At 41.4% G+C, this 64,502-nt stretch overlaps 2 protein-coding genes across 2 annotated transcripts; both read right to left on the bottom strand.

Moving 5' to 3' along the window:
• Positions 1-5,206: 5,206 nt before the first annotated feature.
• ppp2cb (serine/threonine-protein phosphatase 2A catalytic subunit beta isoform) lies at positions 5,207-24,638 on the bottom strand (the record flags this gene model as incomplete). The annotated part of the gene is given in 8 exon segments (NM_001292254.1): positions 5,207-5,892; positions 7,110-7,228; positions 9,884-10,045; positions 12,773-12,862; positions 13,951-14,124; positions 16,679-16,879; positions 16,882-16,887; positions 24,331-24,638. Coding segments are annotated over 8 exon segments (927 nt in total). The 3' UTR covers positions 5,207-5,819.
• Positions 24,639-33,692: 9,054 nt separating this feature from the next.
• On the bottom strand, positions 33,693-43,096 carry LOC103186733 (testis expressed 15, meiosis and synapsis associated). The gene is made up of 5 exons (XM_007905940.2): positions 41,430-43,096; positions 39,931-39,986; positions 36,820-37,879; positions 34,803-34,905; positions 33,693-33,852 (listed from the first exon to the last, which is right to left on the bottom strand). Exons 1-5 carry the CDS (start codon positions 41,568-41,570, stop codon positions 33,839-33,841), a joined length of 1,374 nt encoding a protein of 457 aa, XP_007904131.2. The 5' UTR covers positions 41,571-43,096; the 3' UTR covers positions 33,693-33,838.
• Between the last annotated feature and the right edge of the window lie 21,406 nt (positions 43,097-64,502).

The following is a 64,502-nucleotide window of genomic DNA, read 5'->3' as shown; positions in this document are numbered from 1 at the left end:
TTATGTTTGTGTAGCACCTTTCACGTCGGGAGGACGTCCCAAGATGCTGGGCAGTCAGGAATTTGGACCCAAGTGGAGGGTTGAGATCAGGAGGGGTGGAGAGTAGGGAAGGTAGGGGTAGGAGGGTGGGCAAAGGCAAGGTCAAAGAGGAGGTTCTTGAGATGGGCCTTGAAGGAGACAAGGGAGGGAGCAAGGTGAAGGGATTATTGGATGGAGTTTCAAAGGATGGGGGCAAAGAGACTGAAGGTCTCGGATTATCTACAAGAGTCGATATTTGTAAATCCTTTTCAAATCCTGTTGCAGAATGCTGAATTTTTGTTTAGCCCTTTGTGTACATTCTGCCATTATTGTTGAGGATAATAACATGGAGTCCTGTAGCTTAGGGGTTAGAGCTTGAAAGCAAGAAGACCCAGTTCAATTCCTGTGCAGGGCGAAACCTTAGACAAGTTTCCTTATTCCACATGCCTGTTTACCTAGCAGTAAGTAGGAACCCAATTGTTAGTCGATTGGCGGATTGCTTTCTGGGGTTAATAATCCCTCCCCCCAAAAAAATTGGTCAGTCAATCCATGACTGTTTGGGGAACGCTGCTGTGCGTAATTGGCTGCTGCATTTCACCCACAAAATACATAGTCCAATCCACTTTACAGTATATTCTGTAAAGCATTTTGAGACATCTCAACAATGTGATAAGGCGCTCAATCTAATGCAAGGATTATTCTAAAGATTGAAATGACAGTACTGATGTGTACATTTTGCCTTTGTATCCCCTGTTCCTCAATATTGTCATGCTAACTATGTGCACTGGAAGAATTCAAATGGTTCCAAATCTCAGCTTCACACCGAGCATGCATCGTGCCAGCCAGTTACAGCCAGTTTCCAGTAATTCCCAACACATTTGTTACAAAGGGGCCAGTCAGAGGCAACAAAGCTAGAATTAATGTGGGGATTTTCCATTCGGTTTCAAAAAGAGTGGAGGAGAGAATAAATGAAATGAATGACTCTGACTGAATGCTCTAGTGTCTCAGTGTGCTGGTGTGATTTCAAGATTGTCTGTATGCATTCCAGGCGCTCATGTAAAAAGCAAGCTGCATGAAAAGACCTCTGCCAACTCGTTTGCATTAATAATCTTACATTTAATATGCTGCACACCTTATCATGATAAATGTGCTTCACAGAATTTAACAACAACAAAATTACATTTGTATAGCGCCTTTCACATCGGGAGGACGTCCCAAGGTGCTGGACAGTCCGTGTTTCGGACCCAAGCTGGGGGTTGGGATTCGGGAGGGAGGGTGGGGGGGAAGTAGGGTGATCGAAAGCACGCTTGAAGAGGAGGGTCTTGAGATGGGTCTTGAAGAAGGCAAGGGAGGGGGCGAGGCAGAGGGACAGCGGAATGGAGTTCCAGAGGGTAGGGTCATGGCACGGATGTGGGGTAGAAAGAATTGTTGAGAGTCAAACAAGATGCCAAGGTTCTGGACTGGCTTAGTAAGGTGGAATAATAATAATAATCCTTGCATTTGATATAGCGCTTTTCATGTCGGGAGGACGTCCCAAAGCGCTTCACAGAACACACTGTAAAGTGAATTGACTGTGTATTTGTGGGCGAACGCGGCAGCCAATTGCGCACAGCAATGTCCCACAAACAGTCTTAGATTGAAAATGACCAATTTTATTATTGTTTTGGGTTTTGGAGGGATTATTATCAAGCATGTGGAGTAAGGAAACTTGCCCAAGGTTTCGCCCTGCCTGGAATTGAACTCAGGACTCTCGCTTGCAAAGTGAATTATGTTGACGTTCAGGGGAAGGAAATTCACTCCCTAATTTATCAATAGTTATAGATAATCATCACCAGTGATAATTATAGTATCTAATGGTGCATTTCTCACCTCCACTGTATTATTTATCCTCTAGCACAACATTTGAACTCTGGGTTAGATGCACAATATTTGCTGTTTATTAATAGTAGCTTGGAACATTCCACTAATTACAGCTAAAATTAGCTCAGCATCAAACACTTCCATGCAGTTGCTTGGAAACTATCTGCCCCAGATCCTTTCCCAATATGACATACAGTAAACAGCGCTGTAGCAGAACTAATTGGTGTATTGAAATTGTTAAATGATTCAGTTCTATCTGTAGAGCTGGATCACACAAAGGTGAGTGGTAAGAGGAATAGTAAGAGGCTCTTTTGTAAGTCTGTCGATATATGGATTGTTTATCCACAAAATACAGTCATTAGACTTTAAAGTATATCTTTTGAAACACTTTTGAGACGTCCCTGCTGACATTTAAGCTGTTGCATCAAATGTAAGTATTATTAGTTTGCAGTGCACCTATGTGAAGGGTGTTATATAAATGCAAGTTGTTCCGTTTTAGGAATATTAAAGGATGTCAGAGTCAAGTGGAGACTCAGATTAGACAAAGTGGCTCATGTGGAGAAAAAAAGAGATAGATTGTTGGAATGGAACATGCACTCTTTCCCTGGAGGGACCCATCCTGCTTATCTAATTCCCAAAGCATTTGGCGCAGGTTGGCAGGAGCCAAGGCTTGGGGACCCCTGAGTGTGCAATGGAATAACTGCTGGAGTTTATCCAGCCAAAACCAAATAGCTTACCATTGAGAGCACTGCCTGGTAAGCTTTCCTGCTGCTTGTCCAGCTGGGACACCACCCCTATGAGGAAGATAGCCTCTATGGTAATATTCTGATTCTAGATCGAATTGTCCCCAGCTGATTTGCCTGCATATGTATGTAAGAACATTAGCATCCCAATGTGTTGGCATCTACGTACAAACAGATAGCCAGTCTCCCAGAAGGCCTCACTAACCCTCATTTGAACCAAGCACAGTATTCAACAAAGATTTCTGATCTGCATATGCACAGTGGGGGTTTAAGAGGCAAGTATCTCCTAGAGCTTGTGTGTTTTGGTTACATAACATTAGTTATATGCTTGTGTTTCCTTGCCCATAACTCATTTTGGCTATACTTGAACAAGTTGTGATACTTTTGCTTGTGAACAAGACCGAGCATATCCCCCAGTATCTGGTAGATATATAAACACAATAGGTGATAGGTCTTTTATGCCGCCGCAACACTACAAAAGCGTGGGTACCAGAAATGCGCATGATGGATTTGTGAATTCTACATATGCCACCTAACAATACCTGGTAACAGGAAATCACTTTATGTTAATTTTTTTTGGTCGGCCGGGTGTCTGACACATGCAGAAACCCATCACCTGTGAGTATCCAAACCAAGCTGAGATTTCCATGCATCCACCTACACATGGAAATCCCAGAGATAGATCGTTGGAATGGAATTCCTGGAGGGACACATCCTGCTTACCAAATTCCAGAATTAGGCACAGGTTGGCAAGAGATAAGGCTTGGAGACACTAGAGTGTGCATTGGGGTAACTGCTGGACACTAACCAGCTAAAAATGCATAGCTTACCATTGATATCGCTGTTTGTTTTCCCATTGCTTGTCCAGCTGGGACCACCATACCCATTAGGGCTTTGGCTTGCAGGGTTAACGGAAGCTGAGTGGGATGACTCCCTGCCCCCAGTGACAAGTCTACCCTTTCCAAGTTAACTGAAATCAATCCAGCTTTGATAATGCTTGCCATATACAATTCATTGTCCAATGATAGGTCATCAGTATTGCTCTGTGAATTGCTGAAGCACGTGGACACCCTGAGCAGCAAGTGTTGGTAGATTTGATTTTAGACATTGCCTTCGCTAAACCAGAGGAAGAGAGCAAATGTAAATGTTCTTGAATAATCTGTAGCCAACTTCCCAGAACAACTTTTACAATTGTTCAGAAAGATTTGGAACTTCATTTAGAACTTTATATCCTAAATGCTATGCTTAGCCTGTAACATCCTGTACAGTCCTGTAGCTCAGTGGTTAGAGTGCTCACCTCGCAAGTGAGAGACCTGGGTTCGATTCCCGGCAGGGCGAAACCTTGGGCAAGTTTCCTAATAATAATCCAAGAAAAACATAATAAAATTGGTCACTTCAATCCACGACTGTTTTTGGGACACTGTTGTGTGCAATTGGCTGTTGCATTTCGCCAAAAAATAGTCAATTCACCTTACAGTATATTCTGTGAAGCACGTTGAGACGTCTACAAGACGTGAAAAGCACTATATCAAATACAAAGATTATTATTCCTTGTTATCCACATTTATTTTCTCTTTGAATCAGTGTATAATTATCTGCAATTATAATGCATAATAAAAATAATTTTGCATTTGATATAGCACCATATCAAGTCTTCAAGACATCTCAAAGCACTTCACAGAATATAGTGTAAAGTGAATCAATTATACTTTGTGGGTGACATGCGGCAGCCAATTGTGCACAGCAGTGTCCCAGTCAAGGATTGAAGGTGAAGAACAATTAATAGCAAAAACTCCATTAACGTGGAAAACACCAAAAATGTATTCAAGAAAGCATTTTCCCACAAAATGCAGTTACTACACATTACAGTGAAAGGCACGATGTTACATGCGAGAATAATTCAAAATTCAAAAACTATTTTAATAATATTCCTTGTATTTGGTACAGCATGTTTCACTTTAGGACACACTAAAGAGCTTCGCAGGATTTACTGTAAATTGCAATGACTGATGCCTTTTGTGGATGAACACGGCAGCCAATTTGTGCACTGTCTCACAGAAAGCCATGAAGTGAATGATCAATTCTATTTGGGAGATTGTTGGTCAGGACACTCGGAGAAACTCCTTTTTAATAATGCCCTTGGATCTTTTAACGTTTACCCAGATAGGACCTGTTTAGGAATTGACGCACCCAACAGTGCTCTCGTCAAGTGGCTGAACTTCCACTCTTTCCAGACTGCTTCTGCTGGTAATTGGCTTTGACATCAGTTGGAATTCGGTCAGAAGGTTGTAGGTCAAATGCCACGTCAGGACTTGAACTCACATAATCTAAGGTGACACCCCAATCCGCTGTGGGGGGTGGTGCTATTCTTCAGATGAGACATTAATCCGAGGTCCCGTCTTCCTGCTTAGGTAGATCTTAAAGATCCCATGGTACTATTCAAAAAGGATAAATTCACAAGGAAATTGAAAGGTGTGGGGAAAAGAGCAGGGCAAAATGGCTTGAGCTTAAAAATTCTGCCGCTCAATTCAATTTTTTTAAAAAAAACTCAGATAATCACAGAATCATAACAATTTACGACTGATGATTTGAAGTTGTTTTATTTTTTGAAATACACCAAATAAGCTGCAAGCACTTTCATGACAAATATACAGAAATAAGGTACAGTAACACAGAACAGTGATTCAAACATTGAAAAAGGGGGGTATTTTCTCCAACACTCCAGCAGACATTCCAAGAGCCATTTCACCCTCTTTTAAACCTTCACACTATACATTCAAAATGGAGCAGGTTGTGTCTCTTTCAAAACCAAAAAATGTACTGAAACCAAATACATGCCTGATAAAACTACAACTAAAAATGTCATGACTATTGCATTTGTAGCTGTTTTAATCATACCATTTGTACATCGATATTTCACAGTCTGGATAAAACAAAATGACAAGTAACTACAAACGGTACAGCAGGCAAAAAATTTTGACTGTTGGGACTGCACAATACCGTTTCTGAAACAAATAACCACTGTCAAATTGTGCTCAAAGCTCCTAGGCATACAGATGCCTTCAGTATATGGCACATTTTGGTCCATGTTAATGCTTTGAAGTTGGACAAACCCAAATAAGTTTAGAAAAACATTTAAATATTGTTGCTTTTCTAGAGCAGGTGAACTGCTGACGTGGATGTAGTGTACAAATAAATTTACAGGAAGTAGTCTGGAGTACGGCGAGTGACGTGAGGTTCTCCACGGCGAGGTGCTGGGTCAAACTGAAGGCTGTAGAAAAAGAAAGCTTTTGTCAGCAACCCTGGAATTTTATATTTACTGTCAGTCAACAAGGGAGCCACAAACCAGTTAAAAAGTTGTGACCACATCAGCCCATACGCATGCCAAGTAGCATAGATATTTCATGAAAGCTACAAACACATCTGCTTGCTCTGAGAGAACTAGCTGAATAGTATTCTATGCTGTAAATTTCTATGATTCCACTTGCAATTTGGATTTTCAGCTTTAAGTAGGCAGCAATTTATATCTTGTTTACAAGTTGCTAATTTTTCTGCAATTAAATCTGTTTGCACCTCAACAAATCTTTGGAATTGTTGAAAATCTCAAGGAAAGCAATCTTGAAATTAATTGTAGCAAAGATTAACCAGGCAATAAGAGATGATACATTTTTTAATATTTTAAAAAGGAAAAGAAGGGAATACTTGAAAACCCTAGAACTTTCGAGTGGAAAAACTGTACAATTCAAAAATAGTCTTTTTCAGTGACATCTTATATAACCATGTTGTAGGGAGTGATTGCCTGATCTGAGCTAATTGTTAGAATGACCATGTGGGCAAGGACCTAGAGATGTACCAGAGCCTGTGAACCACCCCACAGCATGAATCACACTGTCGTTGGGAGATGCGATAGCATTTTTGAAAACTATGCTTCTGAAAGTTCTTTTAGATGACACTGACACATATTCAATTACTTTATGAAATAAATTTTCACTCAAAACCAATACATTTCACCTGAAAAGACATCTGCAATAGCATTGCCATTATTATTGTTGTTGTACTTTGTAGTTAGTCACTTTGGAGGCAGAAAATATATCAGGGCAATCTTTATTCTCATGGGATAGCCCCAAATGTGTAGTGGAAGAGCTACAGTGTATGAACACAAAGGGATTCATATGCCAGCGGGAAGAAAATTTGAAAAACAACACAAAATTGAATTTTTTTTAAAAAATGATCTTTCCTTTCCTCGTGTGACTTCAGCTGAACCAAAATATGCCTTGTCTGAATTTCTAAGAACACACGGCACAACCAAACAGTCATCATCACCTTGCTTTTCCATATTTGTACTGGGTAGGTCACAGAAAAATTGCACAAAGCAGTTTTATCCAAATTAATTATAAAAGTGGTCTAAATAACAAAGAAATTATGCAATAAGAAATCTTTATATCTAGCTTTTTTAAAAAATGTATTTATACTTATTATTATACTTACAAAGAATACTTCAGCGTGTCATCCAGCTCCATAATAGCAGCCTGGTTACCACAGCGGTAACAATAGTTTGGTGCACTGAATATTGTTACCACATTTCTATCATGGCACCAGTTATATCCCTAGGGCAAAACACAAACAGCTTAGCATTGTGCAACCTAGTTTAATTATTCAGAGTACAAAGGTGCTAGTATTAATTTCACACAATTCTCAGCATTATCTCCAGAATGCTTGTTATAAATGACTCACACGGTCACCACTCCCTTAAACTTCACCCCATGATAAGTTTGCACGAAGGTTTTCTAAATTTATATCTCAACAACGTGACAAGGCACCATATCAAATGCAAGGATTAATATTTTATCTCATACTTAAAAAGAAAATATCAACTTTCTTTCAATTCTCACCAACCCTAAAAAGACTGATTCAAGATGTGACAACCTCACACAAGTGAAAAAGCATTTTAATTTCACCTACAAAATACAGTTAATTCACCTTACAATATATTTTGCGAAGTGCTTTGAGACGTCTCAACGACATAAGGCGCTATATCAAATGTAAGGATTATTATTATCATTGGCAGCTATTTTAGAAACACCCATAATTTGACTTCAGAAATTCGAAGTGCTGCCCCAGGATGAGAATTATTTTTCACGTGGGAACCTCAAATCACAACAAAAATGTTCCTTACTTTTTAGGACTTATCAATAGCAGTGTCTGCTACTGCAGTAGCAGACTTCATCCAGTTAGTACCTGTGCCATACAAACAAACAGACCCTAGGCCTGATTCCCTGGTCTGTGTTGAGTTGGCTAATCTTAGATGACGTGACTGCAAGGATGCTACACTTGTCTGCCACATCTTAGATAGTTAGAGGGAAAGGTACAATGAAGTTTATGATCAACTGCTATTTAGCTAGCAGTTCGACCATCACTTGAAAAGGACCAAGCATGGCTTTGATGTCCCCATTGTCAAATAGCCAGGACATAAGCAATTAAGATATATCAGAGGACATCCAGACATGGAATTCTAGTATTAATAATAAATATTATAATAACCTTTTTATTTAATACAGTGCCTTTCATATTGGGAAGGCACCTCAAAGCACTTCACAGGATACACTGTAAAGTAGAGTGACTGTGTATTTTTTGTGGGCAAACCTGGTAACTAATTTGCACACAACAATGTCCCACAAACAGCTGTAAAATGGATGAACAATTTTATCTGGAGGATTGTTGGCCAGGACACTGGGAGAAACTCCCTTCTCTTTCCAAATAGTGCAATGGGATTGTTAACGTCCATCTGGACTAGCAGAGAGGACTGGTTTAACATCATTACAGTGTTTGTTAGCATTGGTGTGTCATCTTACACCAGTTGAGTTCCAAGTCCCAAGGTGACTTAAACCCAGGATCTTCTGACAGAGATGAAAGTGATACCAACGGAGTCAGGCCTGCACACCATGCCAGAATGTATTAACTGGACTGAGAACTGAATAAAGAAAACAGATAAGACATTTCTATTATAAAAACAGAAGTCGCTGGGAACACACAGCCGGTCAGGCAGCATCTATGGAGAGAAGAAAATGAGTTAACGGTCCAGGTTGATGACCTCCCAGCGACTTCTGTTTTTATTTCAGATTATCAGCATCTGCAGTATTTTGCCTTTTAAGAAGTTTCTATTGGTTCCTTGACAGTGTAAAAAAACTTAGCAGCCACACATATATAAATGGATGTATGACTGGACGAACTTTTTTTAAAAGTACTGCCCCTTATTTTCTGTGGCCCATCAAACTAAATGCATGTGTTCTTTTTAAGAAAAACTTGGAAGTTTTATACATTTCATAAAAAGCATCTTTCAACAGACACAAGAATAATTTGCTGCTTGTGAACAATTTGATTACATGTCTACCTGCTTCACTAGTTATGATGTTGTGCCACAATTTAGCAAAACACCTATAAATAGAATACTTTTGGGGGATCAGTCAATAGTTTTACATGCGGAAATTGCAACACACGCACAAGAGTACTCAAACAAAACTAGCAAGAGCTTCACATTTGCATAAAACTTCTGTTTCGCTGAAATGAAGTATACACTCTTCCCACAGATAGAACATGTTCACCTAATCCCAGAAAGCATTAGGTGCAGATTAGCAAGAGCCAAGGCATGGGACCCAAGAATGTTAACTGGGGTTCCACCAGCTGAAACTGCACAGCTTGTTTTGCAAACACTGACTGGCAAGTTTCCACTTCTCCAGCTAGAGACAACTTACCCGTTAGACACTCTAGAGACTGGTCTTCTTTTGCACATCTTGCTAATGAATCGTACTGGTTGTTCTGTAATCAACAGTGTCTTGGAGTACTGCAGACATGCGTGGTTCAGGAACTGGACTACTGATTTCATCAGAAGATCAACTTGATATGCCATTGCCAAGCATCGTGGAACAAACTCAGCCCAAAGAAATCCCCATTTCCCTCCCTCCCCCGCAAAAGTATAGTCATGAGTGGGTTAAGACAACTGATAAGCACAGGTTTGATTGGAGTCTTTGCTAGCTGGATAGCAGGGAGCAGGAACCTCTCACAAGCCACTCGGTGAGCAGCAGAATAGCATGAAGTGAGTAGCTGAGCATCATTATGCTCATAACCTGAACACACACATCCACCTACTGAGTAGCATACTTAAGTCTTCAAGGCAGAACTTGAATTTATTTTAATACTATTTCAGTTTTTAAGTGTAACACAGTTGTATTCACAGGACGATGGGATGGTTGTATCTGCCATACCTCCATTACAAGCTGATGAGCCCGAGAAACCAGAGTGAGGCCATTCGCATGGTTAAAGGTTTCGGAAATGTCTTGACCAAAAGTGTATCCTGCACCTCGAGGAGAAATCCCCCAACCACCACGATCATCCGGGTCTGACCAGAGCAGATCACACATTGGACCCTGATTTATAAACAGAATAAAACAGATGCATGTAAATTTACAGAGCTAAAATCTTCATTACAGTATCAACATTTCCTCAGAAAGAATTGCACCCTCCGTCCCACCATCGGAGGTCGAGCTTTCAGCTACCACACCCTGAAACTCTGGAATACTCTCCCTTAATCCCTCCGCCTTGCCCCCTCTCTCCCCTTTTTCAAATTCACCTGAAAACTTTCCTCTCCAACTGTGCTTACAGCCACCTCCCCCACCCCATCCAAAACCCTGGCTCAGATTCAGGCTCCGCCACTGTTAAGCCTCTGAGATATTACCCTGCATGGAGGTTGCTATATAAGTGTAAATTATTGTTGTGGGTATCTAAAATCCATAATATGAAAAACTCATTTTCAAACCAGTTGAATACACAATATTCAGAGCTAATGAAACATTAGAATCCTAGTATTTGGAACTGGAATTCGTAGTAGTGCTTAGTCAATATCAGAAACACAAAAACTTAGTTTCATTGCAAGCAAACGTTTTCTTAGGTCCCAATAATTAATTCATTTTCTATACAAGCAATTAAAATTATTGACCAAAATCATATTTAGAACAAAAGGGCTCTTCTCTAAAAGAAGTGAATCTTTATTGCAATGTAATCTTCTGAATGAAAGTAAACAATACAGCTACGGTTTCCAGGAAACCAGTTTAAAGCATCTCTAGTCACGTGATCATTTTAACCTTGTTAACCCTGGGTTAAAATGATCATGAAATTACAGATGCTTTAAAACAGGTTTCCTGGAAATAGTCGCCTCATCTCCACATCAATAAAACTATTGGAGTCCTGTAGCTTAATGGTTAGAACACTCGCCTCTCACAAGCAAGTTTCCTTACTCCAAACTCCTGTTTACCTACTAAGTAGGAACCCGGTTGCTAGTCGATTGTCTGATCGTTTTTCTGGGGGTAATAATCCATACAAAATAAAAATAAATTTTAAAATAATATTAATATTAAATTGATCACTTCAATTCACGACTGTTTGTGTGACACTGCTGTGCTCAATTGGTTGCCATGTTTCACCCACAAAATATACAGTGAATTCATTTGACAGTATATTCTGTAAAGCGTTTTGAGACGTCTCGAAGACGTAATAAGCCGCTATATCAAAACAAGGGTTATTGCTGCTATAACCCTCATTACTATAGTACTTTTTAAGCAGTTACTGTATTGATAATTTGCCTGTGTTTATAGTTTGCCTGTTTGGGTTGATGTTAAAGATACCATAGCTCTATTCAAAAAGAGAAAGTAATTTCTCCTCGTGTTCTGGCCAATAATTTTCCAGATAAAATTCATTTACTTTTTGGTTGTTTGTGGGAGTGGAATTGTTGTGTACAAATTGGCTGCCGCATTTACTTACAAAATAGTCACTACACTTCATAAGAATGTCTGTTCTTGAAACTTCTTCCTAGCATGAAAAGTGCTATATAAAACGCAAGAATGATTAGAAATGAAATTTCTGGTGTACTGACTATTGCATATTACTTTGAAAACTGTATACTTCAGATATAACCCTATAATCCAATAAACTCAGCTTCCCTGATCATCTTGTAGGTAAAGGTATTCCTTGGTGCAGTACTTGGCCATGCAGCTAGAAGGATGTAACATTAAACTCCGGTCTGTGCTGAGTCAGTGGATACTAGCCAAGGCTACAGTGTTTCTGGGTTAGGGAGGGGAAGATCAATCCGGTTCCCTATTGGATAAAGGCGCTGCTAGATGGTGTGTGTATGTTCAGATATTAGATGAGGCAGGAGGCTCAATTGTGATGTCCCCACAGACTAATGGTGTAAATGTATCCACTGTCAAGGTTCAAACAAGATTGATGGGCGCTTGGGTTGGTTGACGTATTAAATATCTACCTGCACTAGTGGAACCATGTTTCAATAGGAATCAAACTCTTTCAAGAAACAAAATCTAATAAATTACTTAAAGACATCAAAGCATGACTTATTACTTTTGTTTTGGAAGTTACAAGTACTGCAAACTAAATTGTTCTGTAATCATTTAACTTTCCTGAAATAAATCTGAAATCACGCGGGATGCGCCTGAGCACTTAACAGTAATGCAGCACAATACTGAATCGGGGGTAGAGAGGTGACTGTGTAAGCACGGTCGAAGAGGAAGTTTTCAGCCGTGAAGTGAAAGAGGGGAAGGCGGGGGCAAGACGGAGGGATTGAAGGAGAGAGTTTCAAAGCTTCGGGGATGTAGTGGCTGAAGACAAGGCCACTGATAGTGGAGCGGAAGGCATAAGTGGAGGCAGCAGGCAATGGAGTGGGGAAAAAGCAAGTCAGAGAGGTGCAGTGCGTAAAGGGGCAGTTGGAGGCAGGCAATGTGACAAAGGTGGATGGAGGAAAGTAGTCTTGGTTAGGGACCAGATGTGGGGGAAGAAGGTCAGCTGGAGGTCAAACCCGACACCCGGGTTACGTACAGGTTTGGTTCAGTAAGTCTTAGGGAAAAGCTTTCAAACATCTCAAACACGTGATAAGACGCTATATCAAATGCAAGGATTATTATTATAAATTTGCGGTCATCCAAGCCTTGATGTCTGACAGACAAGCTGACAGCAATGGACCTGGAGTCACAGCTGATTGAAAAATGGATAGCAGATTATAATAGTATACATTGTATTGAAATCATCCTCTCTTCTACCCTTCCCCAAAGAAAACAATCAGTGCTACAAGGTGCAACAATTCTGACCTCGTGTGGAACTTCTTGTAGGCGATCCAAGGCTCGAATATGATCCAATGTGTCTATGGATGGAGACAGACCACCGTGAAGACAGAAAATCTGTGGACAGCAAGTCACCAGTAAGTAAAAAGCATACACACACCCATGCTGAAATAATACTCACTCACATACACCACCTTATCCCATTGAACACGATATACACTATCCCCCCAACCCCCCAAAAAGCAAAACACATCACACAAACTGAACACTGCATATTTTGAATACAAACCTGAACAAGGACATATACGCATCACTCACATGCCAAAAAAGGATATTTACAAATCGAATGTACTAATACCAAAAATGATCCCACAGCTCTAAATATACAACTGCACCTGTGAAATGTTGAACTATTAGAAAATATACATTATACAAAAGGACCCCCACCCCATTAAAAAAAGAAGCCTGAGATCTCAGCAAAATACAACCCATATCTTATATCAAACTTCTGTTAAAAGACAGAATGAATAGCAATACAGAAAAGCTCCAAATTAATTGGGAAACTTCCAATTTTCTGGCTGCAAGGAAAAGACTGATCGGGGTCACTGATGTGAAAAACACATTACTATATTGCTCAGTCATTAAGCTGCTTTCTGTATCTATACAGTTAGAACTGGACTTGCTTAAATACAACAGCTCCAAGTCAAGCAAGTTATATAGTGGTCCAGTAGCACAGCACATCAGTACTAATGTTGTCCCATGGAGTGCCAGAACACAGCTTCAAGCTTACACAGATTAGTGTGTATAATGAGTTGCCCTGCTGGATAACCTGCTGCAAAACCCCAAATTTGGGCCCAGCAAGACAGAGGACAGACCCAATAAGAATTACAAGATCTCAAAGGACTGTTGCCAAAGAGAGGAAAATCGGGAGACTTCAGCAAAACAGCAGAAGTCTGTGTACCCTGCAGGCTTGCTAGGACTGGAGTCCCTGCAGAGGGACTAACAGGCCCAGAAGGCATGGTTTTGAACCTACTGTGAGCTTGAGTTAGGAATTGCTTGAGTACGGACATCTAGCAATCGTTTCAAACCATACTTCAGTTTAGATCATTTAAAGTTCTTGTTTTCAAGTTAAACAATGGCTGATTTCACCCGTACACTTCTACCATACCAACTATTGTTACAACATACTTAAGACCTCTACTCACTTGTCCATCCACTAAGGCTGTCAATGGAAGATAATCAAAGAGATCTGTGAAGTATTTCCAGACACTGGCATTTCCATATTTCCTTAGGCATTCATCGTAAAAACCATAAACTTGTGTGATCTGTCTGCTTTCATGGTTTCCTCGCAGTATTGTGATACGCTCTCGATATCGGACCTGCATTTAATAAATAAATAAGCATTAATTTTCATAAAACATTCACAACAGTCGTATATTAAAGTAAGTTCTAGCAACTGGACATGGACAAGCATAGTAGCCATCAGAAACCTAATTTATGGCACGAGTTAATTGAGACCTTAGTTTAAAAATAGTTTGGATTTCTAAAAACATTCTAAGTTGTTTAAAGTATGTAAATCAAAACACTATTATCCACATACTATACAAGAAAAGTAGATTCCATATGCTGCATGAAAACCACATCATCACAGTTTGACGTTTTCCCTTTTAGCCTTCACCTATCTATTTACAAATAATATCAGTTAGCTTATAACGGCCTGCTCCCTTAGGACACGAGTTCTTCTCAGATAGACCAGTTGAAACATTTACGTTTGATATGGCTGCTACAGTTATGTGAATAAATGTGACAAAGCTCTCATGCATTTCATGCTGAGCTGCTTACCAGGAACCTCACGTAGAGTTTCTGGTACCTGCCATCCACTTAGCGAGGGCTCAAACCTTCGCTCGTTAGATGCCAAATAATCAACTGGTGACTATCCTGGAAGGAGGGGAGAAAGAGGCAAGCGCAGTCTTCTTGAACTGGCTCCAAGGTGACATTCTTGGCAACAGAATGTTGGGAATCGATTCAATCCTCTGAAGCAATCTCTATAGTCTGGTTTCTGAGCCAGGTAAATCCACAGTATTCAAAGCCACTGCTGATGACAGCCAAACCAGCCTGGTTCCCCAGCAGGATTTGGATGGACATACAAGTGACAGGGACTCTTCCCAGTTAGCTCCCGTTAACTCTGCAAACCAAAGCCCTAACAGGTAGCTGGACAAGCCCTAGCTGGAAAAGCAGCAGAAAAGCTTGCCAGACAGTGCTTTCAATGGCAAGTTACGCGGTTTTAGCTGGCTAAATTCCAGCAGTACCGCAACACATACTCTGGGGTCCACAAGCCTTGGATCTTGTCAACCTGTGCTAACTGTGACTCCGGTGGAGTCCTGTAGCTCAGTGGTTAGAGCACTCGCTTTGCAAGCGAGAGACCCGAGTTCAATTCCAGGCAGAGCGAGACCTTGGGCAAGTTTCCTTACTCCACACGCCTAATAATAATCCCTCCAAAACAAAAAACAATAATAAATTGGTCATTTTCAATCTACGATTGTTTGTGGGACATTGCTGTGCGCAATTGGCTGCCGCGTTCGCCCACAAATATACAGTCAATTCACTTTACATTGTGTTCTGTGAAGCTCTTTGGGACGTCCTCCCGACGTGAAAGGCGCTATATCAAATGCAAGGATTATTATTATTATTATTATTATTATAATAAATACTCTATAGAATTAAGTAACCAGAACACATCTTTTTGGGGAGATGGTGCACATTCATTTCCAAACATGGGAATTTTCATGTAAAGATGGCATGGAAATTTCAGTCTGGTTTGAATACTCTTAAGCACCATGATGGGTTTCTCTATGCGTCAGTCATTTGACTGACAAGATATTTTTTTAATTAAAGTAATGTTGAGTTCCCGGACCAATTGAAACAGCAAATGACAGTAAACATTCCAGTGCCGGGCAGAGTCCAGGCAGTGAAGCCAGAGATTTGATAACTAAACTAGTTGATATAGAAGAGACAAGGTAAGGACAAAATTGGGTGGGGAGTGGGGTTTGGAGGGGAGGTAGAAAGGAAGAAGAGGATCCAGGAATGAACAAATTCCAGAGGCATTTGAAGATAAGGGCGACGATCTTAAAGCTGATCTTTTGGTGGTTAGGAAGCCAGTGGAGCTGAACAAGTATTCATGCGAGTCTACTGCAAGGAATATGGCAGGCAGAGTTCAAAATGATCTGTAGATTAGGGAGGATATCACTGGGGATGGTGGTGAACAGGAAAACACGAAATTAGCTGAGTGGGTAGCAGCGAGGACTGAGGGTCGCAGAAGATAGCAGAGAAGGGTTGGACAAGGCGCAAAGACATTTAAAGGCAAGTACAAGAATCCAAAAAGTTGATCCAGAGGGGAATGCGGAGCTAGTGGAACTGGACAAGGATGGGAGTGATGGGCTAGTGGAGCCTAGTGCGAGAAAGAATGCAGGCTGCAAAGAAAGGGATGATCTGGAGCTTGTGAATGGCAGAGGTTGGCTTGCTGACAAGTAAAAGTGACTAAGCTGTAAATGAGGGTTTCAGCAATGTTGGGGGCTGATGTGGTGCAGAGGCAGGCAATGTTGTGGAGATGGAGCAAAGCGGACTTGGTCAGAGTCGATTTATTTATCTGCATTTCCAAGTCTCCAATTCTGTTTTCGGTTACATTCTCGATAATTTTATTTTCAGCTCTAGTTCTGATCCAAAGCTTTCAAAAATGGTGAGAAGTGAGAATTATCCAAGTTTTGGTACAATAAAAATCAGGACATTTCCCATTGTTGTAACCGGACAGAAACAATATTAATTGAACAGCATTTTGATTGGCAGTTATCCACTGGCTTTTTTAACAAAAGAAGTTAATGTGTTCCAGGATAAGACTCAATCAAAAATCAAAAAGTTGCAAGTAATATATCCTACCTTTAGTGCTACAAGTAGCGTGACAGTCTCAACAGAGTAGTAACCTCGATCAACATAATCTCCCATGAATAGATAATTGGTGTCTGGAGATCTGCCTCCAATTCTGAACAGCTCCATGAGATCATGAAACTGTCCATGGACATCCCCACATACTGTGACTGGGCATCGAACTTCTTGAACATTAGATTCTTTTGTAAGAATTCCTTCGCCTGTAGGGAAAAAAAGGGGAAAAAATTACTAAAATAAGTAAAGGTTATATCCACTGCATGTTTGGGTTGTATTAATAATCCCTCCATTTGATATAGCCCCTACAACTTTCAGACATTTGAAAGAGCTTCACAGGTGATTGCGGTCAAGTAAGGCGACTATTTTTAGGCAAAACACAACAGCAATCAGCAGACAGAAAGATTCCGCAAACAGCCATGAGGTGAATGACCTAGTTATCTGGAGGACTATTGGCCAGAATATTGGGAGAAACTCCCTTTTCTATTTGAATACTCTGTGGTATCTTTAACATCAAATTGAAGAGACAGATGGGATCTCAGTTTAACATTTCATTTGAAGGACAACACCTTTGACAATGCAGTGCTTCAATAGTACTGAAGTACTGGCATGAACCGTGATGACCCTGACCCAGAAGTGACTGAGCAAATCTATTCTGTAGTCCTTACCATTTAATTCTTAATTAAAAATAGTTCCAATATTGTAATACTTCTTATTGTATACTGACAAATAACTTCTGAAGGTCTATAGAAGCAAGTAACCACATATAGTAGTTCTCTTGAAGAACTGTTAATAACATGAGTCATTAGGAGCAGTACAGCAACAATTACCAACAGATTACATTATTTTGAGTCACATGCAATACAACAAACACAATCATGCTGTAGGAAACCTGCACTTTAAGCCGATACACTTTAACTCTGAGCCAAAATGATTCCTCTACATGCTTTTAATTCACAGTTAGGTCACTCTCATCAGTACTACCATCAGCACCCAAGTGTTGAACTCAAAATGTTCTTTCCAGACTAGTTCGGAAAAACAAGACCAATAAAATTGAATATATTGCAGGCTACAATGCAGGTGTGCAAAGATTTCACATACTACACATTCAACTTAGCTGGAATTTGAGCAACATTTCAGTCAGGTTCAATTGTGAAAGATGCTAACTGTTCATTACAAACCATGACATAGCAATTTGATAATCCCATCATTATAATCGGTCCAGGACAATTTTGAATATAATAAATCTACTGCAATACTAATTACAGATTATACATCTGGAGCCGAACAATGTAAAAACTCAGCAATTACTTTAAATCACTCCTGCAAGGTTTAGCATACCAATCAATACATGAATGAAAATCCATTTATTTTAAAATATGAAATGAAAAGACCTTTTATAGACTCTCTGTTTAGCAAAGATGGATTTGCAACACCCTTCATTGCTGCTGTTAATACTGTTCCATTATGAGCAAACATGAGCCACTTAAGCAGATGGAATCAACATTCAAAAACATACAATGAATGCACAGAAGCCAATTTAAAATTTTTTTGCTCTCCAATTCTTATTCTGACTCTCTCTTCTGTATGCATTTGTCTCTCTCTCTTTATGTGTGTGTCTCTCTGTCTGTCTGTGTATGTCTCCCTCTGTGTGTGTGACGGTAGTGGCCCCAAGATGCAGGAGGTGGTGATTTCCATTATGAAAGGCTTATTTTTTTCTTTTACATTCCCAACAGCTGGGCATCTTCACATAGAAACCAATCATCATGCTTAAAATTATCCAAACCAAACAGAATTCCACCATCCCACCTACATATTGAAATTCTTTGTTTGGAATGGAATGCCAAAGGGATTCTCCAGAGGCATCTCCCCAGAGGGATGCATGCTGTTTATCCAGTTGCAGAGTATAAGGTGAAGGCTGGCAAGAATCATAGTTGGGGACCCCAGAGCGTGTGTTGGCATATACTGCTGGAGTTTAACCAATATTGTTTGCTATTAAACAACAACAACATGCATTTATATGGCAGCCCTCACACAGGATAGCGTCCCAGAGAGCTGCAGGCAAGCTTCTCCAGCTAGGACCACCTTGCCCATTACGGCTTTGGCTTGCATGGTTAATGTGAGCTGGTGGGAAGAATCCCTGCCTCCAGTGACCTATCTGGCCCTACATACCCTACCAATGAGCCAGGCTGGCTGGTCTATTAGCAGTGCCCTGGAATACTGCCGACCCGCCTGACTCAAGAACTGGATTACTGAGTCCATCACAGAGGGTTGACTTAATTTTGACATTCTATTTGCAAACATGTCACCTCGTTTCCAGTTTAGCTCCAAAAAGATCCTGATTAACTTTAACAAGGAAGATGACCAGAAAGTTAGAAACTTAACATGTGGGGAATCAAAGGAGTGAGTTCACACTCACTCCACTATCTTTACACACTCCACTATCGTAGCTCAGAGCATTGGTGTGTTTCTATTTACTTTCCCAGCAGGCACCAGTTACGGCTTTGCAATTTTAATCGTTGTATCCTCTTCACAATGAGCACATATCAGATAGCTGGAGAAGTAGAATAAGATAATGTACCCGGACTGTACAATACAATTTGCATTTATATAGTGTTTTTCACATCGGAAGGACGTCTTAAAAGTGCTTGATACTCCTGGCTGGTCACCTCAGGCTATTTTTGGAGGACAACATCTGGCAACCATCCAGTGGAGTATCCTCCAGAGAGGTTGTTTCTAAAAAGCACATAAGTTATTTAGGATCTGAACTGTATGGCTCGCCAGTTATCAAACCGTCCAAGAACACAACCTAACCTGTTGGTACCATGGAGATGTTCACTCATTCACTCAGAAAACCCGAGGTCAACTGAATTTCTTGCACTTTGGCTCACTTAACTGACATAGCTTCCTATGCAGGCTACCCTGAAGACTTCCTGGGGTCCATAATTCTGGTTTTGAGACAGCTAGAGGGGGGCACAACTGAGAGAACCAGAGTTGTGTTGTGCCCTGAATGGATAAGACAGAAACATAATCACTGAGAATATTAATGCATCTTGCAGCAAGTCCTCTAATTACAAAAGATAAAATTGCTACTTAGCTGTTTACACTGCTTTAAATAGCAATATATAAACTATTAGTTACTGATCAAATTACAGGGTTTGTAGAAACTCAGGGGCAATGAAGTGTTTCAACTTTTTGCTTCCAATGCAATGGAACAGTTCCAAAACTAAATGAACCATGGAGCCAAGTGCTCAATTACTAACATTGTGTAGGCACACACAATGGCACATTCTTCAAGTTGGCCAACCTTACCAGATGCATTTACCACAAGTTGACTACTCTGCTTTTTTTTAAAAATCAGAAAATGAACATCTTGGAGCAGGGAAACAAAAATATGTTCCAGACCCCCAAAGACTATGACCTTCCACAAACGTAGGTAGTGTGATTGATTAGTGGGGGGAGGGGTAGTATCTTAACCTGTTCACCTGATACAATAATGATAGTATCCTTACATTTCATTCACTTCAGGAGAATGTCTCAAAAAGCTTCACAGACCAACTATAGTGACTGTGTATTTTGTAGCCAAATGTGATAGCCAATTTCCACGCAGCGATGCCCCACAAACAGCCACAAAGTGAATGATTAGTTTTATTTGGGGGATTGTTGGTCAGGACACTGGGAGAAACTCCTTTCTCTTACAAAACAGTGCCATGGCTCTTTAACGTCCACATGAATGTGCAGATGGGACCTCAGTTGAACTTCTCATCCGAAGGACGGTACCTCCAACAATACAGCAATCTCCAGCGCTGCACTGGAGTGTCAGGCGAGACGATAGAGGATTAGATTCACCAAATATGCAATGTGCCAAACTGGTTTGTAATCTGAATTCTACCAATGCAGTCAGCAATAGCCATGACAAGTTTAACTTTCTGCTCAACGTACAGGCCCACACAATGAATTTTATTGCACATGTCCTTCCTCTTAATAAGCAACACTGAAAATGCTACACTATAATAAATACTGTGATACGTTGAGACTTCCAACATGGAATTAAAGATGATCATTATGTTGCCAATGAACATAGTAGCACTATTCTCATTAGGTGATTTGAGATGGCATAAATGCACTGCCTTTATAAAGACAATGCACAGGATTAAATGGGGAGATACAAAATCAGAGCCTTCAAGGGTTCACTTTATATTTTAATTAACTGTTTTCAAAGTATTCGTCATAAATCCCTCTTTCTTTGAAAACCACGGAACATAATACCAATCACTGCAAACCAAACCACTAACAGGTAGGATGGTTGTAGCTGGGACATTTGATAAATATTGCAATGGTAAGCTACAAGATCTAGTCAAAACTCCAATGCACATTCTGGGTTTCCCAAGCCATGGCTCTTGCCAATTTACACCTAGTACTTTGCAGCATACAACAAATTACCTTTCACACCAGGAAGATATTTTCAAAGTACTTCACAGAACCGACTGGGAGACCATGCTGCAGGTGACAGGAAGGAGACCTAAGAAGGTAAAGGTAGCCAAAAACAAAATCGAAGAAATGGATATAAAGATAGATTTTGAAGGCAGGAGGAGGCAAAACAGAGGGACTTTTGAATAGATTTTAGAATGTGGGTAGAATGGCCAAAGGCTCACCAAATGCTGGCAAGGCCGAATATTGGGAGTGGCTAAGGCAGTAGGATACACAAGACTATGAAGCCAAATTATGTGAGGACAAGAAGATTGAATTCAAACTTCTGAAAGATTGGGAGCTGAGCTAGGACGAAGGTGATAGGCTTGGGGAGCCTAGTGCAGAAGAGGTCGTGGGTTGCACAGTTCTAGATGGCCTGCAGCTTTGTAAGAAGTACTCGGGAGTCTAGCGAGTAGGGCATTTAAATAATACAGCCCGGAGGTGATGATGAGGAAAGGCAGAGCTAGTGAGAGCTTGGATGCAATGTTCGAAGGAATAATTGGGCTAAGGAATATCAGGGGTGCACTCCATTCCCAACAAAGGAAAGTTCCAATATATAGATGGAAATGTCTGGATTGGATATCCTAAACATGGTGAAATGGTGATCCTTGCTCCCCCCTATCTCTGCAACCTCCTAAACCACCCCTACCATTTTGCCCGCTCTGGCCTGCTTCACACAGCCCCTAACCTCGCTCCCCCACCAGTGACTTGGCAGTGACTCTGCCACTCTGCCCCCACCCTCTGGAACTCCATCCCGCAGTCCCTCCGCCTCGCCCCCTCCCTTGCCACCTTCAAGACCCATCTCAAGACCCTGCTCTTCGACCATGCTTTCAATCACCCTGCTTCAACCGCTGCTCTCCACCCTCCCCTATCCCAACCCCCAGCTCGGGTTTGAAACTCTGACTGTCCAGCACCTTGTGACGTCCTCCCAACGTAAAAAGTGACATACAAATGTAATTTTGTTGTTGTTGATAGGTTTGGCACTCATCAGAACAACCAAGCTGACCAAATAAATAAATACCATTCACACATATACTTTGCTTCCTTACGGAGACCATTGTAATGGGACATCATATATGGTCCGCACTTTACATACATCTGCTTCTTGAACCAGTCATCTCACAAATTTCTTCTACTTCCTCATTGATCTCAATGCTTTCCAGTTACCAGGTTACCATGAAACTATCGTACACTTGAAAAGGTTATTTCTCCCATGCGGTTTATTCTCTAAAAATATTATTCTGTTGTTCACAACCCTTCGCAAGAGCCATCACCCCCCTAGAGCACAAAACCCCTTAACCTCTAACTTAATAGTTCCCTGGAACAATACAAAAAGCTGTTTCCAACTATTCTAGCAATGCAACAAAGACTCACTATTCCGTTATGCTAATAATAGTATAATTCAAAGGAAAAAGAACTATTATCTGACACTGAGTTTGTATCAAAAATCAATTGTCATCCTCTGAATTGATTAATGCATTTTTAACTGGGAATGGAGGAATAGGGGTCAACACTTGGCTCTCAGACAGAAGGTCGTTGGACTTTCAACTCAGTCTCTAGGCTGACACTCCAATGCAGTACTGGTGGAGGTGAAGACTTTCAGCTGAGATGCTAATATCCCATCTATCTTTTGTGTGAAAGTTAAAGACCATTCTATCAAAAAGAACAGGAAGTTTCTCTCAGTGGGTCCTGACCAACAATCCCCCAAATAAAATGACCCTGGGACACAAAGTATCTGGTAGAAAAGCATGCCGGACAAATTGCACACAGCAATGTCCCACAAATAGCCATGAAATGAATGATCAATTTAATTTGGGCGAGTGTTGGCCAGGTCATCACAAGAAACTCCCTTCACTGGGCAGCTAAAAACAAATACAAACTTAAATGCCAGCAATAAGTGTAATGGAAAAGAGGGTCAAGTCAATGACAAGTTAATGCGTAAAAATAATGACTGCACCTAAAATAAACACAAATTATAGAGTGCAAGGCTTCTAGATCATCTAGTCTATTTTAAAGTCCCAATGTGTTTAATGGGAAATTAATTTGAAAATGTTTTTAACACTTAAATAAAACACATATACCCCTTTTTTACATCTCATCAATACATAGATGTAGCAAATATGTATAGACAATATAGCTAAGATACTCTTGTCACAGACCATTTCTGGAAAAGTATATAATTTTCTAATAATAACCTTAATTTGACAGCGCTGCATTTTTGAATCCGAGTCTAAATAGGAAGGACTTCTGAAAAGCACAATGGTTCCACAATTATAGGATATGTGGATATTAATCTTTCTACCTGTATGATTCGGCATGAACTCGCAATCTTTTTTTCCACAAATGGACTTCCAGGAGGCGAAAATGGCTTGGTGATATGTCAACATACAGTCAGGAGCCTGTATACTGGCTGCATATATAATAAAACACGTTATGCAAGCACTTCTCTTCCTCCTCACCCCCACCCCAACACAGAATGACGTAACTCCTAAAACTGCTTCAGTACAACCATCGACCGGTTGGTTACGTGTGACGGGGCACAATCTATGCCCCAAAATCAGTCGCCAATCAAGAAACCGATAGATATATAGATATGTAGTGAGAGAGAGCTCGATGGAGAGAGAGCGATGACAGACACAGATAGATGGGCAGTCAGAAGCCGCGGGAGGGGGAGGAGAGACGTGAGCAACGTGGTCTCACTATGTGGCAGCGCCGAGGCGGTGCGGCGCTCGCAGTGGCAGTGGCGCACTATTTAGCAGCCGCCGCTCAGGCTCCGGGCCTAAAAGATGGCGGCACCACCACCACCATCATCACCACCGCGCAACACACACCGCCCCCTCCTCCTCTCTCTTACATACACACACACCGAGAGAGAGGGAGAGACTCGCTGACTGATAAAAGACCGTTTCCAGTCAAACTAAAACACAAGGCACGCCCGGGGCCGGGTGGCTGGCTGGGGCCCGCCCGGGGCTGACCGGGTGGCTGGGGCCCGCCCCGGGCCGGGTGGCTGGCTGGGGCCCGCCCGGGGCTGACCGGGTGGCTGGCTGGGGCCCGCCCGGGGCTGACCGGGTGGCTGGCTGGGGCCCGCCCGGGGCCGGGTGGCTGGGGCCCGCCCGGGGCCGGGTGGCTGGCTGGGGCCCGCCCGGGGCCGGGTGGCTGGGGCCCACTCACTCACTCACCTTCTCACACAGGGTCCTCACTTGGTTCTCGTTCAGCTGCTTACACTCGTTCAACTGCTCGATCCACTGGTCCAACTCTTTGGTGAACGTTTTGTCCTCCATCTCGTGCGTCGCCCGGAGCAGAAGCGGGAGAGAGGGAGGCTGACTGGTTAGCTGACTGGTTGGTTGGTTGGTTAGTTAGTTAGTTGGCGGGGTGGCCGGGCAGCTGCTGCTCGGTGCTCACTGAGGGCCGTTTGTCGGGGAGCCGCTCCGACCCGCCGCCGCCGCCGACTCGCCCTCTGGACGCTGAGGGACTGCGCTTGCGCAGTGATAGCGGTGGCGAAGGAGGAGAGACGCCGCGCGCGCAGCCGCCGGACGGTTGGCCCAGAACCAACCTCCCGGGTTTGGGCGGCTCTCACGCCCACTTGGGCGGCATTTTCGTGCTATTCGCTGCGCTCGCGTGGAAACCAAAGAGAGCACAGCTTTGGGCGGGTCCCTCATTTTTTAAACATTTTTTAAAAAAACTTTCACACAGCCCTGCAGGAAAAACAACGGCTTTTGGGGTTTCCCTTTTGAAAACGTTTCCTTACAGTTTCGAAAGCCTTACACCTTAAATTGGGGCCCACTCCTGTTACCCTTTTTTATATAGCAAATCGCAGTCCAGTGTTGGGCTATTTTCCAGCCCCACTTTGGGCTACAAACGCACGATGTGGCCTTCGGTTGGAAGGCGCGCGGCGGTTTGAATGGCGGCGGGAGCGCGGGCCCGACGGAGGGCGCGAGAGAGACGCCGAGTCAGGAAGGTGTTCCTCGCAGTTTCGTGGCCGTTCATCCCTCAAATAAAATGTCTCCTCAACCTGTGCGGCGGCGCCCGCAACACACACACAGTCAGTTCATTTCACAGTATATTCTGTGAAGCGTTTGGAGACGTCTCGACAATGTGATCCAAATGGTCCGTCAAACGCGAGGATTGTTTATAAAAATGATTAGTGTTTGAGGTGCGGCCCATACAACGACTTGTGTTTATATAGTGCCCATCACACAGGACAGTCAGTGTCTCAGCACAGCACCGGGCGGTGTGGGGGGGAGAGGAGGGTCTTCAGCTGTGGTGTAAAGATGGATGGAGGGAGTGAACGGGTGTCCTCACTCACTCACTCACTCACTCACTCACCGGGAGTTCCGGTGATTGGCGGTGTAACTGCTGATGTCAAAATGGGTCAACGAGTTTCTCGGGTAGTTTTTGGGCGGTTGCTGTAAAGTGTAGTGACTGTCCGGGTCGGCAAATACCACAACCATTTTGCACTTTAGCAAAGTTCCCCCAAACAGCCGTGAAGGGAAAGTCCAATTCATCCGGAAGATTTTTGTCGAGGAGAAACTCCCTCCTTTTTTTTGAAATAGTTATAAGACCTTCAAGGTTGTCTGAACAGGCAGACGAGATCCAATATCAAAGTGATTTTTTAAAAAAAATCATTTTGTATAACTTCAGTTATCCACGACTTTGCAGTCTTTTAGTGTCCTGTCCACATTTTAGAAATAAGCAGTTGGTTATCAGCAAATAATAATGCTTAGTATATGCTGCAATTTTGCGATCTAATTTGCAGCGATTTCTAATAGGATTTCTGAAAAAAGGAATCCAAAGTACATCACATCAATTCCCAGGAACTCTCCTCTCACGGAATGTACGTGTCGATCAGGTTTTCTACTGTAATACAATTACATCTACTGGAAGTGAGTTCTCTTTCAGATTCCTTGTAAGGAATCCTGTTAAAAATCATGCTTTTATAACACGTTTATCTGGGCCCAATATCTCAGAGGCTATGTTATAACAAAGTTAATGAAAAGAGTTTTGTGCTGTCAGGTCGCTGCTGACGTTTCCTGGGTCCTGCCAAGTGAGGTAAGTGGTGCTTCCTGCACATATGCAGCACACAGGAAATAACATTCAATGGAAACCCGACCACCTGGTATTTGACCAACTCCTAGCACAGGGAACCAGCTTGACAGCCCCAGAAGTCACATTTACCTCACATGCAGCATTGTCCACAGTATACTCGCATTCTTAAGCGAACCAACATTCAACCCGGGGTATGCTGTAGCAAGGCTGTCCTGTATTATACTATATTAAAATGCTAGTGGAACAAGAGCTGCAAGTCACCTTATAGTCAATTCACTTTACAGTATATTCTGTGAAGCACTTTGAGACATCTCAAAGGTAAACAAATGGTTAAGAATAATATAGTTTTAGTGTCTTCAGTCAAATTTCAAATATTTTTTGAAACACATGTTCACATATTACTAGTAACAATACTGGAGATTAAACTAAGTGTAATTGTTTCATAGTTCCTGTACGATTGATAGCCGACAAAGGACTCAGAATAATTCCCTAACATTTACTGTGCTCCGTTGAATTCTGAAGCAGTGTTAAAAATACATGGTAGTTTTCTTTGTTCCCACATGCTAAACACCTAATTTTCTAGTTTATTGGTATATTTTCATGGATGCAATTTACACCTTATGGAGCTAAAATGGATCCTCAGCATCCTGTTCGACCCTCAACTGTCCTTCATACACCACATCCGTGCCATGACCCGCTCCTCCTTCCCCACCTCTGCAACATAGCCTGGTTTTGCCACTCTCTCACCGCAGGCCAGCAAGACTCTCATCCATGCGTTCATCGTATCCAGGTTCATACACAAACTCCTTGCGTGCCGGCCTCCCCAACTCCTGCATATCATCCAGAGCTCTGCAGCCTGTGATCTCTCCCGCACTCCAACCTACTTTATGTCTCTCGCCTTGTCCGGCCCACCATTGGCGTTAGACTCTGTGCCCCCACCCTCTGAAACTCCTCCTAAGGTCCTCCGCCTCACCCCCTTGCCTTGCCTCCTTCAAGATCCATTTCTAGACCCTCCACTTTGACCGTGCCTTCGGTCACCCTAATACCCCTCCCTGCCCCCACCCCTCCTGATACCAACCATCAGCTCGGGTACGGATCCCTGAATATCCAGCACCCTGGGATATCCTGACATGAAAGGTGCTGTAGAACTGTAATTTGTTGTTATTTTCTGGTTTATTTAGCCTTGATGTTGCATTTCAAAATGGGGTGGCAGAATCTGATGTTTTTGAGATTCAGCTATAAAATATCTGTTAATAGTTTTTCAAATAAAAAGTTACACAAAATTAACATCGCTCGTCTCTCACAAACATTGCTCGTTCTCACTTGTGCATCCATGAGCCAGGGGGGAAGTGTTGCATCACCCTGCCCATTGGAAGATAATGATGATCACAATTGAAGTAGATGAACAGCACTGTCTGCACCAGTTGTAAACCAAACTGCGTTTTCTTACATACCTGTGCTTAATATTTTTGACATTGAAGAGTGTATCATGCAGAAGAAGTTGAACATGGCTCCAGAATGAGAAATCTTCATCTTGCATAGATATTTTTTTCCCAAAATAATACTATTTAATGAAACTATGCTGAGCTCAGGGTACATTGTGAATTACTGGACATGCAGCATATTGATCGAAACAAGGTTATTGGTAATGTATATTAGCTAGGAAAGAACCGCTCATTGCAGTCAGATTACATTGCAAAATCGTATTTATAGAATGCAATACACCTACTCATTAAAGGGAAAATAGACCGAATGTTTTATTAATACTTAATCCTTTGTTCATTACATTTTGAGTTTTCTTGTAAATGTTTTCCTGTTAGTGCTATTGGTGAGAAGATAATAAGTATATCAACATCTGTCTCCATGGCCTGCGGATTTGCAAAAACAGTATTAATTGCAGCAGTGATGTGTGGTTTCTTAATATGCATGAGAGCAGGCAACAGGAGAAATCAGTTTGTAGGCTCTGAAAAAGGACTCAAGTCTTTTCAGTGTGCACAAAATGACTGCTGTGGTTGCCTATAAAAAACAGTTACTGTGTCTGAAAAGAATTACTGTGTTTTGATATAATAATAATAATCCTTGCATTTGATATAGCGCCTCATCACGTCTTCGAGATGTCTCAAAGCGTTTCTCAGAATATACTGTAAAGTGAATCGACTGTATATTTTATGGGTGAAATCATAGGCATTAGAAAATGGAAATTGTTCTCTTTCAACTTTTGCTGTAGTTTTAAGAATAATATGGACTACATAGATATAATTATGATATGTAATGCATCATGCCAGCAAGATGTGCAGTTTATCTTTCTTGAATCTACATAACTCATTGGTATTACTCACATATTTGAATTGCCTCATCTCATAAAGTCATTTATTAAGACATTTCTCCCACTTCATTAAGATGGTGCTCCCCAATAGAAAGACAGAAATTGTCCCCCTTATACCCCCAAAGAGGAAATATTTGTCTTTTTGTAGGCAAGCAAGTCAACCATTTTGTGCGCAGCAAGGCCTCATGAGATAATAGACCAATTAATCTGGAGAGTATCCATAGAACCATAAAAATGTAGAGCAAAGGAAGCCATTTAGTCCATCTAGTTTGCAGTGGCTCTGAGAAAGGTGTTCATTCAGTCCTACTGCCCTGCCTTATCCCTATAGTCCTTCAAGGTGCTATATAGCTTACCTTTTGAAGGTCACAATGGGCTGTGCATCTACCACCTTACTTGGCAGGGCATTCTACATTCTAGACTGGCATCCAACAACTCTCTGAGTGAAAACATTTCTGACCAGGTAAAACTCAATTTTCTTTTCAAGTAATAATTTAATATCCACATGAATAGGCAGATGAGACCTGTGTTTTAGTGTCCCCTCCAAAGGACTGTAGCAATCCCCCAATATTGCATTGCTGTGTCAGACTGACCTGTGAGTTTAAATCCCAACCTTAAATCTCAATCCCAACCCCAGTTTGAAGCGTCTGTCTCAGAGGAGTGTTACCAATTGAGCTTGGATTATTATTTTCTGTTTGTTTCACATTTATAAGTAATTAAATATGTTTTCAATAAACTGCATTCTTCAATTATAAATGTTATTGTACAAATGATGGAGTGATTATGTTGCTGGGAAATGTTTTTTCCTGTGCTTATAATTACTATGTAATCTTCATGAAGTAATACATACAAACCTCAAGGAGATACTCAGTTTTCTTTTAGAGATGGGGAAAGAATGCAACTTGTGATGTTAAATTATCCAGGAACAGTAATCTGCAACTGTGCTCACCAGAACAATACCTGTAACTGAACAGCCTGATAACAGCAAACGTTTTGAGCTTTCAGCTTCTTTGCTTCACCAGTTTAATATTGTTAAATCTAACCATAGGTTAATTTGATATCTGTAAACTCAACGTCACTTATCTTCACGGAGAAATTGTGACATTGAGTTGTCTAAATCTGTAAAAGCCAAATAGGGGAGTTGGCTGGGAAGCAGATAATAATATGTGGAACAGTTCAATCAAAATTTCTTCAGGCACACAGTCTCTCCCCTTCAGTGAAATAGTAAAGTAATGGAGTCTCTCCAGGCCCTGTTTTATGATATGAACCGTGAAAGATTAGTTTGGTGTGAGGCTCTCTTTTGCAGGAAGATTTTTGTTTGTATTGCAGTATTTTAATTTTGACAAATGCTTTCTAATATTTCAGTTGCATGCTAAAGCCACAGCCCTCAAAATGAAGGTCACTGGGCCTCTCTAAACTGTGTTTTATTTATATCGCCCCCNAGTGAAGTGTTCCTGTTCCTAGGATTCATTACTGCTCATGGGAGACTTTGAACTGCAGCAGCCAGAGTTGGTTCACTGCACTTATCTGGATCAAAAGTGGTTCAGACAGGTGCATATGAAATGCAAGTACGCAGACCACATTGTAAGGAAGAGTACATGTTCTGGTATTGTGGATGAAAACAATAAGAGCAACCTCTTATGTTTCATTGCTATCAGCTGAAACCAGCGCATTGGGGCGTAATCCCGTCAAGAAAGGCTCTGTGTAAATGCAATTTGTTCTTGGTACTGAAAGCTAAAATTGCACCTCTGCTGAGCTTATTGTTCCATCATTACCACCCAGCTTCAATTATTTCCTTCATGTTTTCAGACTTAATAGGAAAAGCCTACGCATCAATATTCATCTGGTGTACCCAGAATACATTAAATATGCCTGTAAAGTGGGAAAGAGACTAAAAGGATGGCTCCTTCACAGGCTGATCAGCTACGTGGCAGCCTCCTGTTCTACAAAGATAAAATACATTTGGTGTAGTGTTTTACAAATCAGGAGAACGTCTCAAAGTGCTTCACAGGATTGATTGTAAAATGCAGTGATTGTTATTTTGTAGGTGATCTATGTAGGAGTCCTGTAGCTCAGTGGTTAGAGCACTCGAGAGAGCAAGCGAGAGACCTGGGTTCGATTCCCAGGAAGGCGAAACCTTGGGCAAGTTTCCTTACTCCACACAGCCTAATAATAATCCCTCCAAAACCCAAAACAATAATAAATTGGTCATTTTCAATCTACGACTGTTTGTGGGACATTGCTGTGCGCAATTGGCTGCCGCGTTCGGCCACAAATATAGTCAATTCACTTTACAGTGTGTTCTGTGAAGCGCTTTGGGACGTCCTCCCGACGTGAAAAACGTTATATTAAATGCAAGGATTATTATTATTATAATCCCTCAAGAAGAAAACCCAATAAATTTGGTCACTCAATCCACGACTGTTTGTGGGACACTGCTGTGCGCAATTGGATGCTGTGTTTCGCCCACAAAATATAGTCAATCACTTTACACTGAAGTGCTTTGAGATGTTCAGAAGAAATGAAAAGGACTATATCAAATACAAGGATTATTCTTATTATTCGCCGCCTATTATTTTAACCTGATTGCCAACAAAAACAGTACCTGCATATTATGTGTAAAACATTTCAAACAAATAAGGCAATATAAAAATACAAGTTCTTTCAAACTCAGCAACCCTCATGAACCTATATTGAGAGGGACACCGTTCTTTTATCAACAGCTGTACATTAGATGCTGGCCAAAAGTGGAAGTTGCTCAAGAATGACAAAATAGACTCACTTGCTTCCATGCTGGACTAGGAACAAAGAACTGGGGAATTTATATACAAGAATTCTTACATTTGATATAGCGCTTATTACGTCTGAGATTTTAAAGCTCTTCACAGAATATACTGTAAAGTGAATTGACTGTACTGTTGTAGACGAAGTGGCAGCCAATTGCGCACATCAGTGTCCCACAAACAGTTGTGGATTGAGTGACCAAATTATTATTAGTATTTTTTTTGAAGAGATTATTACCCCTGGAAAGCAATCTGCCAATTGACGAACAACCAGATTCCTACTTACTGCTAGGTGAACAGAGATGTGTGGAGTAAAGAAACTTGTCCAACCATTCAAATTACACCAAGGTCAAGGCTAGAGGCGATGTCTTTGAGACATCTCAAAGCACTTCACAGAATATGCTATAAAGTGAATTGACAATATGTTGTGGGTGAAACAATAGTGAATGTTTGAACGTTTTTGCTTATTTTTAATAAAACACAAAAAGGCAGACATTAACAATATCTAATGTGTATTTTTCCACCAAATGCAAAATTCTTGCAAAGTACACACAAACATAATACTTACTGCTTCAAGGATGTACATAAATGTAAGTAATGTAAGTATGTATGATCGATCAAAAAAGTGACAAGAGAAACTGGGCATCGCTTTCATATCTTCACATTTATACCGCAAACAAAACCTGAAAAAATTGTGAACTCTTGAAATTACAAATTGTTACAAACAGTGTATTCACATTAAACTCTACCATTACAGCCGTAAATTACATTTCAAAGTTTTCTTTTGACAAAATGCTTAGATACAATACTAGGTATTAACAAATTGAATATATAAATATTAAATGTACATGAATCCAAAATTCAACTGAAAACAAAGTTTTTAAGAATTTCAGAACTGAGGTGCACTTTTGCACCATGTCTAAATATAACACAAGATTCAAATTTTCTTCTTCAGTTCAAATTTTGAACAGAGCCATGATCTGAGATCCTAATAGCATCCGCAGTATTCAGAACCATGGACAGAATTCTCCCCCAATGACTTAGATTAGGGTATGGGGTGGTGGGAGAAAGAAAGATACAGTAATGTGTGTGCGTTTGTGTGTGTGTGGGGGGGGGAGAGCAGGGAAGAAGAAATCTGTCCCATTTTAATTGTTTTTCAGTCCCTAAACTAATTAAATGTTAACCAATTTTGTATAATTTTTAGCACTTAAAATTCAATTAAGATGTTAATTTTTTTAAACATATAAAATGTAAATTCTATGAAGCAAAATATACAGACTTTAGTGCTCCAAAAGATTGCTTCCGGCTGTTTTCCAAAGTTTGGCATGCTTACTGTATTATAACTATTTGAAGTACCATGCTGTTGTTGAAAAAAAAGGACAGAATAATCACCTTCTCATTGAAACCTTCTCACCTAAGAAAAACAATGGAGCAATTTGTTTATTTTTCCCTGTACATTGTATCACAGTTAAAACTTACTGTTAATATTTTAAGTTATTATATTTTTCAGCAGGCATTTATTTTGCCCTGATAATGTCAGATCATTAATCCAAATTTTACCTACTGCAATCTGTACATTTTATATTTGCAAATGTAGAGTCACTATAAGTCTAATATACAGTAATTTATAAGATTCCTTAATTTGGAAACCAATGACCTGCCAATTCGCAGAACAGTAACTCAGAACCAATCTACTTAGAGTGCAGACTTCTAGTGAGTTAGTTTGATGTAATTCCAGTTATTGGGAGGAGATTCACTCATTTTCCTTATTAAGGATTCCTATTACAAATTAAACTAAATTGAACACTAAATATAAGGCATTACAAAAAAGGGGAACACTATATTTTCTTATTGTACAATAACCAAATAGAATATCTGTCACATAAATCATATAGGTCTCCAGCCTACAGCTCCTTTACAATCATTGGGAAAATCCCTTTCAGCTTTTATACTATGAGCTTATACGTCATAAAGGATAAATGAAATAAGAAAATGACAAAACAAACTGAAGAAACCTTGGATATAAATACAATAGTATCAGAAAAAAACAAATGATAAACTATTTTGTAATATGGAAAACAAGTTACAGAAAGAAAATGAAGGAAAAAAATACTGCAATAGTTTTGCTATTTGGAGCAGATTGGGAATAAATCCTTTTTAATGTCTATCCTAGGGACAGGGTACAATATTTATTAACATTTTGTACTGACTACCTTTGTCCCATGGAAATGCCAATCATTTTAAATATTCTACTGTTCCTTTAAATGTACTGTCTTTGTACTAACAATTTAAGTGATCATTACTGGGACTCAACAGTTATGAAAGTTGCTACATAAATGTGGAGACGGTGCACATAAATGTAAAATGAACGCGTGTCAAATTACAGGCACATTTACTGCAAGCGGTCAAAAAATTCCTATAAATAAGGTTTCCATACAAAACTTAACACTTTTTTGCTGAAAAATAAAATGTGTACAAAATAGTGTTCACACCGTGTTGGTAAAAATCTAATTTTCTTCAGGAAAATGCTTCAGTTTATTGGCAGCAATCTGCAAAATAATAAACAAAGTTAACAGTGCTTTTTTTTCTGATCAGATCCAGTACATATTGTGCACTACAGATCATGACACCACAATGAAATTTCCCTCCCTTCCCTTTCAATTTGAAGTCTCACACCAGCTTGGCTCAAGTTGGTAATAATATTAATACTATCAATATTAATCCTTACATTTGATATAGACCTTTCAAGTCAAGAGCTCGTCTCAAAAGCCTTCACAGTCTTCACTGCAAAATATAGTGACTATGTATTTTGTAGGTGAACACAGCAGTCAATTTGTGTACAGCTGTGTCCTACAAACAGCCATGAAGTGAATGGCAAATTTTATCGGGGAGAGGGGAGCGGGGTGGGAGTGTTGGTGCGGACAGGAAGAGAGACTTCCTTTTCTTTTCCAAATAGTGCTTTGGGTCTTCAAATAATGCAGCGCACTCCCAGCACTGCACTGAGTATCAGCCTGGACAATGAATTCAAAGTGTTGAGAAAGGGCTTGAACTCGCAGCCTTCTAACAAATGCAAAGATTATTATTATTATCCTGCCTCGCCCATTGCAAATGCAGTGCATTTCAGATCCCAACCTCGTCTTTGTTGTCCTCTCAACATAAAATGCATAATAAATGTAAAAAAAAATTTAAAATCATAATGCTTTGCTCCTTTAATAAGATCAGCTACAAGAAAACATAAAGTGTCTTCCATTCATATAATAATCTATAACTGATGTTATAGGGTTACTTAACATAAACAAAACATCCTCAAATATACATAATAATACACCAAGGATAAATGGAATACCTAATTAATTCCACTTCTATGTACAAGTCCACTTGCTTATTCAAAACAATTGTCTTTTTCAATAGTGAAATAGGATAGCTAATCCATTATTTCCAATATGACATAAAATCTTTCAAGACACACCTAACATCCTTTAACTATTCATAAGCTTACCCCATCTGCTTTTTTTCTGTGTCCGGAACGAAGGTTTGATAAGGGAATGACTCGTCAAATGTGAGTTGGTTCCAAATCCAATAAATTGTACAGGAATGCGTATCTGAACCAAATACAGGTGACATAAGTCAATAAAGCACAGAAAGCACATACTATTTATTACCTGAAGAAGTTAAATAATAATATAACAAAACTACATTTGTAAAGTGCCCTTCACGTCGGGGGGACGTCCGAAGGCGCTGGATAGAAAGAGTTACAGACCCGAGCTGGGGGGTTGGGGTCGGGGAGGGCAGGGGGGGGAAGCAGGGAGATCGAAAGCACAGTCGAAAAAGAGGGTTTTGAAGGAGGCAAGGGAGTGGCTGAGGCATTGGGACTGCAGGATGGAGTTCCAGAGGGTGGGGGCAGAGTGGCAGAATAGTGGGGTGAGCAAGGCAGGGGACGTGAAGCAGACCTAAGCCCGCTGAGCGGAGGGAGCGAGCTGGATGGTAGGGGGTTAGGAGGTCGGAGAGATTGGGGGGAGCACGATGGAGGGCTTTGAAGGTTAGGACCAGGATCTTGATCTGTATCCTCTGTGTGATGGGAAGCCAATGGAGTTGGGCAAAGATGGGGGTGATAGGGTCGGGGAGCGGTCACAGGCTGCAGAGTTCTGGATGATATGCAGCCTATGAAGGGAGGACTTGAGGAGGTCAACAAGCAGTGAGTTTACATAATCGAGCCTCGATGTAATGAAAGCATGTATGAGGGTTTTTGCGGCCTGTGGTGTGAGACAGTGACGGAGCCGGGCGACGTAGCGGAGGTGGGGAAGGCAGAGCGGGTCATGGCGCAGATGTAGGGTAGAAAGGATAGTTGACGGTCAAACAAGTCCCCAAGGTTCCGGACCGGCTTAGCAAGGTGGAGTGTGCAACCATGGATGGTGATGCTGTCAGCATCTGAGGTGAGGAGGCGCTGACGGGAGACAATCAGGAGAGCCTCGGTCTTGGTGACGGTCAACTGAAGGAAGTTAACTCTCATCCAGGACTTGATGTCCGACAGACATTCTGTCAGGACAGCAGTGGTCCTGGAGTCAAGGGTGGAGGCAGAGAGGTAGAGTTGGGTGTCATCCGCATACATGTGGAAGTTGACCCCATGTCTGCGGATGATGTCACCAAGAGAGAGCATACAGATATTGAAGAGGAGGGGACCAAGGACAGAGCCCTGAGGAACATGAAATAATGCGGGGGCTGGAGGAGAAGCCATTTGTGGAGATGAAGTGCAGGTGGTGCGAGAGGTATGATCTGAACCAGTCAAGGACAGAGCTGTGAAGGTGGAGGTGAGAGGAGAGGTGGTGGATGATGATAAAGCAGTCGACGGTGTCAAAAGCAGCAGAGAGGTCAAGGAGGGCAAGGAGGAGAGGCAGCCCTGGTCGCAGATGGACAGAATGTCATTTGTCACTTTGACCAGGGCTGTTTCTGTACTGTGGGCGGCACGGAAACCCGATTGGAGGGGTTCATGAAGGGAGTGGCGGGAGAGGAAGGAGCAAACCTGAGAAGCAACAACTCATTCCAGGACCTTGGAAAAGAAATAGAGGTTGGAGATGGGGCAGTAGTTTGGGAGTAGAAGGGTCAAGGAGGGTTTTTTAAGGATAGGAGTGATGACGGTGATTTTTAATGGGATGGGGACAGTACCAGAGAACAGGGAGAGGTTTATGATGTCAGTGAGTAGAGGGGCAAGGAGGTGGAGGTGTGATAATCCTTGCATTTAATATAGCGCCTTATTACGTCTTCGAGACATCTCAAAGCGTGTGGCAACCAATTGCGCACAGCAGTGTCCCACAAACAGTTGTGGATTGAGTGACCAAATTATTATTTATTTATTTATTTTAAAGGGAGTATTATGCCTGAAAAAAATATTTGAACAGAAGTGACAACTAATTTCAGAGGAAACCATAGAACAGTAAGAAGCTTTTGTGAGTATGATGACCAGAAGAGAAACAGGAATGCAGATAGGTTATACTTAGAGTTAAATGTAACATTTGTACCTGGATTGGAGAATGTGGCCGCATCATTCCATCAGTGATAGCGGGTTTGTTCGTAGTTTGTAACGATACAGAACTAAGTTGTTCAATATTTGATGCAATTTTGGAAGAATCTCTTGTAACTTGAGTTTTAGACTGCAACAGTGGATTCTTTGATACATCAGCACATTCATGTTCTTTACTTGTGGAGGAAGCAGTCGGAGCAGAACCTATACTTGTTATTTCAGATGAAATGATACCGTCTGGGGAAGAGGTGCCAGAGTGCAGTATTGGAAAGATTGAACTTTCATGTATTGTTGGTTGCAAATGCAGATTTTGTGGATTATCTGCACTTCTGACAGTAGAACTGTGAATACTTACATCAAATTGTTCACAAAGAGGACTGTCAAATGATGTGTGTGCCTGGGAACTTAAACTAGGCTGTACAGGAAAAATATTACTTTTTATTGGTGTATCAATCAGATGTGAACTAAGAATTTCACATGGATTATGGATTTTTTGATGTTGCCTACAACTGCTGTTGTTTCTCTTCATCTTCTGCTCAGTCAGATTATTTTCTGCACCCTGAGGTAACTCAAGTTGCTGTTTTCTAATTCTGCCATAGGTATCAATGGTTTGGCCTTTACTTTCAAAAGAGTCAAAAGCAGTCTCCTCATATAAAACGCTTTGAGAGGGATTACATGATCGTAGTGATGGCGACTTGTGTTTTATGGGGTAAATGATCTGTTTACTTTGGCAATTGTGAGTTACAGTAAGAAAATGAGTCAATTGAGATCCTGAACAAGAGTGTGTTCGCATATTAGCACAAGCAATTTTTGGAGAGTCAGAAATTAAAGGTGAAACTGTAGATTCTTCTGAAGTATATTTCGGAAGAGCAGGAATTTGTGGAGTCAAAGGAATGTCGCTGTTTCTCTGGACTTCACTGGAAGAAAATCTTGATATTTTATGCGTCAAGTATCTGGTATTTACACAGGATTTAGGAGTTGTTAAAGCCATTGGCTCCATACTTTGGGATGTTGATTGTAACTCTTTACGGTTTTGTATATTTTTGGATGACAATTTTCTGCAAATCAATACATACAGTAAATTATAAATAACAGTGCTCAGGTATCCATAGTGATATTGTGATCAGAATGATCCTATGCCAAAATGTCTCAAGGTTCAAATTAATTTGATTGTATGTAAGTTAATAATAATAGTCTTTGCATTTGATATAGCACCTTATCACATCGTTGAGATGTTTCAACGTGCTTCACAGAATATATTGTAAACTGGATTGACTGTATTTTGTGGGTGAATCACGGCAGCCAATTGTTCACAACAGTGTCCCAGAAACAGTTGTGGATTGAGTGACCGAATTGTTTTTAAGGCATTACTATCCCTGGAAAGTGATCTGCCAATCGACTTACAATCGTGTTCCTACTTACCGCTAAGCAAGTGTGGAGAAAGAAAACTTGCCTAAAGTTTCACACCACCTGGGAAATAAACCTGGGTTCTCTCGCTTGTGAGGTGAGCATGCTAACCAATACGCTTTGGGTCTACAAGTTTGTTTTTGGGAAGTGGGGGGAGAAATACGGACTAAAATAAAGAAAAACAGACAAGATTTCCAGAGTGCAATGGGAATTCCAGAAGTAAACAACAAAGCTATATCCACTCTGTTGCATTACTCAAACAGTTTCTTCTAGACTTTCACAGGTCAAATCCACAGATCATCTTTCACACCACTTATTTCTTTATTTATCAGCAATCTGGCCCCTATTTAACCGATAGCTAAAAATCATTTTGCATCATAAACTCATTGTGAATGAACGGATTACTACATTTAGTGATCAGAGTAAAATAGACCTCACTATCTTCTCAATGGAATTCTCACTGATTCTTTTGTTTCCTTTCAACAATTCTTACAATTTCTATTAAATCCAAGTTCATGAAAAAATACTACTCCCATATCTGGAAAGGTTCTTACAAGCATCTCTCTGGCATCCCTGGCGTAGATAAAAGAAAAGATTTATCATCTGATGCATGGCAATTTCTTCACCTCTTGCCTCCATCTTCTCTCGATTGCAAACCTTCCTGTCTAATTGCCCTGAGGAATAAAAGCTCTCTGAATTTTCAGGTGGAGACTGAAAAGTGAAAGGCACAATGCTCCTCCATGCTTTTCTTCAATCAATAACAACAATAACAACAAATTACATTTAAGCCCTTCCCCACACTGGAAATCTCCCCTCCCTTCATTGAGATGAATAAGCTTGTAACCACTGTATTCAACCAAGGCTTTGCCTGTCAAGATTACACTTTAAGAAAATTCTTCCATCTTAAGTTCTGTTAGTGTTTTCAAGGATTGGGTCCACCTGGATTTATTGAAGCAATGCAGGTTTGTTTTTAAAAAAGGCAAATGGAAAACCTGGTGAAAGCGGTAGAGGTAATCACTGTCTCAGATACCCAATCTTACCCCTGTATCTCACACATCCAATAGAGCAATTTATCATCTTTCGTCCTACAATCAAATCCTACCTATAGCAGAAACCTGTGTGGTAGCAAAGTGAATTTTTGTAGATGCACAATTTACAGGTCATTTGGAATCCCTCTGTTAAGTAAAATATGCTTTGTTATCCTTTGTTAACCAAATGGTTCGGCTTTTTCTTGGTCTAGCTTTTTACTGGTCAGCAGATTTTTATCCACATGTAAAAGATAGCAGACCTAAAGGTACTTGTAGCTTTGTGCACTGAAAATCCATCAGAACAGAAATATAATAAAGGCATGGATGTTACACTGATTGCTGGAGTAACTGTTCCCAAAATGATCTGCCACTTGAGCACCAGATATAACATTAAAATTGTTTGCTACGCCAGTGGCAGCATCCATGCTTTGTCCTAGGTGTGCTTATGGTTGGTTACCAAATGAAGACGCTATATTGTACCATCAAAAATTAATCACTGGAACAAAATCATCACTCCTCATACACATACAATGCTTCTCACTCCAGGTAGCTTGTTCATGTCACTTAAATCACTACAAACTGGATCTAGTATTGGTTTATTTTGCAGACTTTTAAACCTTTGTTAAAACCCTGTAAGACATCCAGAAACCAGTTCAGAGAATTGCAGGACTTACATTTCTATGTTGTCTCCAACTTTGATCTCCTCATCCTGCAAAGGGAGGTCTTTGCACTATAAGTCAGAATTAAAGTTAGTAAATATTTAATATTGTCATTATTTTAAAAATAATCCTTGCTTTTGACAAAAGTGCCTTTCACATCAGAAGGATGTGTCAAAGTGCTTCATAGGATTTACTGTAATGTGTAGAGGCTATATTTTCCAGGTGAATATAGCAGCCAGTTTGCGTACAGCAATATCCCACAAACAGCCATCAAGGAGGAAGGTCTTTAGACGGGTCTTCCATGCCTGCGGATAACATCAGAGCAGGAGTATATATAGATTGAAGAGGAGGGGACCGAGGACAAACCCCTGATGGACGCCACACGTGACAATGTGGGGGCTTGAGTAGAAGCTATTGGTGGACACAAAGTGCAGATGGTGGGAAAGGTAGGATTGGAACCAGGCAAGGACAGAAGCATTGGGGTGGAGGTGAGAGCAAAGGTGGTGGAGAAGAATAGAGTGGTCGACGCTATCAAAAGCGGCCGAGAGGTCGAGAAGGATGAGGAGACAGAGAGATAGCCCTGGTCGCAGGTGGACAGAATGTCATTTGTCACCTTGACCAGGGCTGTCTCTGTGCCGTGAGCAGTATGAAACCCAGATTGGAGGGGTTCATGGAGGGAATGCTGGGAGAGGAAAGAGCGAAGCTGGGAAGTGACCAGGACATTGGAAAGAAAAGGAAGGTTTGAAATGGAATGGTAGTTGGAGTTGGCAGTTGGGACGGTACCTAAAGTTAATAAATATTTAATTTGATATCATTAAAATAATAACAATCCTAACATTTGATGCATTGTGTTCAAGTACAGATTGAGTTACAGGTTATCATAACTTCAGTTACAAGAGCTGATTGTAGCTCTCTGATTGATTAAGCGCTCTGAGACGCCGTCCGGTGTGGTGGGCACTATATAAATGCAAGTTGTTGCTATTGATTGAAATAGCAGTGATTCAAGATTTACATAAACAATACAAATGAAAGTCAAATTGTAATACTGCAGTTTAAATGGCAATATCCAGTTACATAAAATTGTGTGAGGTTAAAAAACACAACCCTCATTGGTAGTTAAATGCTAAGACACCTGTGCTTTGTTTAAAACAAAATGTGTATTAAAGGTGTATAAAACTAATCAGTGTCCTCAACAAGGTGAGACATCAAGAAAAAATTCCATTTATATTGTGCCTTTGACATCAGAGGATGTCCCAAAGCGCTTCACAGATACTGAGCTGGGAGGGAGGAAAGGGAGATGGGTAAATGTGCAGTTGAAGAGAGGTTTATAGATACGTTTTGAAGGGAGAGAAGGGAGTGAGAGCTCCAAAAATCTGATATAAAAAGAGAATATAACTTGGGCATAACGTACAACTGGGTAGCATAGTAGTTTTACCATCGTACTCTATTATAACATTTCATTTTACAGTTTATTTGAGTCTCTTCCCAAAGTGTAACATGTTAAACAATCTTACCATTCTCCTTTTGGGCATGGGTGGGACATCAACTTCATGTTTTCTTTGATGAAATCCAGGTGGAACTTCACAAAACTGTCTTTTCCTTGTGACACACAATTGTAAATCTGGTCCCTTGGAAGTTCGAGAGACGTGCGTCATGTCTGAAGGCAAACTTAGATGCTCCTTCCTACCACAATCAATGTCATTTTCAACTTTAAGTAAACAACCCTGCAAATTCTCAGCATTTGCCAACAGCTGCCTTTTCTTACTGTTCTGTTGCAATTGGTATGTGAGAAGATGAATGACTGAGGCACTATCTTCAGCAGCACCTGTTTCATATTCATAATGCTTTTCATCACCTCTATAACGTGTGCCATTTTCCCCAAATCTTTCTCGGGAGCCTTGACCAGCTTCTCTAGAACCATTCCAAACTGTCTATAGTTGTGAGTTAGTTCGGATTCAGTGCAGCCGTAGTTTATTGAGGCTGCATAAGGTGGAGCATTCACGTACATCTTTACACAAAGTTTGTGCCTTTTCATGTATGTCCTTATTGCAATTAGCTCTGAGCATTCTCTTAATAGAAGCTGGACTGCATATGTGTAGTTTGCGCTTTGCCTATACTCAAGGATTAAATCCAGTTTTTGTTGCAGTGTAGAGATTGCATGCTCCAACATTGCGCAAGAATTGTTCAAGCATTTCTTACGGAAGAGTGAAAAAATGGAGATATCTTGCTGGCTTTGAAGCAATTCAGGAAAGAGGGTCGAGTCAAACCACAGCATCCCCCTGTATGTTGGATGGTTCAACTGCTGCGCAATCAAATTTCTCAGGTAGTGAATTGTCTCGTACATCATAATCAGCTCAATGTAGATCTCAACAGCTTCAAGATTTAAGAGGACAGGGCTTGCGTTGTGGGAGGCACACAGGTCTAAAATGATAGCTTCTGTCACCAAAACCTTCTCAACATCAACATGCTGTAGAACCTGAAAGCATCTCTTCAATGACTCCGACTGCCTCTCACATATTTGCAGGAGCTGCTCCAATTCTTCCTGACGTGCAGCCCGAGAGCGCTCTAGTATTATCCCAACAGAAGTAAAAGGTTTGGATGTCTGATCGAGGTCACCCTCCAAACTCTTAGGTATTTGCTGCTCCGTTAAGTCACCATTTGGTAATTTGACTGAGGTGTTAGCATCAAGGAACTTGTTACCATGAGATGGACCTTTCTGCAAGGCATTGCCAATGGAAGCAGCAGTCAAGGTGTACAACATGCACATGGCATCCCTGTTTAATTCCACAATTAATTCCTTCAACTTGCTTCTCTGGTCAATACTTCTTAATTCGGATACACCACTATTTGATGTGTCAAACATCTTCCTCTTTTTCTGCCACACAAGCATTTTAGCAGCATTAAACTGAATGTGTTCCATTCCAAACCATAATAGTTTATTGTTTGTTAGCAAACAGCCGTGAATTGTGCGAATCTTTGCATTTACAATGTCAATAATAATCCATAAATGTACCAGTTTACCCACATCACGTTGCTCTTCAGGTAAACTGGTGTATTTGTTTACCAGTGTCCAAACATCCTTTCGAAGCGTTTCTAAAGCCTCCACATTACCTCCAAAGTGAATACCAGTTGTCAGTGGAATAGAAAGCCAAAAATTACAACAGTCTGCAATATGTTGCATTACTGCTGAGCTTTCTTCCAGCTCTCTTCTGTGTTTAAGGTATACATAGTAAGCATTTTGTCCTTTCATCTCCATTTGGAAAGATTTCAGTACCTGAGCACGGTAGTCATGTACTGTATCTAAACACTTACTCTGAACTCTTTCTTGGAAAGAAGGATAGAATGAAGATTGTTGCTGGCTGCCTCTCTTTCCCACCAATAACTCACTGTATAGTATTTCATCATACCACAGCAGACTCCGAAATGTTGGTAGGCCCTTTAAAAAGCTAATCTTGTTCTCTAAGAACTGCACAGTCTCCATCATTATCTGAAGTTCTACAAATGAATCTAGTGCATTGGATTTTAAGTGCACAATGTGAGTGGGATTCTGCAGGTTATTCTGAAGCAGCAGATCTCTGGAAATAAAAACCTCTGTGAAGGACTCGCCCTGAGACCGTTCAAAAGCTGAAATAAACACAGGAAGCATTTTCTCACAAGTCAGTTTCAGCTCTTCTAACTTGTCCAGCAATGGGGATGTGTCAGCTTCACGCAAAATCTCAGATGCCTGAACTACAAGAGACACATGGAGTTGCCTTTCTTTCATAGGTTTTGATGGAAATTTGTTACCACTAGTTGTTTTAGTGTCCCCCTGCTTCAAGTTATTTTGACCAGCTTTTCTTTCCACAAAGGTGTTTCTGGCTCTTAAATACTCAGATTCAGTTTGATTGTCTGAAATAATCTTCCCCTCCTCCCTTTGCATTTTGTCATATTCTTGTGTCATTGACTCACTTCTCAACTTTGGATCTTGGGGTTTCCTTTGAAAAGGTTTCTCATTGAAAAGGACACTCCTAGGTTCAGTATAGGTTTCTTTTTCGTGGAAATTGGAAATTTTCATTTGCATTTTCTGGGAATCTATAAGAACCTCTTCTGTTTGAGATGGCATAAAAGCTCCTGTATTATCCTTTGGATTGCTTTTGCAGTTTGTTCTTTGGAATTCAATCTGAGATTTGACAACTGGTAATTCTGTTGTGTTTAATTCACACTGAGATTGAAAATTTTGAGATTCAGCTTGCAAATCTGCTGCCTTGAAATGAAGATGAGATTGCAAAACCTGATATTCAAGCTGAGATTTCACTGATTGAGAACCAATATGTGTTTTCACTTTTTGGCATAAATCCACAAATCCTACTGCAACTGACTCAATGGACGATGATTCTAATTTGTGACAAAGAGATGGCTTTTTGACTTTTGTGTTTATTTCGATACACAAGTTCTCCACTGGGCTCAACTTACATTCTGCTGTTTGGGATTTTACAGAACAAGAACCAACTGCGTCTTTCACTGAATTTGATTTAATGAGAGAGTCAGCGAGAGGCTCAGTGGTCCGTGATTTAACAGAGAGATCTGCATGTTGAAAGTCAACAGATTTCAAGTCTGTGTGATCACTATTACACTGCACTATTTTGAATTCAACTGGTACCTTTGCTGCTTTGACTTCACATTGGGATTTCAGCATGCAAGTTTCAATGGGAAATTGCATTTTCTTCAAATCCAATATAGCTTTTGCATTTGTGCCTTTTTCAGCACACAATTTATCTTCTTGGGAATAAATCTGCATTCGTATTAGGGATTCCATAAACGTGGATTTTGATGGAAAATCAAGTATTGTGGATCCGACTTTGGGACCCATTATTTCAGGTTTTGTCAAATGGCATTCAACTTGAGATTCAAGTAATGTAGACTTAGTCAGAAATTTCAGGAGGTTCAATTCACTTTGATTAAATCCATTAATTGTGAAAGTTGCTTCACAAGACTTGGGTTCTTGGACAAGACCTGGATTTGAAGGCATGATTTGTCTGCCATTTTCCCGCATCTTGAATTTGGGATGATTTCTTTGATGTTTCACAGTACGTCGCAACTTTTCTGAATTTGTAGACATTGCTGGTTTGTTCCCCACATAGGTCAATTCTACACCAACTGTTTTTCTAGACATATCATTATTTTTAGTTGAGCATGGATCATTTTTACTTTTGAAACATGCACTTTGTGCATTTTTCAACAGTCGCTTACCCTTCTCTGTTGAAACTGCTAACCCCTTCACTTGTTTTGGATCGTTACTTTGACTGTAATTTGGGTACCATTTGGGATTGGACACACATCTCTGTCTTTTAAGAAATTGATGACTGTTCATGTCACAGGTTTCCCAAAAAGAATTGCAGTTACTCTGATATGATTTTGGCAATGAAATCTGGTTCCGTGTTATGCCAGTTTTTGTTACAATTTCCGAAGACTCACAGACCTTCTTACAAGCTTTGTTTAAGTGTATAACTGCTTTTGTGAGTAGTTTATACAATCTCCTGCTTTTGCTTAACGAAGCTTCTGTCGACAGAACACTTGTCAGTTGTGTAATTTGCTTTTTAGAAGTGTTAAAAGCTCGGCTTCGCCCTTCGTACAGGGAAATAAAATCATCAGTGGACTGCTTGCTCTTTAGCGATTTCTTTTTAATATCTTGTGTTGAATGTATTTCCACATGTGGGAGATTCAATGAAGGTGACCTAGAATGAACCAAATTCAAGGGTTTATTGTTTTGATGTCTGTATTTGTCTGGTGCTTTAAACTTTAGAGCAGGAAATAAAGTCTCCTTTGGTTCAACGCTAACCTTACCAACCTTCTTCGGAACTGAGTCAGTCTGCTCAATAGGTTTGAAAGAAAACAAATTTTCACTTGAAGTATCATTAAGTTTTGGCTCACTATTTTGTTCTATAGAACTGCGGAATGGAATGTCTCTGTAAACAGTCCCACTCTTCCCAGTTGCAATAACATCATTGATATGAGGTTCATTATCCCCACGCTCGAGAGTCAAGGAAAAATCATAATCTGAAGTAATGTTAGATTCTCCTGTTAACACATTTCTTTCTTTGGGAAGTTGATTCATAGAATCACATTTTGGGCATTTTACATCCTCAACCTGCAGCCTCAGTGTTGTGGAGAAATCTTTTCTCTCTTCTCGCTGCACAGTATAACACAAGCTCTCATTTGACGCACTGGAGTTTGAATCTAACAATACTGTGTCATTCCCCTCGTCCTCTATGCGAGCATCCCCAGTTACAGTGTCATGCGACTTATTCACACGTTCTAGGGTTTTCTCAGACAAATTCCCCTTTACGAAGTTCTCACCAGCACTATCAGGCACTATATTTTTGACATTAGGTTTCACATTTCCTGCAGCCAAATGTTCAACATCCTGTATTGTCATTCTGCAACTATGGTCATTTGGACTTTGAGGAATATTATTGTCTTCACAACTCTCAGACAGCTTATTCTGTGGTCCCACAACATATAAGTCTGATGAATAAATACTGTTTTGCTTACAGTTCTTGAAAAGCTCTGGATCTGAGCAGTATGATAAATCATTGTTCAATCTATGATCCAAATAATTTTTAGACATCTTCAATCCACATACATCATGTTCTTTTGACTTTCTAACCAATTTGGGTAGAATCTGATTGTTCATCAGTAATGCATCTTTCAGTCCAGGAGTCTCTGTCTTTGACGTGGCTTTACTGGTTCCTCCATCCAAAGCCACTTCATATTCTTTACTGGATATTTCCAAGCATTTATCTGCCTTTGTTTCTATAAAGGCTCTCACATCTACACAAGGTTGATCCCAACATCTCTCTGTTCCAACACATGGCACAGGATGCTGAAGATAGCGATCATACTCTGAGCTAAGATCATTTAAAGTTATTTGCAGATCAGGAATCGCATCTCGATTGTCTGGGGCAGACAATTTTTCATCAGTCAATCTTGGACTCCTGGGGTCATATTTACCTTCACCATCTGTGGAAAGGAGAAAATCTGAGCCATGCAGAAGTTTTACATCAGTTGCAGCAGTTTCTGCTGGAGGTGAAATTTGCTGATCGAACGCCACAGGTTTTGTGGCTCTTGATAGCTCAAGGATGGTTTTCAACTCGCTGACATTTGATTTTTCAAAAAACTGTTGCCATTCAATCCGTGCTGCTAGCGTGTGCAGCAAAGAATCACAGCTCTGTGACTCACCATAAGTGTGAGCTGTATGTTTACTTGATAGGGTAGATGTCTCTACTTCCTCTGAATGACACACACAAACTACATCATCTTCAGTTATGGGGGCATTTCCATTTCTCTGCATTTCTCCACTTTTTACTTCATTTTTATTGCTCCCCCCTGGATTTCCTATCATTGGGATCATCTCTCCTTGGTGTAGAATGTCGGTGTTATCCACACGGCCATCAAATAAATCATTAACTGTTGGAAAGTAAAGTTCCACGGGTTCATCAGCTTTCTCTGTGTGTATACTGGAAGTTACAGAAGGAGAAGCCAGCTGCAGATGAGACTCGAAAATCACTGATGCACCATCTGCTCGATTTGTCCCGTCATTATCCCAAGAACTCTGCACTTGGTTCATTTTGTCTTCCTTTTTGTCAGTTTCAGGAGAATCTGCCCTCCTTACCTCACTCAAACCTCCTAAAGGCGTTTCCTTCTCGCTGGGTACTCTAACTCCATTAGTCGGAAACACTTCAGATAAACGACTCTTCACTGTTGCAGTGCAGGTTGGAGAGTTACTCTCTGATATATCAGATACTCCCTTCCCCAAAACTAGTGAAGGTTTCCTTTGTTTTGGTTGTTGTTCTGTTGTTTCCCTAAAACCTGAGAAGCTACAAGTAACAGTGTCACCAGAATTCAAGCTTGATGACGTACACGTCAAAGGAGATGAGCTTGGCTTCACATCTTGCCTTGCAGACATGTCTGAGTTATACAGAGAAATACTAGTACAGAGTTTAGACACAACAATATTGTGGCATTTGTTAAGGCTCAGTTGATTTTCATATTTTTCATAATGTCTATCATACTTTTTAAGTCTATAAAAGAAAGCCTTTTTATCAATCCTGCTCAAATTCTCCAATGACTCTATCTTTGCTATTCTCTCCTTCTCGGGTAAGACTAGGAACACAGAATACTTTCTCAATTTCTCTTTCAGCTCACTTTCATATAGCTTTAATTCTTCAAAATACGGTTCATCAGAAATTTTGCTTCCGGTCAGATCGAAAGAAAGTCCATTTGTTTGCTCGCCTGAACCAAGTTTTGGATCTTGGTCCCTTTGACTAATAAAGTTTGCAAGGTGCTCATCCTTTTGTGTGGTGCTTCGCTTACAGACATCGGAAGCTTGAGAAACAACTGCAGAACTGAAGAATTCAGAGCAAGTTGCAGCAGCTCTAGGGGTTGAGACTCCAAATGGGTCAAACTCTTCATGCTCACTGGTTTGGTTCTCAAAATACTGACTTTGCATTTGTTCTTCAACATTCTCAGCATGTCCACAACACCCAGATTCATTCACCAACAGTTGTTCCCCAGATGTGAGAGTGTGGACATCTATGAGTTGACAAGACTTCAACGCAGGATCAACAAGGATGCTTTCACTGGGCTGTGAAGCCTGGTTCAAAACGGAACATCCTTTTCCATTCGCATTTGATACGTGTCTTTTCAGCAGCCTTGGATCTTGGTTTAATTTAATGTTTGATGTTACCAAGCTGCCCAAACTACTACTAGCAGAGCATTGGACTGGGGAAACAGAGGCAATTTCCATTTTGCCAAAGTGCTGGAATACAACTTTGGCATTTTTGCCTTTCCCAAGTCTTTGGGCTAATGTGCAATTCTTTAAATTTCCTGTTTCTATTACTTTTACAGCTGAGGGATGGGTAGAGAGAAAAAAAAACAATATCAGTTTGGAATTCTTAACTTGCAACACTATTATCCTATTCAACAGCAATCAATTACATTTCGCCCACAAAACACACAGTCACTTTACAGTATATTCTGTGAAGCGCTTTGAGATGTCTCAAAAACTTGATAAGGAGCTATATCAAATGCAAGGATTATTATTATTATTCTGTTACAGTGTAACAATGCTACAGAGTAGCAAATAATTGTTAAGACTACTGCCATATCTAGAGAAATTCAAATTTCCTTGGGCTGGTCACTTTGAGCAGATACTGTAGTGTTGAAACAAATACTCATATTGTAGCGATAAAAGTGCTCAAATATCAGTAGTAGCTTTGAGACAGAGGAATTTCAGGAGAGAATTCCAAAGGACAAGGGCAAAGTAGCTGAAGGCTAGGGCAGAGCAGGTGTCATGAAGCAGGCTACAATCGGCACAGTAAAGGGAGTGGGCAGTGGAATAGATTTGCAGATCACAGGATAAGGTGGAGTAAAACCTGACTGCTTTTGTCATCCCGTAAAGTTCCAGCACAATAAAGCTGGTCGTAGGGTTCAATCCAGCAATCTTTGATATGCTTCAGCAGATAATAATAATGATCCTTGCATTTGCTATACCGCCTTATCACACCTTTGAGACATTTCAAAGCGCTTCACAAAATAGACTGTAAAGTGAATTGACTGTATATTTTGTGGGCGAAATGCAGCAGCCAATTGCACACAGCAGCGTCCCACAAACAGTCATGGATTGAGTGGCTAATTTGTTATTATTATTTTTTGAAGGGATTATTACCCCCCCAGAAAAGCGATCAGCCATTCAACTAACAACTAGGTAAACAAAGGTGTGTGGAGTAAGTAAACTTGCCCAACTTTTAGCCCTGCCGGTAATCAAACCAAGGTCTCTTGCTTATGAGATCAAACAAAGAAAGACTCTTGTAGGTGCCTCACCTATCATCTCAGTAGGTTAGTCACATCCAGGTACGGCAACTCATTCATGTTTAAGGGTTTTAAAATACACTATGTTGACTAATTATAATTTCACTGTATGATTCTCACTGCAAGTTATTCATCAAGGCATGAAGAAATTATAGGTATGGAAACACTACCGTTGCTAGGGAAAATTGTAAAACGTACTGTTTGTTCACTTACCAGGCAGCACATGGGTTCTTGCAGCAGAACTAAACCATAAAGGAAAAGCAGTAGCTTTCACCTCATTACCAGTGAATCGCACTGTAACAAGAGCATATGGCAGACACTGCCTTGGTTTTTCCATGGCCTCGCAGCTTGAATTAAATTCATATAGGTACACCTAACAGAAGAATTTTAAATGTAAATAAAACATTTAAACATAGAGAAAAGACAGCTATTTAAACAGCACCACTTCTAAACATAATGAATATCTGAACTCATCTATATTTTTTTTTAGAAAAGACTTGCTTCAAAGAAAACAAAGACATTCACTTGTTTTAAGCAAGATTTTGCTTCAGTTCCATTGTGAATATCTCATTATCTCAGTTTTAAAAGTTTGCCTACATTGCTTTATATTATACATCTTCCACTTTTCCACATTTTGAGCAATGATTAGATGAGGCTGAAAGAAGATGACTCAGAAAGGAGACATTAGAATGCAGAGTGTATAAAACGGTAAATGGAATTGAAAAATTAAACCAAGAATAATATTTTAGGATGGAGCAAGATAGCAGCACAAAAGGATACAGATTTAGAGCTTCAAATGACAATTTCAGGACAGACACAAGGAAGTATTAATAACTTGCATTTACAGGACGCCCTTTCAGGGTTGTGTATAACAATGGCGGAGCTTGAGGGGCTGTTGACTGTAGTCCTGGATGAGGGCAAATTTCCTACAGTTGAATGTGAACAAGACTGAGGCCCTCCTGAATGGCTCGCGCCAGCGCCTCAGCACCTCAGGCTCTGGCAGCATCAACCTCCATGGTTGCACACTACAACTCACCAAGCCAGTCAGGAACCTCGGTATCTTGTTCAACCCTCAACTGTCTTTTCTCCCCCACATTCAAGCCATGATCCGCTCTGACTTCCCTCACCTCCGTAACATCGCCCGACTACCTCACCCCTCAGGCCGCTGAAACTCTTGTTCATGCCTTCATCACCTCCAGGCTCGACTATGCAAACGTCCTGCTTGTCGGCCTTCCCAACTCCCCCCTCCATAGGCTGCAGATAATCCAGAACTCTGCAGCCCGTGTCCTCTCCTGCACCAAACTCCGTGACCCCATCTCCCCCATTCTCGCCCGACTCCATTGGCTCCCTATCCTTCAGAGGATCCAGTTCAAGATCCTGGTCCTCACATACAAAGCCCTCCATGACCTCGCCCCACCCTACCTCTGCAACCTCCTAACCCCCTACCAACCCGCCCGCTCCCTCCGCTCAGCCGGCTCTGGCCTGCTCCATGTCCCCCGACCTACCCACCCCACCATTGGCGGGAGAGCCTTCAGCCACTCTGCCCCCAACCTCTGGAATTCCGGTCACTCCGCTTTGCCCCCTCCTTAGCCTCCTTCAAGTCCCGCCTCAAGACCCTCCTCTTTGACCATGCCATCGGCCACCCCCCTCCGCCACCCCCCCTTCCCCGACCCCAGCTCAGGCCTGAAATGCTGTACTATGTCCAGCGCCTTGGGATATCCTCCCGACGTGAAAAGCACTATACAAATATAATCTTGTTGTTGTTGTAGCCACGGTTGAAAAGGAAGGTCTTCAGGTGCAACCTAAAGATGGCGAAGGAAGGGGCAAAGCGGAGGGATAGAGGAAGAATGTTCCTCTATTGGGAACTCTATTGGGTCTGGTTAGGACCCGGATGTGGGTTGAACCTGATGCTGAGGTTGCGCACCGTAAGTCTGAGGGAAAGCTTGGGGAGGTTGTGGAGTTCAGAGCCACAGGATAGAAGATGTTGACTGTAGCCAATGAGTATGGCTTCTGTCTTGTCAAAATGTAGTCATAGGAAGTTTTCGCTCATCCAGGCTCTGATGTCCGCCAGACAAGCCGACAGAACATCAACAGATCTGGAGTGGCAGCTGGAGGAGAAGTAATTTTGTGTGTCAACCGCATACACGTGGAAGTTTACCCTGTGTCTGCGGATGACATCACCAAGAGGGAGCATATAGATGAAGAAGAGGAGGGGGCCAAGGATGGAGCCCTGGGGTACACCACAGGTGATCGGGCAGGGATGAGAGAAGAAACTATTTGAGGAGATAAAGTGAAGGTGGTTTGTAAGGTAGGACTCGCACCAAGCGAGTGCGGTCCCACTAAGGTGGGAGGACATGGCAGAGAGATCCAGGAGGACGAGGGGGCAGAGGGAGCTCTGGTCACAGTGAGAGAGATGATGGCGTTTGTGACCTTGAGAAGTGCCATCTCTGTGCTGTGGGTAGGCAGAAACCAGACTGGAGGGGCTCGAGGAGGGAGTGTTGGGAGTGGTGAGAGCAAAGCTGGTTAGCGACAATGCGTTCCAGAGCATTGACAAGGAAGGGCAGGGTTGTATAGACAGTCTGGGGGGTGCGGAAGGGGACGTAGGAGAGGAGGATGCAGCAAGCAGATGTTTTCAATCTTTAACACAAAGAAGTCTAGGACCTAATCGCACTTGGCGTTAGAGGTGAGGATGGAAGCAGCTACGGGGGGGTGCACGGAGGAAGTGATGGATGGTGGAGAACAGTGCCTTTGGGTTGTTTTTGGCCTCCCAAATGGTTTGGAGTAAGAAGCTGTTTTGGTCTGCGAGAGGGAGAGACGGTAATTGAAGACCAGGGGGAGGTAGTGTTGGTCTGGACATTAGGAGAAGCTCCCTTCTCCGCTAGGTGGTTGTATGGTATTCTGGAGAAATTAGATCAGATTGGCCTTAGGGCCTTGTTCAACCAAACCAATCTTGTCATATGATTTTTATTGACTTTTCCGTTGTCTTGAAGCATGTGGTTCATATTTTACAAAGTATCGTATATTTAGTGACCAGGGTTGGCGTACTTGGAATGTTAGAATTGAGTCAATTCTGTGGCAGTTCTTGAGCCAGGTGGGTTGCAGTAACCCGGGGCACTGCTGATGACAGCCTGAATCATCGGCAGAACTTGGATGAGAAGTTTGGGGCAGAGATCCTTCTTACTCAGCTCCTGTTAACCTGCAAGTCAACACCCTAATGTGTAGGATGGTCCTAGCTGGATAAATAATGACAAGATTTGTGATATCAATAGCAAGTTATGCGGTTTTAGCTGGTACAATTCCAGCAGTATACCCCAACGCACACTCTGGGGTCCCCAAGCCTTGGCTCTTGCCAACTTGCACCTAGTACTGTCCAGATTTAGGTAAGCAGGATATGTCTCTCCAGAGAGACCATATTTCATTCCAAACACAGGAAAATTTCCATATGTAGGTGCCATATATATATATATATATGTGTATTTCCATATATATGTGAAACTCTTTAGATGCTCTCAAGCATGGAGATGGGTTTCTGTATTTAGCAGACCAAAAAAAATCAGTTTAGTGGTTGAGGATAGGATACTTCAGCTCGTTATGAACAAAGAGAATGGTAATGAGGCAGTGCTAAGTGTAATGTTTGAATATTCATAAACTAATAGATAACAGAATTACAGTATTGTTTTACCAGGAGAGATCATCTATTAGAAAAGGGATCAGAATAGTATTGCTGAGCAAACTACAAGTTATCATTGTGTGCATGCTTTACATCCAAAATATCTCAATGAGCTCATTATAAAGTGACCCTGGTAGCTATAGCATTGTTATCCACACAAAGAATTCCCAGTTGAGCTATGTTCATTTGTGACCTCTGATAGAAAATATTTAGTATCTTGTTGTGGCAACATAGCATCTCACTGGTCTGCTCCACAAATTCTACCAAGTTTGAGAAGATATACATCTGTCAATCTGGCTCATTTGGCAGCTCTGTTGCCTCTTAGTTAGAGGGTTATGGATTTAAGCCCCAACATCTGGATTTTGAACGCATACTGTCTAAGATGACACTCCAACTCAGTGCTGTGGGTGTGCTGCATTGTTAGAAATGTCATCCTCCAGATGAGACATTAAACTGACATCCTGCTTGTCAAGATTTCAAATTTTCACGATTTGAAATCAGAAGAGTTTCTCCCAGTGTTCTGACCAACATTCCCCCAAATAATTTCATCATTCACTTCAGGGCATGCACAAATTGGCTGCCACATTTCCCTACAAAAATAGCATCACTACAATTTACAATAAAATATTGTGAAGCACGTTGAGATGTCTTCCTCATGTGAGAGATTGCAATATCAAATATAAGGATTATTATATTACATAAACCTCTTGTTTGTTTATTTCTCCAAAATGCATAATGGTTTTCAGGAGGCAAATGTTTTGCTCGGTTCAGTCAGATAATATGAGTCCTCTGATGCTAAATATATAAGAGTTGAAACACTTTGTATTGATATTATCATCATAGGATAATCCTTCCACTTTAAAAACAACACTTTACAACACTATTCCAAATAAACACCATAATTGTCCCTTTGAAAGTAACTCAGATCCTATATGAAAAGACAGTTGAACAATTCGTTTTGCACTCTTTGGAGAAATAGCAGAACTTATAAACAAATGAAACTCAATGGCATTATATGGATAAGTTTTTGCAAAGCCTTTGGCACAATGCCACACAAATATTAATGGTATGGAAATGTGGAATAGGGAGGAGAGGATAGCTTATGAAAGGAATCAGGAATTGGCTCATTTATAGAAAGTAATGGGGGCGTACATGGAGTTATATTGAAAGGAAGCAGCAATTAATGCAGATACAAGGATTATTAAGTCAGGGCTCAGTTATTCGATTTACACATACATAATTTAGAACTGCTCATAGAAAATCAAGCTATCTTAGTTTCCTAAGCTATCTCAGGCAGCTGCAAATAACCAGGAACAGCTTGACCAAATACAGAGGGCTGGCAATCATACTGGAATAGCACTGTCAGTCTGTGGCAGGCTTGGTAGTCGAGTTCCTGAGCCAGGCAGTTCTGGTGTACTCCAAGGCGCTATCGATGAGAAACCGGCCAGCTCATCTGGGACTGAACCAGGAACTGAACTAGCAGCCCAATCACCAGGGGCAGGGATTCTTATCACTCAGCTCCTGCAAGCCAAAGCCCTAATGGATCCTGGATGGACAAGCAATAGCACATTTACTAGACAGTGTTTGCAATGGTAAGCTACAAGGTTTAAGTTGGTTAAACTCCAGTAGTACCCTAATACATACAATTTGGAGTTTCAAGATTTCAAGATCCTCACCCTTGTATTCAAGTCCCTGCTGTTGTTGTTTCCAAGCCTTGGCAATAGCTAACCTGTGCCTAAAATGCTTCAGGACGAGGTAAAGAGGGAGTGTCCTTCGGGGGAAGCAAAAGCGCATTCCATTCCATAAAAGGGAATTTTCTAAGCATATGTGGGCGTTAGTGGATGGATCACTAAAACCATCTGCAGAATATGGGTACAGAAAGTTGTGCAACATGGGTAAAGAAAGTCAATAGAGGCCTGAAATGTCACCCAGTGTTGTCCTGTAAGACCATTTCGTTTTAACATTTAAGATGGCATAAAATTATGGAAAGTTCTTAAATTCAGTCTTAATTTGGAAGCCGGTTTCTTTTTTTAAGAACTGCAGAAAAATAGCAGGAGAAACACTGAATTTAAGAAATTTATAGAATACTGTAATCTTATACTGTAAGACAAATGGTCTCAAAATGCTAAGACTAGGTGAAATGTGGGATCTCCGGATCTCAGGGTGTACAGCTGATGGAACAAGAAATGGCACTGAACTTTTACAGGGTACTCATTTGACCTCAGTTGAGCAATGTGTACGTACATTTGTAGATTTAATTATTTTATAGAGCGGTAGATATTTGGAATGGACAGCCCAATGAAGTGGTGGAGACAGATTGTCAGCAAATGCAGGAGAGAATTTTGCATTTCGCCCACAAAATATAGTCAATTCACTTTACAGTATATTCTGTGAAGCGCTTTGAGACTTCTCGAAGACATGATAAGTCGCTATATCAAATGCAAGGATTATTATTATTAGAATTAGGTCGCTGTTTGGCAAAGATTTCATATGAGTGATACAAGTTTTCCTTATTAAAATGAGACCAGCCAGAGAGTCTCAATCTTGTTTTCCAGTCCCTTACAATTCCACGACAAGGGGTACTCTCATTTCTCAACACAGAACCTGAAAGGGGCACGTGGTAAGGGCATTAGGCTTAAAGTTCCTGTCGTGATGACATCATAAAAGCTTTGTCAAACTCTCAAGAAAGTTTTTTTTCGCGATGAAGCGTCACAATGTAAAAAGGAGCAATGGTACATAGCACAAAAATCACCACTGATCCCGCACTTACTGCACATGCGATTTTCCCAGGAATGACAGGGGCATCATTGGCTGTTAATAATATGGTTCAGGAAATGTCATATAACAATAAAAAGCCATTGACATCTACAAAATAAATTTATCTGCACTAGTCCTACAGGTATTTTGGACAAGATAAATAAACCTTTGTACTTGCAAATCATTTTCATTTTCCGATGAATATCATTCATAAGAACATGAACAGACTAAAAGCATTGCACATATCAGTAAGACTCATCAATGTGCAAATACCTTCCTTGTTCACTCTGACTGGCTCCCTCTTCTGCACTGGATCAATTTCAAGATCCTCGTCCTTACCTTCAACTGCCTCTACGGGCTTGCACACTTTATTTTCGCAACCTCTTACAACCAGTTCACTCCTTCTGCTTTTGTTTCATGCCTTCCCCCCATCCCATCTCATCAGTTTTTCCCCTTTGACTAGAATTCTTTGCTGAATTCGCTCTGCCTCGCTTCTCTCTCTCTACTCTAAAATCCCACCTGAAGACCCATCTCTTCAACTGTATTTCAGCCACCTCACCATTCCCCTAAGCTCTTTCCCAGCTCAGGCTCCCAATCCATTTTTGTAAAGCACTTTGAGACATCCTCACTGATGTGAAACCTGCTACATAAGGTGTAAATGTTTGATTTTGTTGTTGATAATATTTGCTAACTTATCTCCAGCTAATCAAGTTAAAACTAGAAATGTCTGATGATTATGGCATCCAATGTAAGACTAAATTATATTTGTATGAACTACATGTAAAATATGTAGGGCTGAGATTAGATTGTTACACTTTCAACTGAGGAAAAAAAGGAAAAGGCCTATATTGTTTATTAATATGTTAGTTATCCAAAGGTTTTAAATTCAAAACTCACGGCTGAATTGACGATCTGAATATCAATTGGTTCCTTGAGGTCAGCTGGATTTTGGGATGTGTGACAGTCAAATTTTGCTGTCGGATCCACAACAGCATTGGGGCTTTTCACAATACATGGCGGAATTGCCTTCACTTTTCCCAACAACACCTAGAACGGTGAGAGATCATTAGGAAAGTCACTTATTTACAACAATCACCGTGCCTCAAAGTACCTCATTGTGCGATGCACTTTTTTTGAGACATTTTAATGAAAAGTAGATTATTATTGTGGAATTTCACATCTCTCACACTTCCCCACTTGCCAAAACACACACGTTCCTTCTCAAATTCCATACGCCACCTGTCAACTCAGAGGGAGAGCAGACTTGCACGGTTCCTCTTCAAAACAGTGCTTCTTTTCAACATCAACTTGAACCACGTAAAGAGACAGATTGGGTTAATATTTCATCCAAAGGATGGCAATGGTAACAATGCAGCACTACACTGGAGCGTGGTATGACTTATTTTGCTTTAGTGCCAAATAAAGCCTCCTTTTCTTTTTTATGATGTTGAACTGTACCAATGAGACCACAGGTAGATAAATATTGTCAAAATCGAGAATGTGGACGTTTGAATCTTGCAACATATCGGCAATTATTTGTTAAAACTGAATTTGTTTTTTTTGGATGTGGACAGATAGATATCGAAGGTCAAACTTTGGCCATATCTCAATAGTATTAAAGCACAGATTCTGCCATCAGTAACTCAAACCCTTTAAACATTGCTGCGTATAAATCTTATTATATCTTGTAACAGGTTTTATTTGGCAGGGAATGCTGGAGATTGTTTGTTTAAAAAGGAACAGAGGTCTGCAGATCACGTCTTTAATGTTTCTTTTATCAACAGGTAAACTAATTCTGGAGCCATGACTCAAATACACACCGCAGGAATCTGGCACCCATATACAACTGCTACAAGCTTCAAAAGTCATGCCTTTATCGAATCAAAATTGTGTTAAAGGGAGCTCATACCTTTTCATAGATTTTAATGTATGGTACCCCATATCAACCTGTCCGTTCCCTCTGCTCACCAGCCTCTGACCTGCTCCATGCCCCCTGCCCGGCCAGCCACACCAGCGACGGTCAAACTTTCAGCCTTTCTGGCTCCATCCTCTGGAACTCCATTCCACATTCCCTTTGCCTCATTCCCTCACTTGCCTCTTCAAGCTGCGTCTCAAGACCCTCCTCTTCAACTGTGCCTTTGGCCACTCTCTGCCCTCCACCCTCCCCGATCCCAACGCCTTGCTGAGGTCAGGTCCCTGACTGACCAGTGCCTTGGGACGTCCCCCACAACATGAAAGGCGCTATACAAATGTAATTTTGTATTGTGTTTGTATCTATGTGGCTAAGGATTGTAGTCTAATTAACAATATTCACAAAATGGATCTGTTGTGCTAACTGTAATTTCTGGCTTCTAGTTTCTTAATATTGGAAGCTGTTTAATTTATGAGATTCTCCAGATTGTGAATCCTGATGTCTCCTCATTTGGACATCGCCATAGATTTCAGCAACCGTGCTCAGTTCATTAACTCTATGAGACAAGTGAGCAATCTAGAGCCAGTTTTCCCAAATAATCTGAATTTAACACCTGCAAATAAAAAATAGATAGCAAACCCTCGGTCTCTTTTGTATTTCTGGCTCAGTACCTCATGTTATTATGCCATGTTGTAAATGTAACAAAAGAAGCTATATGATCCTTACTTTAAAAAACAGAATGGTTTCTGCAATCTGGTTCTTGAGTCGATGGTACTTCAGAAGGACATCAATATGCCGATACAGGTAAACACCATGAGCTGGATCTCCCAGTGCCTTCATAATGGAAGAACTGACTTTCAGTCCTTCTTGATACACGTTTAAAGCTGTGCCTCGGGATGTCACCAAAAAGAATATGTGCTCTTCGAGTTCTTTTGCACGTCTCCCATCTTCTCGCATCTTCGACCTAGTATTAAAGCCAACACAATAAATTGCATCAAAATACAACGCGTAACTTGCAGCATTATGAGATTAAACATTTTTCCCTGGTTCCCTATTCCATTTAACTCTGCTTTCCTCACATAGAAACAGACCATTTTATGTCCATTCAGCCCATTGTGTCTATACCACAAAGCATAAAGCAACTGGCCTATGTAGAGTACAATTACATGGTTGATGGCAGCTTTCTGACACCTCACTCACACGCCCCATTCTTCATATGTGGTTCAAGATAACACAATAATAATCCTTCAGTTTGATTCAGAGCCTTTCACATGAGGAGGATGTCCCAAAGCGCATTATAGAATATACTGTAAAGCTGGAGTGACTTTTTTTTTGTGAATGAAAGTAGCAGTCAGTTTGCCTACAGAAATGTACCACAAACATCCAAGGTGCTCAAGGTCTGGCCGTGATGCATCCTAGGTTACCGAGGGAAGAAAGGGTGGAAATAACGGAGCTTCTGGCCACAATCTTTCAATCCTCCTTGGACACCGGGGTGGTACCAGAGGACTGGAGGATTGCAAATGTTACTCCCTTGTACAAAAAGGAGCAAGAATAAACCCGTGACTACACGCCAGTCAGCCTAACGTCAGTAGTGGGGAAATTTCTAAAGACTATAATCCAGGACAAAATAAATTTTTGCTTAGAAAAATATGGGTTAATAAGGGACAGCCAACACGGATTTGTTAAAGGCAAATCATGTCTAACAAATCTGAAGTAACAGAGAGGGTGGATGAAGGTAGTGCAGTTGATACAGTTTATATGGATTTTCAAAAGGCGTTTGATAAAGTGCCACATAAGAGACTTGTAAGCAAAATAGAAGCCCATGATTTTAAAGTGACAGTGGCAGCAGATACAGAACTGGTTGGGAGACAGAAGGCTGAGAGTGGTGGTGAACGGTTGTTTTTCTGACTGGAGGGAAGTGAGAGGTGGTGTCCCCCAGAGGTCAGTATTGGGACCACTGCTGTTTTTGATCTATATAAATAACATGGACTTGGGTATAGGGAATACAGTTTCCAAGTTTGCAGATGACACTAAGATAGGAAAAGTAGTAAACAGTGAGGAGGATAGTAGCAGACTGCAAATGGATATAGACAGACTGGTAAAATGGGCAGACATGTGGCAGATGAAGTTTAATGTGGATAAATGCAAAGTGATGCATTTTGAGAGAAAGAATGAGGAGAGACAATATCAGCTGATGGTACAATCATAAAGGGAGTGAAGGAACAGAGAGACCTGGGGGTCATATAAGCAAATCTTTGAAGGTGGCAGGACAGGTACATAAAGCTGTTAAAAAGCACACAGGATACTAGGCTTTATAAATAGGGGCATATAATCCAAAAGGCAGGAAGTTATGATGAACCTTTATAAAACACTGGTTAGGCCTCAGCGAGAGACTGTGTTCAGTTTTGGGCACCACACTCGGTTTAACATCTCATCTGATGGTTGGCACCTCCAGACTGTGTTCAAGTATCAGCTTAGATGATATAAGTTCCAAGTTCTGACATAGGGCTTGAACCCATAACCTTCTGACTCAGAGATGAGAGTGTTACCACTGTGCCAGGCTGCCACACATATTGAGTGTCAGCAGATTATTCAATGTGGAACTGCATTGCCATGCTGCATCCTAAACAAAATTAGATTTCTTGCATCACTATGTAAAAGCTCAGCACACCAAATAAGACAGTTTTTGTGAAAGCAGCAAAACGTATATGAAACGTCTGTGAAACAAATCAAGAAAATGCATTGAGCTCTTGCAATAGCCAGCCACACTATCCAGATTTTTGGCTATAATCTGAATTTGTTTATTTACTTAAAACTGGTTGGAATTAAAAATAATTCAAAAAGTGTTTTTTTTACATTGGATCTGATGTAAGTTTGTTGAGTGGAAGCGTGTGACTTATAATGGGTTTCCTCAAACCTGAGGTTTGCCATTGGAAAAGTGCTAACAAGAGGCAAGGCACAATGAGAGAAATTGGTGAGTCAAATGCTTTGAAATGTAGAATCATAGAAATTTAGAGCATAGAACAGAAACAGGAGTAGGCCCCTCGAGCCTGTTCGCCATTCTATGAGATCATGGCTGATCTGCACAAGTCCAATTACCCCATATGCCTTAATATCCTGACCTAACAAATAGTATCCATCTCCGTCTTGAAGATGTGAATGGATCCAGCATCCACTGCTTGTTGGGGGAGAGAGTACCAGATTTCCACTATCCTTTGGTTGAAAAACTACCTCCTGATTTCACTCCTAAATGGCCTAGATCTAATTTTAGGATTATGCCCCATGTTCTGGATTCCTCCACCAGAGGAAATAGAATAAGGCCCTGGCTCTCAGAGCAAAGTGATCCCACTTACCTGGAGAGGGTTTTTGTCGGCCATCTAATGGCAGTTATTGAGCTTTTCACGCGCAAACTCTGCCCTACTCTATTCTAACTAAATACCTACAGCCCTCCTGCACCCACCTCTTCTCTGCAAATTGTTGTTCAAGTTTTTCATTGTGGATGAGCTTCACATCGCCAAACTTCCAGAAAGAATTCAAGCTGTAGCTGCTGTCAAGTTTTGATCCGTTCAACGTTGACTGTATAAAACTGTGTTCACGCCAGTCAGTGTGACAAATCTCCAAATAGGCTAAACAAAAACACATTTCAACTGAAATTTGCATGAAAGGAATTAAGTGTGAGATTATTAGACCCAAGAAAAGTTTAGAGATGGAATCATCATAGAGGGTAAAAAGCTTAAAAATACAAAGCAACTGGTGGCCAATTTTAAAATTATGAGCAATATGAACATTTCTAAACATAATACGACTGTGTTACAAGGATGAGCTCAGAACTGAAAGGTTATACCTACCAGGAAAGGCTGAACATACTTGGACTCTCTTCTCTTGAAAAGAGGGTAAGAGGTGACCTGATAGAGGTCATTAAAATTATGAAAGGTTTTGATAGGATAGACATAGGGAAGGTGTTTCCACTTGTGGGGAAGACCAAACCCAGGGGCCATCAATATAAAATAGTCACAAATAGATCAAATAGGGAAGTTAGAAGACATTTCTTCATACAGAGAGTAGTGGGAATGTGGAACCTGCTACCACAAGGAGTGGTTGAGGCAAATAGTATAGATGTATTTAAGGGGAAGCTAGATAGGTACATGAGGGAGAAAGGAACAGAAGGTTATGTCACTGACATCTCAGCCATGATCACTTAGCCTGTGGGCTGATGCCATCCCGCTGATCGCTTGCTCGCTCCCTGACTCTGTGTACGTGTTTTGGCTGCCGCCCCGACCCAAGCCTCCCCTTCCACTCTAAATGTCTCTCCTCCCTCTATCCGCTACTCCCACTCTGTCCTTCTCTCCCACTGACCCCCCCGCCTTCTCTCTCTCCTGGACCCCATCACCACTTCCCTCTGCTCCAGCCTGGGCATCCTCCGCTGGCCCATCGTGGCTCCCGGCACTGGCTGTCCCAGAGCAGCAAGCCCAAGTGCCCAATCATTCACTCGCTCCACTCAAACCGCCTCCTTAAGGCAAACACAACTTCCCCCTCCCTCATACGTACCCTCCCCAACTCTCCACTCCCCCCATACTCCACAGCCATCTCTTCTGTACACCCTAAAATCCTCTCCGTATCATTCTCTCCTCCCTCTCCTCCCACCAGCAAACCCACCCGCATTTCCCTTCAAAATGTCCGTTCCTTCACAAACAAAGCGCTCACCATCCATGCCCTCATCCTGGATGAGCACCTCAACATTCTTGGGCTCACAGAAACCTGGCCCTCCCCAAATGACCCCATCCCCCTAGTTGAAGCCTCCCCTCCAGGCTACTCCTTCCGCCACCCCCCCGTCCAAACCAAGGTGGCGGCGGGGTGGCCCTCATCTCCAAAGCTTCCCTTGGTCTTTCCCCCTATTCCTCTGGATGCTTCCCCTCTTTTGAGCACCTCACTCTCTTCCATCCCTCTCACCCACTGAAAATCCTTCTCGTCCCCCCCTAAGCCCCCTGGCTCCTTCCTCTCTGACATCTCTACTCTCCTCTTTTCCCTGTCCTTCTGCTTCAAACACCTCATAATGGGCGATTTCAACCTCCACCTAAACTCACCTTGCACCACATCTTCTGACTTCACTGCCCTCCTCTCCTCCCTAAACCTCACCTTTCACATTAATTCACTGACCCACAACCGTAGCCATGCCCTCTACCTCGTCATCACCCACGGCCTTAACATTTCCGACCTGAGCATAATGGACAAGGCCATCTCGGACCACTTCCTCATCTTCTTCTCCTCTCACATCCCTCTCTCCTCCACCAAGCCCTCAATCATACTCTACCGCCCGTGGAAAAGGCTACCACGAGACCCTCACATCGTCCAATATGCTATCCCTCTGGCCTTCCACCCGCAGAGATCCTGAAACAGCCATCCAGCTGCTCCATGATCGCTTCTCCTCCACCTTCAGCTCTCTCGTCCCCCTGAAATCCAGGACCATCTCCAAACCTACCCGATTCCCCTGGTATAACAGACATCTCCGCTCCCTAAAAATCCAAACCCGGCTGCTCGAGCGCAGATAGCAGAAAACTGCCCTGACAGTTGACCACCATCTGTGGTTCGAGCAGCTCCACAGCTAACGCTGTTCTTTGACACGTGCGAAAGCAGCCATCTACTCCAACATCATCTTGAAGGCAAAAAATAATCCTAAAGTCCTTTTTCCCCACCACCCACTATCTCTTGCGTGCGTCCCCTCAGGCCTTCTCAATCTTCACATCAAATGCCAAGTGCGAGGAGGTCATGGTCTACTTTTCTAACCAAAATAAATAATATCCACCTCCTGTCGCTTTTCACCCACCACCAACCCCTCTCCGTCCCACTAACCCTCCCTATCATCAGCTCCTACCCCCATCCTACATTCCTTCCTCCCCATCTCTCCTTCCTCCCTCTCACCCACCATCACTTCGATGAAACCCACCACCTGCTGCATCGACACCCTCCCCACCAATTGCTGGTCAGCCAGCTCCCCCTCCTCTGCCCACTACTGGCTAATGTCATCAACCCAGTCCCTCTCCTCTGGATCAGTCCCTGCTCCCCCTCAAAACTGCTGTCATCACCCCCTCCTCAAAATACCTTCCCTAGATCCCTCAAACCCTAGCCACTACCGCCTAGTTCAAACTTGCCCTTCCTTGCCAAAGTCCTAGAATGCATTGTTGCCAATCAACTCCACACACACCTCTCCTCGCACTTTGAACGCCTCCAGTCCGGTTTCCGTCCTGCCCACAGTACAGAGACTGCGCTTGTGAAAGTCTCAAACGACATCCTCTCTATCTGTGACCGGGGCTCCCTCTGCTTCCTTGTGCTCCTGGACCTCTCCGCCGTTTTCAACAGTCGATCACGCCATCCTCCTCAACCGCCTTTCCTCCGTCATCC

Source organism: Callorhinchus milii, unplaced genomic scaffold (genome assembly GCF_018977255.1).
Source record: "Callorhinchus milii isolate IMCB2004 unplaced genomic scaffold, IMCB_Cmil_1.0 Scaffold1, whole genome shotgun sequence".
Taxonomy (NCBI): Eukaryota; Metazoa; Chordata; class Chondrichthyes; order Chimaeriformes; family Callorhinchidae; genus Callorhinchus; species Callorhinchus milii.
This window is presented reverse-complemented; position numbering and strand designations above follow the sequence as displayed.

Coding starts and splice junctions, on each gene's coding strand:
- LOC103186733 (XM_007905940.2), bottom strand. CDS start 41,570: ATGACGCACGTCTCTCGAACTTCCAAGGGACCAGATTTACAATTGTGT. Junction 37,880..39,930: donor GTTGGAGACAACATAGAAAT/GTAAGTCCTGCA, acceptor ATTGATTTGCAG/AAAATTGTCATCCAAAAATA. Junction 34,906..36,819: donor GGCCACATTCTCCAATCCAG/GTACAAATGTTA, acceptor TATTTGGTTCAG/ATACGCATTCCTGTACAATT.